Raw genomic sequence first — 72,089 nt, 5'->3', positions numbered from 1 at the left:
AATCCATTCATAAATGATTTTCATTATATAGGTTCAATATGTTGCTTATTTCATTGACTGACACGTTTTACAATAATTATGCCTCCTCACTTTCTTTGGCACAGGGTTAAGTTGGGTAAGATGAGCAAATAGTTGTGTTTTTTTTAAATTGGGTAAAATGATCAAATCATTGATTGCAGTATGTTCTTGCAGTAGCATTGTAGTTGTATACTAAAACGATATAGCCTATGTGTGTATGTATTTTAGCCAAACCAGCGAATGATAGGTTAATGCATGCTATAGACGCGACATAGCCTACAGCACCGATAGGCCTTATATAAAACTTTGTACTATAAAAGATGTCTCTAGAAATACATGCAGCATCACAAATCTTAGGATAAAGTAGTAGGCTACTGTCTCGAGTTGCTTTCGCGAAAGTAACTTGGATGATAGATGATGGACTGACTGCATGGGCTTCAAACTGACTGGTTAAATCTCCACTAAAGCATCTGTCTCATTACCCTCATCGAAACTGCAATCAAATCATTTAATTCGCGCTGTGACACCGCACACTTCAAATGTAATTGGGTGCTCTGCACACAAGAAGAGTACATGCTCATGCTGAATTGTAGAGCGAATTTAACGGACTAGTCTGCATAGACGCACCTCGGTGAGAGCGAACAATACAACTTAAAAGGCGTTTTTGAAACAAAGCAGGGAAATCACCTACCTCACTCATGGTGTTAGTGTTGCGGCTAGGTCGATTCCAGTACTTGGGATACACTTGTCACTGGTACGCGCTCGTCCTGTCCACGATGCCTAGTGCTTATAGAGGGAGGTTTTATACCATCAGGAGTAACCCTTTCATGTCATCACATTTCCATTAAACCAATAGAATGCCGTCGGCTCATCCCTATCTGAAGTCACCACTCAGGCTCTCTCGTAAGCATCATGGGCGCACAGAAGGGCAGTCTCATCAACTAAGTGCAACCTAGAAGCAGTGCTAATTTTCACCCAGGTTCAGAAAATGCAAAGCAGCTCATGTTAATCCATTGTTAATTAGCAGAGGATGTTGGATAGAAAATGTATGATACAGATCAACTCGTGAAAATAAGTAACCTTCGCCAGTGAGAGGATGATGTAAGACTGCTCACTGTAGAGGTAATTGAGCTCAAAACAGTTTGCAGAACTATTTACTGTAATGATCTTATCCTAAGCCCATTTACCGGAATCATTAAACATTAGGTACAAATAAATACAAATAATAATATGTTGTATTATTATTATTAATTATTATTATTATTAATAATAATAATAATACATACACATATTATTATTTCATTACTTAACTTTCTCCAGCTCAACCAAGAGAGGTAGTAGTCATTGGGAGAAAAGCCAAAAGAGAGAAACTCACTTAAGGAACAGAGCTAAGGTGCAACCAGTTCTAAGTCAGGCAAACACTGAGAGACTAATGGATGCTTTTATTACTACCAGGCTTGATTACTGTAATGCTCTCCTGTCTGGTCTACCAAACACAGTTATTGGTCGACAGCAAATCATACAGAATGCAGCAGCAGGGGTCCTGACCCAGAGCACACATCACACCAGTCTCTGCACTGGATACCTGTTAGTTTTAGAATTGATTTAAACATCAATGTATACTCTATATAAATGTATACTCTATGGTCATGCACCCCACTACATGTCAGACATGCTTTTAAAGTATATACCCGGTACAGCCCAGAGGTCCTCTGGCACTGGCCTTTTAACTGTTTCAAAGGCCAGAACCAAGGGGCATGGAGAGGCAGCTTTCAGTTGTCAACCCCCCAGCCTCTGGAACAGCATGCCAGAGAACCTGATGGGGGCTGAAACTGTGGACCTTTTTAAGAGAGATCTTAAGACATCATGTATCTTTTTTTTTACCTTGCTTTTATTTAGTGTTTTATAGTTTTGTATTTTATCATACTGTTTTCCTATTTTATTTGTAGTGTTCCTGGTGTTGTAGTCACTTAGTTATTTTAGCTCATTCCATTCCATTTGATGTTTTAGTTGACAGTGTATTAGTCTCTACAGACCTCACTGTTTTTACTGTTACTGTTTGTCTCTCCTCTCTCTGAGTCTGGACACAGATCTCTGTCTCTCCTCTCATAGGGCTTTCACACCACCAAGGAACCATTCCCGTTCCCGTTCTGGAACTTCCGAACCTTGGTGCTGTCTGGCGAACCAGCCCGCGTTAATACCAGTGTAACCATGCAACGTTGGGTGACGAAGGGGCGGGATGTACAAAAATGTCACAACAAGATGGCAGCTATTTCATTGGAAATGAGGATCATATCTTCCACTACAGTATCTGAAATAAACACTATTTTCTATGAAAAAAAAGACACTTTCTAAAGACGTTCTCTTATGAGCCAGCTCCTCCGTTACTGGAATAGAAATGTCTTACGAAGTTCGCGTTCGTGCGTGTGCGTGTGTGTGTGTTTGCTGAGCATGTGAGGAAGATAGAGATAATAATTAAACTTTTCTAATAAATAAACTTCACTAATAATTAGATTTAGATTACATTGCGTTTTGTCTACTTCCTTCTTGCTAGTCTTTGAGTCTTTGAGTCTTTCAGTCTCCGAATGCTCGGGCGCCGGCCCTATCATTGGGAGCAATTTGGGGTTCAGTGTCTTGCCCAAGAACACCTCGACATGTAGCCAGCCAAGGTTCAAACCACCAATCTGCTGTTCATTAGACGCCGGCTCTACCTTCTGTTCCACAGCCACCCAGATACAGTATCTGTCTCTCCTCTCACTGGACCCAGATCTCTGTTTCTCCTCTCACTGGACCCAGATGTTAGCAGCAGGTATACTGCAGATGCCCTTGGAACACAAGTGCAGTTTGAAATCAATCTCATCTTTAATACAAGGGCACTGGGGAAGCTGGACCAGTGTGCCACCATTAGCTAGATATCCCTTATTTTCCTGTTGTTTATTGACTGTACAGGGTAGAGGGGAAGTAGATGCCTCAAGAGGGACGGCTAAGGTGTAGCCTGAAGAGCTGGGTCTTCAGTCTACAGGGGAAGATAAGGAGTAATACTGCAGTCCTGACAGCAATGGGAAGCACATTCCACCAGCGGAGTGCCAGGAAAGTGAAGAGTCGTGACTGCCGCATCCGCGTAGAGGTGCTCGTGCCAGTCGGCCAACAGAGGTGGAAGAGTGGAGTGAACGGGCTGGTGTTTGGGAGGTGACCATTGTTTGCAGGTAGGAAAGAGCTGTTCCCTTTGCCGCCCGGTAGGAGAGAACCAGGGTCTTGATTCTGATGCAAGCTGTGATCAGGAGCCAGTGAACGATGCGAAGGAGCATGGGAGAATTTGGCGAGGTTGAACACCAGACGGGTGGCAGCATTCTGGATGAGCTGCAGAGGTCTAATGGTGGAGGTGGGGAGCCTGGCCAGGAGTGCGTTGCAGTAGTCAAGACGGGAGATTCCAAGTGCTGGACCAAGAGTTGTGCCGCTTCTCTGGTATGGAGGTATGAGGAATGGAGGTATCCTTCTGATGTTATAGAGGAATAATCGACAGGAGCATGCTGTCACTGTGATGTTCTTTGCACATGATAAGTGGTTGTTAAGGATCACCCCAAGGTTCTTGGCTGTCAGGGAGGAGGTAACTGTAGAGCTTTCTACTGTGATGGTGAAGTTTTGGAGAGGGCAGGCTTTCCCAGGGAGGAATAGCTCAGTCTTGTTAACGTTGAGCTTGAGATGGTAGGCTGACATCCAAGCAGAGATGTCTGCAAGACACGGAAAGATACATGTTGCCATCTGTGGTAGGAGAAATCACGTGAGGAAAAAAACAGACAAAAATAAGAGGCAAAAATGTGTTACGTTCTACTGCTTTGGTCTGTATATCGGGATCTGATGTAATGATCTGACTTTTCTTTCGAAAAATGTGAATACAAATCAATGACACATCGCTAGTCAACTAACACAACTTGTTTTGTGAGCCTGCTAACAATGTAAAGTAGTGTTATAGTTAACTAGGTAGCAGTGGGGATTACTCACCTAAACCACTGTGTTGCAGTATTTTGGCTTGACTAGCGAGTTTGTGTTTTGATTCTCAACAACGTTGAAACATTCTGTGTTTCAAAAGAAAAGTCTGAACATTTTGATTGGTTGCCGATATGCGGACCAAAAGACTAGATTACTAGAACAAAAGCAAAACAAAAAGGAGTAGTTGGCCTGGCCTAGTGGATAGTGAGCTGAACTAGTGATCAGAAGGTCATGAGTTCAAATCCCACCTGGGAACACCACCACTAGTGTGCCCTTGAGTAAGGCACTTAGCCCTAAGTGACTCCAAGGACACTACTAACTCGCTTCGGATAAAAGCGTCTGCTAAATCTTTAAAATGTAAAATGTGTAAAACAAATGGCTGTGCAGCATGGCATGGTGTATGTCTCTAGGGTCTTACAGTTACTTTCATACAATGGCTAAGAAGAGTGCTTATGCTTTTGCTCCTAGCTATATCTAATGTTACTTTACCAAATAGCTCCGTGGAGGACATCATCACTCAGTGTTTCTGTATTTTTTCAAATAAAAACCAGGAAGCAAAACTAGCTGGCATTGCCCTTTTAACCACCAAAATACATTGATTTATGTTTCTCTGGTGATTGTGGGGTTGAATCACTTCCTTGGCCCTCTGTTATAGTAGAGAGGCTAGAGGCCAAATTTTCAAGAAATCGTATCATAATAAAGGAACAAATGTTATACAAAGCAAGTCAAGTCTTAAGGAATATCTTTAACTAAAGGGCCATTGAAACAGACGTCAAGTTGTTGCAAATAGTAGCGCGCAATTCGACCTACTCCGACCGAGCCTCAAACTTGAGACCTCTGGCTTGCCAATAATGTGACTCTCCACAAACACCCAATGTTAACCAGCTATGCTATTGAAAAGCTAGCAATTTGACAGTGCAGGTGGTATTACACCAATTATGTTACACCATCACAGATTTCCACTTATACCACCTGGCAGCCATTTTCAAAATGACCACTAATATCACTTTGGGGCCAAGAACACACTAATTTTGAATTGCCATACCTGAATAGATTGGTGCCGTAAGACCAATGATGGTTCATAATGTTTGTAGAAGTGTAGAGAACACCAACATTGGACAAAGGTATGCCAGGTATGTGTATCTTATGGTTGGCAGAAATGTGACAAAGAATTGCTGTTTTTTCATCCCTATTTTCAAAATGTTACATTACAAAAGGGCATATTACTGTTCTCTAGTATATACTGATTAAAATGATATGAAACATGACTCCTCATATGATGTTAGTGTTGAAAAATATGACAAGATATCTGCCTATGCATTTCACTCTATGGGAGATCCCATAGGAATGATGTTCATCCAGTGGAGAGATATACTGTATATATAGATATACTATATAGATATACTGTACGCACATCACACTTTAGCATCGCTACGGGTCCAATACCACACCCATTTTGAAAGGCCATAACTGAATGAATTACTGGTGGAGTAAGCCCAAGGATGGTGTAGAGAGCACAAACAAATTGCAAGTATGTGTGTCTTTAGCAGTTACTTCACCCCTATTTTCAGTATCTTAAATGTAAAATATTTTATTTATGTATTATTATTATTATTATTATATTATTGTTATTATTATTATTATTGTTATTATTATTATTATTGTTGTTGTTGTTAGTATTATTATTGTTATGATGATGATTATTATTAATAATATTAATATTTACATTATTATACAGTATATGGCAAGAAATCTGTCCTGTGCATTCTATAAAGGAACATTCATAGTACGGTAATAGTTTTTGTTCAGTGGAGAGATAAAACCCCAATGTTAGGAAGTGTCTTACTGAAAGGTTATCTTGAACATTTTAAAGGTGGATTGGGGTGATTATCTTTAAAGATGAAAGAGGAGAATTCTAATAGTTTAAAAAAGTTTAACAAATCTGTATAGAAGTTAATTAAGTGGAGTAGGTCTAAACATTGTTAAGTTGGATAATGGTGTCTAGCTCAAAATATGAAAAAAGTAGAATGAAAAAGAAAAATGTAAAGTAATAGCCATTGGAATTAATGGGATTTTATGCAAATTCTTAAAAAAGTATAAATTATATCAGAATATGTTTAGAATTCCTTGAAGGAATGCCTTTGGTTTGGGGTGTCTGTCTTAAAATATGAAAAAGAAAATACTTTTAGAAATGTCCCCCATTCTGAGAGAATGGCCATAGGAATGAATGAATGGGATTTCATGCAAATTTGAGTATAGCTCAAAATGTATTGATGGTATCAGAATGTTTAAGGAACTTGACCTGGGGAAGTCTGCACAGTTTACAGTTGTTTATGTTATCTACACCCCTACAAACATCGCTAACCATCATTGGGCTTACTGCACCAATAATTCATTCAGTTATGGCAAGTCAATATCGGAGTGGCCCCTGTAGTGATGCTTGGCAGCCATTTTGAAAGTCAGCCATGGGGGCACCCATGGACAAAACATCACATTTTATTGTTTAGGTCCCTCTCAGTTTGCTAAAATGTATTTATATCTCTCCACTGGACAAACATCATTCCTATGGGATTTTCCATAGAGTGACATGCACAGGGTGGATTGTAATAACACTAGGTCAGACTAGTCATGTTGCATATCATTTTATTCAGTAGATACTATAGAACAGTAATATGTCCTTTTGTGGCTACATGTACAATATTGAAACTAGGGATGAAAAGACAGCAAAAAACTGTGATTTTGACAATTTGGGGTTACCCTAACCCTATATTTCTGTCACATTTTTGCCAACCATTTAAAAGACGCACATACCTGGTACACTTTTTCCACCAAACATTATAAACCATAATTGGCTTGACTGCACCAATAACCTATTCAGGTACGGCCATTCAAAATGAGTGTGGTCTTGGCTCCAAAGTGATATTAGCAGCCATTTTCAAAATGGCCACCGGGGGGTATAAGACCAAATCTGTCATGGCCCTATAGTTAAAAATGCTCCTTCAGACCTGTCTTTACAGTCTGTCAAATGTGGTGCTTTTATGACAAAAGGCACATAACTATGGACGCTTTATTTATCTTGACTTATTTTATTGCCTTTTTGTTGTCTTTGTGCTGCAATGTCAAGGAACCAAAGCCCAATAATTGTATTCTCTTACACTTGTGTAATATGACGTAACAATATACTTGAAACTTGAAAACTTGAAACAAATCCTTCCAAATGTGACCTCTAGCCACCCCACTATTAGAATAGGTATTTGAGTTTCAGTTGTAGTCTTGTGGCGATTGAGCCTTTGGTGGTGCTCACCTGTTGCCTATGGGAGGGCATGATTGACCCAGACAAGGTATTTCTCAGGTCTGCAAACCCTAGAAGTTATTCATTGAGATTACTCCTTAACCAATGTACCTGAGAAGTTGTTTGGATTAAGAGCCACCTCACGTGTGTGTATGTGTGTGTTCCAGAATTTAATCATGTACAACTGCCAAACTCCAAATCAGTCTCCTCCAGTCAGAGCAGCCAGCTGCATCAGAACCAGCTAGAGGCCTGTGATTGGGGACCGGCATGCCTTTCATTGATCATCAGTCACTCTCTGCATGGATTTACCTGGATTGCTTATGGACAAAGCGTACCCCATCTCTCTGGAACAAAATGGTTCCTCCTCACATACAGTAGAACTAACCTACTGACATTGCGATCCCCAGGGAGAAAAAGATGGATACAGATGGTTCAGTGAAAGATGGCTCTTTTGACTTCTTCACATTAAAAGTGTTATTATGATACAATTCCTCGGATATGGGTCTAATTGGTATTCGGTGTGCACATTTAATTGGTGGGGCATTATTTGCATAAACAGCTCCTAATAACTCATTTGCCAGTTAAACTTGGAGAGCAGCTGTGAAATCGATGTGAGATGAATTAATGTTACAATTTGCAGTGTGAGTTACTGGTGATTAAGTGGCCTCAGTGTTGGGGTGTGGGGAGAAGGCATGCAGGCATGCATTCTAAGCACAAGGCCCGGTTCCCACAACAGTATGCGTATACTGCACCATCTCTGAGAAGCCGCAGTGAAAGTACACTCTACGGTTGGACCACTTTTTGATGATCCACTGTCTGTTATTCTACTGTAGATCATTGGAAAGCTGCTCAGTCTTGTCTCCTGGATGTGTCAAGAAGCTGGCAGCTGCTCCCAATTGAAATAATGAAGCAACAACACCAATTACTTTAGTTTCTCAGCCATCGTACTGGGGAAGTTAAAACGGAAACCGATACACTGAAAAAGCACTTACGCAAAGATATCGCAAACCAACACGGCCCTAATTGATAACCACAGAATATCTTAGCGTGCACTCATGAATAGTCTGACATTGAGTCACATTCACTGTTGACAACACGCTAAGCAACTGCTAGGATGGCTGTGAAATAAACCTCTTTGATGTCTGAATATTTGCATAGGCACTATGATGAAACAGGGCATTAAAATAGCCGCCTAAAATGGTGGTGAAAACACAGGGAGGCTTTCAATGTGATCGGCTGTTTCGTTGTGCTGTCTCACAGGCCTTTGGAACAGCATGGACAGCTAAAGTAGAAGTGTGACTCACTGCTCTCCCTTTTCCTTCACATTATTGCTTTTAATAGATTATGGATGGCAAATAATTATGGAGGGCGATTAAAACCCCCGATCCAGACTATTGACTCAAAGTCTGGTATTGGGGTAACCAGAATTTCTGTCTTCGGGATTCTCTTAATGAGCGTTAGGCTGGGCTTTAATTTGCATATCCTGTGATTTGCATGCTGTCATGGGTTGGCTAGCCTTAGCCTTGTTAAAGGCAATTATACCCACCCAAACACTGCCATGCCATCCCCTCAACCGAGGCAGACACTGGGTCAGTGTTAGTGTGTTGGAATCCCTGTCCACATAACCACCGTTTGGCCTTTCATTAAGCTCTAGGCTAGGGCATAAGGCTGTCTGCTCTCCTACACACACCACTCACTCTCTCTTCACTCTCTCGCTTCTCTCTCTCTCTCTTCTGTTGAGAGAAGCCAAACCCTCTGGGCTCTATTTTCAGCCGGCACAAAATGGACGCCAATCCAAATGCAGGCGTATTGACAATTTGTGTCGGCGGTAACTGCGCTGTCTCGTCTGCACTCAGTTGGGTGGAGTAGTGGTAATAGAAACATGTTCATGGTCAAATGTGCAGGTCAAATGCCGTCAGGTGTGCTGAAAACATTTCAGACACACCCCTTAGCGCCACTGCCAGTACCCCTCACCAGCACCTGCGTTTGTGCTAAGACTGTTTTTTACTGTGTTAAAAATAAAATATAGCCCTCTGTGTGTTATATGTGGTATGCTGATGACTTCATTTAACCCTGGTAGTCTCTCCTCTGCTGGTGTCCAGAGACAGCTGCCCACTGGGACCTCAAGCCTCTCTCTGTGCTTCACCGAGTGTTAGGCTTGGCAAGGCTCAGAATGAGGGATATCCAGTTTCAAGACCTAATGGTTGATTCTGCAATCAGTTTTTAGTGTTCTAGTTCTCATTTTTCTTTTCAATACTGATCCTGCTTTATTATGAATTTTCTCTCAGGCTATATGGAACATGCATAATGCATGCAGTATGGCAATTTAGGGAGTCAGCTGTAGTGTCCATTGGTAAATTGCTTGGTTTAGGTCTTCAGTCTCAGTCAAGACCCATTTCTTGGTCACCATGCATAGTAGGCATTTGGTGGTGTTCCCCAACATGTATGCAGTTATTACAATGTCAACACAATACACCACAATAAATAATTCAGTAATTTGTTCATTCATTGTATTTATATATCACCTTTCTAGACACCCAATGTGCTCACATTGTAAGGGGCCTCATATTTCCATTGTGTAGCGCCCACTTGTTGACTTTGGTAGCCACTTGCACAAAAGAAATTAGCCGTCTCATGAAGAATGTTATCTCTCGAAGAAGATTCCAACCAACATGGATTCACTTATCTGTCTATCAGGAACCAGGCATGCTGCCCTGACTCCCTCCAAGTAGCCAAGAATGTCATGATTTAAGTCTGCTTTGGGAGATTGGTTTTAGAGCCATTCCTTATGCCATTGGGGAACTGCTTAGGGCAGCGGACATGCAGTCTGGGCCCTGCGAGCCGGGGGGAGTTGAGAGGCCACATTACTGATGGTCTATCAATAGCCGTTACCACAGCACTATTCATTATTTCTCTCATTGGCCCCACTGCCCAAGCAGTTACCGTACCTACGCTGTGGAGAGCACGGGCAGTACCGTATGTTTCCCCTGACAGATTGTCTAGATCTGTCCATGCATGAGGTACTTGGTTTCCCCTGACTCCCACGAATATTGTTTTTCTGATGGTAGTGTTTAGTTCAAGTCTTGTGATGCATAAGGAGTGTCACAACTAGTATCTAGTTCTGGTCTCACACTTCTAATGTCAAGTTTAGGGGTAAACAAGTCCAGCCCTTCTTGTATATTTGGAGACTGGAACAAGCTATCTAGTGCTTGCAATGTATACTGTACACACTCACCGAACACTTTATTAGGAACACCTGTACACCTGTCAACAGTCCAAGCTGGTGGAGGTGGTGTAATGGTGCGGGGAATGTTTTCTTGGCATACTTTGGGCCCGTTAATACCAATCAATCATCGCTTGAATGCCACAGCCTATTTGAGTATTGTTGCTGACCATGTGCATCCCTTCTAGGCCACAATTGTGACAGCAGCTGGTGAAAGAACAAGTCGGCAATCCACCAAATGTTCTGACTTTTATTGAGAAAAATGTAAATAAATGTCAACATTGTTGAAAATCAATGACACACACTCACTAGTCAAGCCAAAATATTGCAATGCAATGGATTTGGTGAGTAATCCCCACTACTACTACACCACTATAAACGCAATGCTCCAATTTTTCACAAAAATGCCTATTTCTCTCAAATTGTGTTCACAAATGTGTTTAAATCTGTGTTAATGAGCACTTCTCCTTTGCCGAGATAAACCATCCACCTGACAGGTGTGGCTTATCCAGATGCTGATTAGACAGCATGAGTATTGCACAGATGTGCCATAGGCTGGTCACAATAAAAGGCTACTCTAAAATGTGCAGTTTTATCACACAGCACAATGTCACAGATGTTGAAAGTTTTGAGGGAGCGTGCAATTGGCATGCTGACTCCAGGAATGTCCACCAGAGCTGTTGCCTGTGAATGTAATGTTAATTTCTCTACCATAAGCCGTCTCCAAAGTCGTTTCCAATTCCAATTCCAATTCTCGGAAACGCCTTTGGAGACGGCTTATGGTAGAGAAATGAACATTCAAATCAAGGGCAATAGCCCTGGTGGACATTCCTGGCAATTGCACACTCCCTTAATACTTGCGACATCTGTGGCATTGTGCTGTGTGATAAAACTGCATATTTTAGAATGACCTTTTATTGTGTAGTTAGTGTAGAGTAGTGGGGATTACTCACGAATCCATTGCATTGCAGTATTTTGGCTTGACTAGCGAGTGTGTCATTGATTTTCAACAATTTAATATAATATAGAATAAAAGTCTGAATATTTTTATTGGTTGCCAACTTGTTCCCCTTTCACCAGCTGCTGTCACAATTTACTCATCTTCTAATGACAATTCTAATGTCACAAAGCAAAACTTGTCTCAAACTGGTTTCATGAACATGACAAAGAATTGAGGCTGTCTTGAGAACAAAGGGAGGCCCTACCCAGTATTAGTATAGTGTATATAGTAACTGATATATATATATATATATATATATATATATATATATATATATATATATATATATATATATATATATACTGTATATATAATGGCCAAAACTAGCAATTAGAAAAAAGTCCAATATGTAACATAAGCTCCTTAATGGGTTTAATCACTATTTTTAATCGGTAATGAGATACCTTAAAATAAATAGTTCATTTAGTAATACTGTTTTGGTCTGGAAAAAGTGCTTTCTAAAATGGAGTGCCCTACCCGATACTTAATTTGCATATAAACATGTTGTTACTGCCAGTAATGTTTTTTTTTGTTTGTTTTTTGTTTTTTTTTCAGATTTTATCCCTTTTTCACCCAATTTGGTAGCCAATTTAACCCAACTTAGCATCCAATTATCCCCTGCCTATTGCATGGGATCCGCCGCACGACCCCGTGGCCGGCAGTCCCAGAGGAGGCCGCCAGGCAGACTAGGCTGACTGGCTCCTCGAGCCCAGTACCGTTATTCCGGCGCCCAGGGGGCGGTGTTGTGCGACGGATCCTAGTCCAGAAATACTCCTATACCCCCCTCGGAAGCGGCCGGCCAATATGCCGCTTCCCGTGTGCCTCGGCCATATCTGGATCTGGCGAGCCGGGATACGAACCCCGGCCCCGGTGGGCAGCAGCCAGTAATGTTTTAGGGGAGTTGAGTCACCTGGTGACCTTTTCAAATTGTGTGCGCACACAGAAACACAACAGCTAATGTCCAACACTGCAAGTGCATTTCAGGGCTTACCGGTACATTATTATTAGGGAGGATGTTGTTGTTTGAAACTTCAAACTGAATTTCGCCAGATGGCAGATTTACAATAAACGTAAATAGACCCCCTGGTCTATTTGGTCTACAGTAAGTCAACATGCAAGGCTTCTAGCCATGTATCTGTTTTACGACATTGCATAAAAGCTCATAGAGACTATGGTCTTCATCCAATTAATCATAATTGTTAACATTCCCTACAGTAGTCTATGAGAAATGGAGACTTCTCTGTCAATAAATCCTGAAAAGTTGAATAATTATTGTCCCTGGTGGCTAATAAGTAGTATTCTCTTGTATGAGAGTTGTATTGTCTTGTATGAGAGTTGATGATATTCAGCCAAGCAGAGACTGAATGTGTAATCGTGGCCCTGGAGGGGTTGTTATTAGTGCATAAAAGATGGCATAAATAATCTTTCCAGAGATGGATTCATTTGCATGGTCATTAATATGATTTTGATCTGTTGACACAGATGGGGAAAATAGGGATCAAACTAAAAGAAGTAAATTATGTGTCATTTCTCATCTCTTCGCAGCACAGAGCAGTACGCAAATGGCGGAGAACTAAACTTCATGTTCACTTAGAGCTGTACAAAGAGAAACTGCATTCTTATAACATTGAGTTGAATAGAGCCAGAAAGTCCTTCTTTTCTGATATCGTCAACAGGGATGTTAATAATACACACAGTCTTTTTGCCACTATTGCTAGGCTAACCAAACTGAAGACGCAATTAGCATCTTTTTTTGGTAACAAAATTAAAACAATTAGACAATCTATTATGACAAACAGAAACAGGCTTCCATCTCCAATAGCCCACAAAAGCAGTATCACTAAAATCTCATACATTAATACCATTGAAAATCTGTTGAAAAAACAGTTACACCCCCTTAAAACCTCCACCTGTTGTCTGGATTCACAAACGTTTTCAAAACAATATGTAGCTGTCATGTGATAGATTTATTACAAATAGTAAATAGTTCTCTTGTATCAGGCACTTTTACAAAAGCATTGAAAACTTCTGTGGTCAAACAGCTGCTAAAAAAGACCAGCTTAGATTCCTCTGTAATGAACATCTACAGGCCCATTTCTAACCTGCCATTCATAGGTAAAATAATTATAAATAACAATATAATAAAAAAGAAAACGGTCTATAAACAGCTTAATGAATTCCTGACCTCTTGAGCCTTCTTGATCACTTTCAATCTGGGTTTAGGCCTAACCACAGCACTGAGACAGCTCTTATTAAGGTTTTAAATCACATTAACCTGAACACTGATGTGGGAAAAGTCTCAGCCCTAGTGCTAATGGACCTTAGTGCAGAATTTGATACTGTTGGTCATGATATACTCTTAGACAGGCTAGAACACTGGGTAGGCTTATCTGACACAGTCTTACAATGTCTCAGTTGGTAAATATACCTGACAGCACAAGCATGAATTGTGAGGTTCCATTTTGGGGCCTCTTTTATTCAAATTATACATGCTAGGCTAACTTATTCAGAATAACAAAGTTGCTTATAACATGTATGCTGATGACGCACACATCTATGTAGCCCTTTCTCAAGATGATTTTGCACCAATAGACTCCCTAATGGACTGCATTGATTGAATCAATCTGTATGTGGCAGAATTTCTTACAATTAAATAAAGACAAAACTGAGACTATTATCTTTGGAGCCAAAAAGAAGAGTCTGGTGGTTAATGCTCACCTAGAAACTCTTTTCATACAATGTAAACATCAGGTTAGAAATCACAGTGTAGTCAATCACAAAAACAGCTTGATATCATCTAAAAAATATAGCAAGAATTAGGGGTTAAATGTCCATGCATGATCTTGAGAAACATACTCATGCTTTTATATCTAGCAGGTTAGACTATTGCAATTGCCTTTTTTCAGGGCTCTCCAAACAGGCACTTAGACAATTACAACTTATTAAAAATGCTGCTGCAAGACTTGTCGACTCTTGACTAAAACTAGGACGTTTGATCACATTTCTCCCACTCTTAGATCATTACACTGGCTCTCTGTATCTCACAGAATAGACTTTACAATAATGTTCCTTGTCTATAAATCACTCAGTGGTCTAGGGACAAAATACATATTTTACATATTAGTGTCTTATGAACCTGCTAGGTCCCTAAGATCATCTGAGGCCTTTTAACTGTTCCAAGAGTGAGCACCAAAAGTGGAGAGGCGGCCTTCACTATGCAACAACACATTGGAAACAAACGATCACATAAACACTATGTCAGCTCCATTTTTAGCAGTTTTCAAGAATAGGCTGAAGACTGTTGTGTTCTGTTCATTTTAAATACAGACCGTTTAGGCTCAGTTTTTAACTGATTGATATGTTTTTTTGATTTGATTAAATTGGAACTTTTGAATTGTTATTTTATTACACTTTTCTTTTTTTTAATGTATTTATCATTTCTGTGAGGCACTATGAATTTCTGTCAGTTGTATGAATACTATACAAATACATTTGCCTTGCCTTGCATTGAAAGATCTTACCTTCTTACTGACATTACAACAAAACAAATTGTTGTTATTCATATTTAGTGTTGAAGGTCTGTGCACAAGGACTAACACCTGACTGGAGGCGATAAGGCTTGATTGAAAAAACATGAATAATTGAATGAAGTTTGACTTGAGGCTGGTCAAGCTGTAGAAAATAAGGAGGAAATATGATTCCCAGCATTACACGCTTACCCTGGCTGGCTTAGTTTTGCTGGTTGTGTTCTGACGGTATAGCTTCCGACCATGTGCTACCATGGTTCATGGTTCATTATGGTTTGATATATGGTTTGCCACAATTGTCATTGCTAGGAATGGCTTTTACTCTGCCTAGCCTGTCCAAAGCAAAGACACGCTTCACTGTCCACCAATGACCCCTGTGCTAAAGGACATGCAAATGTTAAATAAACTCAACTGGTTGGCTGACATCCTAAATTCTCAGTAGTTACCCAACCAGGGACGTGTCAGCCATTCGGAAAAAATCTAATTAGGTTAAACAACTAATTACAACTAATTAGTTGTAAGTAAGTACAACTAATAACAACAACATCAGAGCTTTAATTAGCTAACGTCTCTGCTCCTGTAAACATGTAGTCACATAGCTTAAAGAAGAACAGAGAGATCTCTTCACACAGGTGTGCGTGGGGAAGGTGTGTTGGGGCAGGAGTGTGTGTGGGGGAGAGTGCTGGCACTCGATCTCTGGCCAGACAGGGTGAGTTACTCCCTGCTGACACTTTGTGGACTACAAGCACAGCTTAATTGTTTGGCTGGCAGTCTGTGGAATGCCAAGCGAGGTCATCGGAGTTCAGACTCCGTTAGAAGGCAGCGAGGCCACGCTAAGTGGTCAGACTGAATCTGCTCCAATAAATACTTGTGGAGGCACTGCAGTGCTCTGGGGAATCGGAATGCCTTTCCATGTTAAGAGATTATAATTAAGGGAATTGTAATCGCAAACCAAGCATATGCTGTCAGCACCCCACCACCACAAACCTGTCTTCCTGCTCCTAGAAGAGAGAGTCAGCCAAACTCACATATTTATGTGTTGAGGGGAATATTAGAGATAAAATGTTATTGATCACATGCATAGCATACAGCTGTAAACGTACAATTAAATGCTTAATACAAGCTACCTCTCAACAGTGCAGTGAAATACAAGGATAGGAATCACAATACAAGAGTTATAACAACACAATATGATACACAATATACAATCAAACATATAGTAGTCAAACAATCAAAGATTCCCTTGCTCCATGGTCTTGGAATTCACTTCAATTCACTTAGTTTAAACCTCCAAGATCTGGTTCCCTTGGAGGAGTTTAAAGGGGTCGGCAATTAGGTTTGGCCTCGGGCCCCAAAAAATTTGAGCCACTAGATGGCGGGCCAGAACATAATCAAAGGTTAATTTAAGTAATTGATTGTTAAAAAATGTGACACGTTCTAATGCTTTGACTTTTCTTTCGAAAAATGTACACATCGCTAGTCAACTAACACAGCTTGTTTTGTGAGCCTGCTAACAATGTAAAGTAGTGTTCTAGTTAACTAGGTAGCAGTCCAATCCATTACGTTGCAGTATTAGGCTTGACTAGCAAGTTTGTGTTGTGATTCTCAACAACGTTGAAACGTAGTTTCACCTTTTCCATAGTTTTGAATAATAAATATGTGGACTGACGATGTATCGCAGCCTAACTTATTCTAATAATTATTTAACATCGTTTTATTCTGAATTATTCCCCCCTCCTCCCAGACAAGGTCACATTATTTATTATTGGATTGGTTGTTTGCGTGCCGGGTGAAGTTAGCTAAACAGTTAACCTGCTAGCAAGAGAAACATCATGTCACTCTCCAAAGGTCTAAAGAGGAAAGTTGACGGTGGAAACAGGGCATTTAAAGAGGAATGGACAGCGAACTATACGTTCATCCTACCTGGTTTAATCAATGCAGATCCGTTGTGAGACTCACATCTTCCGTGCTCACGATGTTCCCTTTCTATACAAGTCGTCCTTTTCGTCAATGAATGTGATAAAGACGCACGAGAGGAATCGATTGATGCATAAAAATAAAAATAAACTGCCTGCGGATTAAAGTGACGTCAATATCACCAGATATCAAGCAAATAGTGACCGATGGGAGATGCCACTTTTCACATTAAGTGAGTACCAAGCCTGTCGTTATTGTATTTAATAACCTAATTGTATTTTGTATATTTTGAATGAATGGCTCATTGTACTTATTATCCCTAATAGCGCGTTTGCTCTGTCGTTTCAGGAGCATAGGCCTACCACCACTTTGCGCCGATTTTGTTGTCAATGTTTTTCAGAAAATTAAACAGAATTTGCTTTGTTACTGTTCATATGTGTGTTGCAGTCACATACGTAAACATTACGTTTGAATGATTTAATGAGCTGATGTTATTTTTTTCAAACCACACACCGCATGTTGGCTATTTCAGCACCACGCCTTGTCCACCTACTTATGATTCACTATGAGGGGTTCAGCGTCAGTGCGCTTCGGTGCACCCCGCTGCCTGATTGTCTGTCCCTGTGTCATTCACTCTCAACATGGATACAAGTACAATACGCATTATTCAGGTGGAGGTAGATTCTCTATTCAGACATTATAGGCGCGGTGTTGGACTGTCGGTCCGATATTGTACCAAAAATAAAAAATAAATAAATAAATAAAAAAGTGGATTCTCAAAATTATCTGCTGGGCCAAATAGTATTGGTGACGGGCCAGCAATGGCCCACGGGCCGCCTATTGCCGACCCCTGTTACTGAGGAATGTAATTGTCAATAAGCTCTCGGGGTGGTACCCATGACTGATTTTACTTATGACACTTATGAAAGTATGTTTGTGTGTGCAATTGAAGTGTATTTGTGTCTAGGTCGGTAACTTTTTGTGTCTGTCTAATTTGTTTTTAGTGTGTTATGATTGAAACTTCTTTGTGATGGACTGTATGTGTGTCTACCTTTGTGATTTGTCTGAACTATTGTTTTCCTTGGACCAGGTCTCTCTTGAAAAATAGATGTTATCTTAATGAGACTAACCTGGATAAATAAAGAATACAAATAAATAGAAAAAAAGAGAAGCTGGAGGAATGGCTTGAGCTGGTGCAGTCCAGTCCACTGGCCTTCTCTACCAGGACACACAACCATGGGCTCAACATGTCATTACCCATCCCTAGTCATTAGTGTTATGTCTGCACACTGGGTTAGCAGTGATGCCTCAGAGCTCAATTAGTAGTGTTCAATTGGACTGCTATTGTGTTGTTATGCCTGATGATGTATGTGATGTATTTCTCTGTTCTGTCAGTTGATATAAAGTAAAGGCACGTCGAGTTGATGCTACGACTATGTTGTGTGTTTAATATTAAACACAATAATTAGTCCTGAAGCTCTGAGGGCATAGGCACAAACTGCTCTCTGATACGTCACTAAGACTCCACAGACATCAACAGCCTGATGATTCAGGTGGCATAACCTATAGTTTATTCACGCCGGTTTACACTGACATAAGATTCTTTGCCATGAGTTTTGACTCATGGCATTAAATGCGAGTTACCATGAATTCACTGTTTAGTGCATCTCTGTATGTTAAATCACACTAGAGCTCTCTACCCATTCCCCCTGAGAAGGGCAATGTTCCAGAAGCGCTTAGTTAGTCCACCATTGTAGTCACGCCATTAGCCACTCTCTCTCATTGATCCATTGCGAGATTTGGAATGCAGCAGTATAACTAACTATACTGTGGATATAAAGTATGTGATAACAAGTCAGTTATTCAGGTAATACACTGTGGGACACTGCAGTATGTTTGTGGCCAGTTGTCCTTGAATGTGTGGTGGAATGTATTTCTGAGAACATTAAGCATCCTTTTTAATTGCGTCATTAGTTAATGATCTCTGCAAGCTAAACAGTGTGCTGAGGCATTGCCTCATAGGAAACGCCATTTCAGATGAAAGAGCATTGAGCTCTTACATACCCTTTTATTACATGAGTGAAAAAAACATTGTTAAACTGAATTGTTTTTAATGTCTTCTGGACACTCACTCTCCTATAGTCATTAAACGGTCATTATGAGTTCTCCAGATGGTTATGATCACAATAGGGATGGTGGCGATGTCCATGACATGACAATGTATGAACAGCTTACATAATCATAGGGTTGAACTTCATATTTCATACAGTTTCATCAATCTGTGATGATTAAAGTGATATGATGGGATAATTGGTATCATTTCAGCCTACAGTTCTAAACGTAGCGCTAATGAGCAGAAACGGGTCCCCGTAGATTGCCCACAGTGCCCCTGTGCCCGCAGTGTGCTGCGTATGCATGTGGATTCGGCGCAGCCCAGTGCCATGGGCACACTATATCCAAAATGAAAGTGAAACTTAAAGGAGGCATCGTGGCGGAATTCAGTTCCAAGTTCCAAACGACAACATCCTCCCTAATAATATTCTAAACCCCAGAAATGGACTTGCAGTGTCTTACATTAGCTGTTGTGTTTCTGTGTGCGCACATAATTCGAAGAGGCAACAACCAGAGACAGGAAGGTGAAAATCGGTGAATCCACTCCCCGACAACAGCCCTGGGGATAACAACATGTTTGTAAACAAACCGAGTGTAGCGCACAGCGGGGTAGAGCAGCTTGCCCATGGCGGGTATCGAACTCGCCGTTCACTACATTGCAGTGGCGGCTGGTGCTAAAATGTTTGGGTGGGGCACAGGTTATGGGGGCATGCTCCACGGGGAAGAATATCAACTTTAAAATCTGGATTTACAGTCAATTTTAGCATGAGAATAGCTCTACCCCCCTGTACAGACCTCGCCATCCCCTCTACCCTCCTCTACAGACCTCTCCATCCCCTCTACCCTCCTCTACAGACCTCTCCATCCCCTCTACCCCCCTGTACAGACCTCTTCATCCCCTCTACCCCCCTGTACAGACCTCTTCATACCCTCTACCCCCCTGTACAGACCTCTTCATCCCCTCTACCCCCTGTACAGACCTCTTCATCCCCTCTACCCCTCTGTACAGACCTCTTCATCCCCTCTACCCCCCCTGTACAGACCTCTTCATCACCTCTACCCCCCTGTACAGACCTCTTCATCACCTCTACCCCCCCCTGTACAGACCTCTTCATCACCTCTACCCCCCCAGTTTTCTCTACAATTTCTACAATTTTCTCTCTACAGTTTCTACACGTCAACGTGTACCGAAACACTTGTTTCCAACGTGGTCCTACGTTTCTCCTACACCAAGACACATACAAAGAGCATAGAAACATACAAAGAGCATAGAAACATACAAAGAGCATAGAAGATACAATCAGAATACAGTCTGCCATTCCTTCTCCCAGCATCGATTTGGTTTTCCTATCATGACTGAAGGACAGATGATTCACTTACTTACACAAGTTTGACTTCGGTAATAGGTCCAGTTGCAATATCAAGTTGGGAACAAAAGATGCCTCCTTCTAATCCATTTGTTCAATTTGTTTACAAAGTCCGGTAGTGGAAAGCAGAACAACGCATTTGTTACTTCACATCCCGCTAGCCATGTTTTCTTCTCATACCAACCCCTCGTAAATCCTCGGTTATACGAATTCCTTTACTGTTAATTTCTCCTGGTTGCTACGACGGCTGAACGGTGTTTCTTTTAAAGATTCAACCGAGTTGTTCAGAACATTACTAGCCATGGTGAAGCAGGTGAACGAACGTGACGCCGGCCGTATGACATGACGTAAGCACGTACGATTCTTTGTGCATGTCCCAAAACCCCATAGACAAATGACCGAATGGCCTGAAGTTACCAAAATAGATTTTACATGCAAGTCTACGAGAACAGCCTAGTGCAATTTCGAGTAGACTGAAAGTTGCCCTGAAAAGGGCGGGACTTGAAGCTGATTGGAACATACTCCACAGAACACTAGCTGATTGGACTATGATATACTCCACAGAACACTAGCTGATTGGACTATGATATTCAGAAGCAACACTGTCTAGAAGTCATAGAAAAAAAATCTCTCTCTTCTCCCTTTGGTGGGGCATTGTCCAATTGCCCCTAATGAACCAGCCTCCCCTGCTACATTGGTGTTAGCAGTAGGATGCGCCCCCCATCATGAGGACATCATGAGGCCATCAGAGAGGCGTGTGTGGCCACGTGACGGACTTGCAGGTGCCCAGTGAAGCGTGTGGGCACGCTCTCTCAAATGGACCCTGTGTAAGGCCCGTTAGCACCTCCGCCGAGGGAGTTAACTCTCTCGGTGTTGTAGCTAGCACGGCCGGTTTGTAAGCCGGAAAATTGTCTGTTTGCCACTTAGGACAAGCTACTCTACCCCGCCATTCTGAGTATCGGGTAGGACATTCCATTTTAGAAAGTGCTTTCTTTCACATTACCTGAACGCTATCGATTAGTCATTACAACCATTAGGGAGCTTTTAGAAAGCATGAATGTTACATACTGGATCTTTAACAGTACTACTACTTCAAAGCAGGGACGGAGCTACCGGGGGGTCACGCGATCTGATTGGCCCCCCTGTGTGCCCCCCCAACGCCCATTGGGTGTTGAGTGCTGTCAATCAGTAAAGATATATATATATACACATATTTATAAACTTGCACTATCTGGCTGGATGCCAAATGCATTTCGTTGTCACTGTACTTGTACTATGCCAATGACAATTAAATTGACATCTGAATCTGAAATTGACAGGTGTCAATTGTAAATAGTGTTATTCTTGCACTATACATTGCATCAGCTTAATGTGACTTAGGCTACTGTTGGGGAGCTTACTAATTGCACATGACATATGTTGATGAGAATATCATAAACAAGGGGACATGTCAATCAGAATGTTTATGTTGACAGTGCAAAATGAAAAGGTCATATGCACCTTGCTTCCATGGTGAAAGAGTTAATGTAGCCAACAAACACACTATGAAGACATAAATATACTGTGTAGCCTAACTGGACTATTTAAGAAAAGTAATTGTTTCCACTTACCGTATTTTCCGGACTATAAGTCGCTCGGGAGTATAAATCGCATCAGTCAAAAAATGCGCCATTAAGAGGAAAAAAACATATATAAGTCGCACTGGACTATAAGTCGCATTTATTTAGAAATGTATTTCACAAAATCCAAGACCAATAACAGACATTTAATCTGGAAAGCCAATTTTATTCAACTACACAATAGCACACAGGACAACAGGCTGAATAGAAGTCTGGTATGTTAACGTAACACATTAACAGTTATTCAGCAACACAATAGCATAAAGAACATACCTGGGAGGCTGAATAGGATAAATTAACATAACAAGCCAGCGAGTCCAACAAGCAAGTTACCAGTAAGCAAGTTCACCAAGCTACCGTTTGCTTAGCTTCAACAAGCTAATGTTTTAGTTAATTTCTTCAGTGGTAGAGGAGCAGCATATAGTTGTCACAAGCCCAGAGCGGCCCAGAGCGCCGGCTGTAGACGGTAATGTTTACTCCATGGTTCATGTCAGTCAGTATGAAATTATATAAACCCCTCGAAAAAAGTTCCGAAACGCTTTTCTTGTCGATTATTCCTCCCCTTTAGTAATACCATTTGGTATTGTATTTTATATCGTTGGAAAGCCTTGGTCACCTGTATAATGAGGTACAACTTGTAAGGATCATACATTAATGGAATGAGTAACACAGCTAAACGTGTGGGTAGCGGCCCAACATTTTTTGCCAAAATCCCCTGCAATATTCTTCTGTTGTTATTCACTCTCGTTTTGAGCTTCAAGTGCTGGCAGGTGTATGTCAGTCACAGGTGTGTGACTGGCACCTGAATGGCACCTAATTGACAGGAATTATATTCTGGGGCCAGTGGCGATCCCATATCTCCAGAATCTGGGACCTAACTCCATCCTCCATGATGACAACGCTCTCCCCCACAGAGCCAGGATCATCACAGAGCACCTCCAGTATTTGGGAGTGGAGAGGGTGGAATGGCCTGCCGTGAGTCCAGACCTCAACCCAATTGAACACTTGTGGGGTCAGCTTGGGCGTGCTGTACGTGCCAGAGTGACCAACGCAACCATGTTGGCTGACTTGCTTATTACTGTGGGAGAGTGCAATCATCCAATCCACCAAGCAACTCAAAACAAGAGTGAATACCAACAGAAGAATATAGGGGATTTTGGCAAATATTTTTGGGGCGCTACCCACACGTTTAGCTGTGTTGCTCATTCCACGAAGGCATGATCCTTACAAGTTGTACCTCGTTGTAAAGGTGACTAATCAGGCTTTCCAATGATATAAAATACAATATTGGTATTATTAAAAGGGAGGAATAATCAACAAAAAAAGTGTCTCCGAACTTTCTTTGAGGGGTTTATATATTGATATATAAGTCGCACCTGACTATAAGTCGCAGGACCAGCCAAACTATGAAAGAAAGTGCGACTTATAGTCGGGAAAATACGGTAGTAGTCTAAATGTTGAAGAGAGAGGTGGGTGGCGGCCTTCATTTTTGACCCCCCCCCCCAAATTGTTTTTGCACTTTTGGCTGGCCCCCCCTTTTGAACTATTGTCTCCCCCTGTGTCGCCCTCCTGAAAATGAACTGGCTACGCCCCTGCTTCAAAGGTTGGCCCTGATAAACTAGGGATTCCATGGCTTAATGAGGTAAAACAGTGATTTAATTCAGAGATTATATTTGTACAAACTATACATTGACCATACAGATCCAAAACGAGACGTTTATAAAAAAAATACAGAAATAGACACTATATCCCGTAGCATCTCTTTAAGGAGTTCAGCTCAACAGAAATGTCAAGATAACAATGGCAGACTTGCATTATGTCAACAATGTGATTTGGAGGTGATGCTAGTGGGGGTAGGACTCTGAGGACAGGCTCATGGAATGGAATGAGGAGTGGTGTTTGATACCGTTCCTCATTCCATTCCATGCATTATCCTGAGCCTGTCTTCAGATTTCTACCTCCACCAGCCTCCCCTGGATGTTAGGATATACCAGCTTTGTCACAGGTAAAACCTAACGTTTAAGGCTATTGCACATAAGACAATATTTTTCATAGAATTACATTACATATAACATCACATACCATTACAAACATAATACCAAGATACTCCGGAAGGAAACAGGCTAAACCATAAGGCAGAGAAAGAGAGAGACAGAGAGAGAGAGAGAGAGAGAGAGAGAGAGAGAGAGAGAGAGAGAGAGAGAGAGAGAGAGAGAGAGAGAGAGAGAGAGAGAGAGAGAGAGAGAGAGGGGAGGATTCTCTGGGCGTTTCGCTTCACTGTCATGAAGCCCTTATTCAATCATACTGATTTTATGGACCCCACCACAGCTCTGGTACAGTAGACAGGCATGTGGCTGTGGGTCATCAAGCATTTAACCTCACAGAGTTATGAAGCCCTATGCCCATGACTGACTGTCGGGTGGAAGATTTTGACGCATCAATCAATTAGTTTCCATCACATTAACTTGTTGGTTTCATGCATGTACTAACTGACACACATCTTGAGGAGATATTGTTGACATGATAAACACTTGATAAAAGTACTATATGATCAAACGTGATCAAATCTGTGCTGAACATCGGCCCCTCACTCTTAAATTGTCATCTCCCCCATCAGGTTTGGTAAGCAAATAATGTCCTTTATTTCTCTTTCCTTTACTTGCTCCTAAAACTAAGACCGGATTATGGTTATCATCAAATACCCCCTGCCCCTGTGGGCTTAGTATATCTAAATGATTGTTGACATGCTTCTGCATGGTAGGTTTCCTTATAAGCAAAGCGTTTTCAGCGTAGCGTCCGAAATATTGATGTTGCTTTGTTGAAATGGTTGGGAAAGTTCCCAAATGACAAAAAATTAAGCACAGAATAGGAAGTTGAAAGTGATGTTATAACATTTTAAATCACAGCATGATTCTGCTGTTTGTGAGTAATATGATTGTCCATTCTTTGTTCATACAATGGTGGCATGTCTGTGTGTCTTCACACCAGTTCCTTCAAGGGTGTTACTTTGACTGTTTGCTCCATGATTTATGTTCATAACATCAGGAATCTAAACAAAAGCAGAGCAAAGATTACATTGTATACTTTGTCCCAAATAATTAAGGAGATGTACAATTGTTCTTATCTGATTTTTCCTTATGCTATAATGAGAGAGCTCTCTAACACCTTAGCAAACATAATGAAATTAGTATCTTCAGATAAAAATCCAATTGGCCTGAAATTGTTAGGTTAGGATTTCATGGACTTTGTTTAACACTCTATTTGTTGAGGTTTATGAGGTACTTCATAACTTTCTCAAATTACTCTATGTAATAATACCACAATAAATAATTCCAAATACATCTGTATCTGTAGGAATTAACTGATATAACAAATTCACATCTACGGTCACATTTGCAGCCAACTCAATGCTTTGTTACCTCAGAAAAAATTCCACTGTCGTTGTCACTGGGGGTTACACCTGTAATGAGAGGAGACATCTTGGTCTATTCCAGGGAGTTTCATGTGTGTGTGCGTGGGTGTTTGTGTGGGTGTGTGTGTGGGTATGTGGGATCCTGGACAACCGCCTATCCTGTGCGGAGAACATCACAGCGACAGCAAGCTCCTGCAGATTCTTCCTTTACAACATCAGAATGATACGTCCATTCCTCACCAGAGAAAAAGTGCAACTCTTGACCCAGTCACTGGTCATCTCCCGCCTTGACTACTGCAACGCACTCCTGGCCAGGCTCCCCACCTCCGCCATCAGACCTCTGCAGCTCATCCAGAATGTGGCCGCCCGTCTGGTGTTCAACCTCCCCAAATTCTCTCATGTTACCCCCCTCCTTCACACCCTTCACTGCCTCCCGATAGCAGATCACAGATTCAAGACCCTGGTGCTCTCCTACCGGGCAGCAAAAGGGACAGCTCCTGCCTATCTGCAAGCAATGGTCACCCGCCAAACTTCACACTGCGCAGTCACACTGCCCGGTCACGTCTCTTCACTACACTGGCTCCCCGCTGGTGGAACGATCTTTCCACAGCTGTCAGAACTGCAGAGTCATTCCCCATCTTCCATCGGAGACTGAAGACCCAGCTCTTCAGGCTACACCTTAACTGCTCCTCCTGAGACATCTACTACCCCCTTGCATTGTGTCTCCAGAGACACCTGCTTCCCCCCTATACTGTTTCTCCTAAGATTTCTACTTCACCCTTTGTACCGTTTGTACTGTACAGTTTGTGTGTGTGTGTGTGTGTGTGTGTGTGTGTGTGTGTGTGCGTGTGCGTGTGCGTGCATGTGTGTGTGTGTGTGTGTGTGTGTGTGTGTGTGTGGGTGTGTGGGTGTGTGTGTGAGTGCATATGCTTACTTTTTTCTCCATCTGTTACAAATCCTGGGTTAGCTTCGCCCTGCCTCTGTTTAACTCCATTACCACTACTTATCTGACTGTGGGTCCTTGCTCTCCTGCAAAACAAAAACACTCCATTAAAGCTCACTGGTATTAGTGACATGTAATGACAAAAGTAACTGATCTGGAGGGTTGGCCATGAAAGAAACTGGTTGTGTACAAAATGGCACTAGTTCAAACTTACATCATTTCCTCCTGGTAACTGGTTTCTAAAATGAGACAACAGAGAGAATGTCATGGATCAAGGATATGTTGAGTCAAGGATATGTTGTTTTGTGTCATGATGCCTTGAATAAATTGATAGAGCTCCTAGAAATAATATATTATATTATATTACTGTACAATGCAGAATAATGTCATAAGACAAATTAAGTACTTTTCATACTGTTTGGTCAGAAGTTTGATCTTATTACTAAGACCTCACGTATACCCTTTCAGACAATGTCACTGAATTATCTCCATCCACAAATTATCATACATTAACCTTCCCGCTCATTAAGAATTTTAGACATGAAGTGCAAGTCACTCTCTTTGCTTAACATCTCTGTTGTTTGTTGAAGCCGCGTATGCAGTGGTCTGGTGACTTATGCTACTAAAGTCATTATTTTTTGCTGGCTGGTGTGTATGTAAATGAGATACTCTGCATATCCTCCCCCTTTTCCCTGGAGAGGACATGATTCAGACCTACAGGTATCATGAAACTTGTAATGCTCTACTTGTTCTCTACTTTCTGAAGAGAGACAGAGACAGAGACAGATATATTTGATTGACACCTGCTCCCTGTACTATGGATGAGGTGAAAAGTAGCTTACTTTCTTTTTTCCAGTGTTTGTAGCAGAAGATGATCAGAATTATGAGCAGCACCAGCAGAATGAACCCACCGATGGAGCAAACAACAGCTATCAGAACAGTCCAGTTACGAGGAAGAGGCTCTATGAGGGAGTGGAGATGAGAGAGCTAATCAGACTAGAACCACAGGTCTCCAACTCAGTTTCATCTGTGTTCTCGTGCACAGAAGATACTAAACGTACGTCAGAAGATACTAAACGTACGTCAGAAGATACTAAACGTAAGTCAAACGTTTTTTTGTTTTCTGACCTTAAATAGTTTAACGACTGGAGAACATATGTGACACGGTCTGGTCAATTGGTCCGCAAGTCGGCATCCGATTTAATGTTCAGACGTTTCGGAAAAAAAAAAAAAAAAAACAGCGTTGTTGAAAATCAATGACACACTCGCTCAACAACTAACACAGCTTGTTTTGTGAGCCTGCTAACAATGTAAAGTAGTATTATAGTTAACTAGGTAGCATTGGGGATTACTCACCAAATCTATTGCATTACAACATTTTGGCATTTTTGGCAACATTTTTGATTGGTTGCCGACTTGCAGCCCAAATAACCAGACTGTGTCACATATTTGGGAGTGCGTAGGAGTGTTGTGTGTTGTGTTTTATTATTATCATATATGGTCGCTCTGTGCCCTTGAGCAGAGCACAATACACAATACAAACTTGCATTAATAAATCAGTTCTCAGTTGTTTTTGGAAAAAGAAGGACGTAGGAAAGTCAAGGGGGAATTAGCCAGTGCAGACCCTCCCCCAATACCTCACTAAATCCTCCCCATACTGGATTGAGAGGCTACAAAGCAAGAACAGGATTCCTACCGAGCACCAGGTAGATGCTGCTGGACTGTGGTGTTGTCAGGGCAGCCACGGTGGCCAGACACGTCACTGGAGCGCTGCTGTTTGGAGGGAAACTGAGGACGCTGGTGGAGTTGAACACACTGCCCGCAGCCTGGCTGCTAGTGTTGTAGAGATCAGTGTCAACCGTTCTCCCGTTCAGTAACCAGCTCACCGTGGGCTCAGGGAACCAATCAGAGGTCACACACTGGACGACAGCCTGCTGGCCCTGGGTGACTGTCATGTTGCCACCCACGATGCTCACTGTGCCGTTCTCTGGGGGGACAGAAGGGTAAAGTGACAGAGAGGCGGTGTCATAAGAGGATGTCATACCCGCATGAACGAGGAACGTGCAGATCGGTCGATGCTAATTGGGAGAGAAGTCTGCATACAGTACAGGGAGGCCAGAGGAAAGATTTGGGGAAACTCTGAAACAGTGAATGTGACAGTTGAAGTTTTCTATTTTTGGGTTGTTGAATGTGATATCTTCAATCTTTGGGGAATAACTATTGTCAGACCAAATCTAGAGTGGTTACTATTTAAGTACTTTTGCCCATGCTTATGTAACATTGGCCAGCTCAGTGCTGCAGTGTAAACGATCAATGTAATCTGTACATTCATTCAGAGGACATATCAGACCTGCCTGGAAGTATTGATATACGGAGAGGAATATGCTTGTAATCAGGGAGGTCCAAATCATTGGAATTAGATTGGTCTCTGCACCATAGGAACAAGAAGGAATCAATATCCAATCAAAGCAATCCAATACAGCCAGCAGTTCCACTAGAAGATTACTGCTTGGTTTAGCCCTTGTAAATGAAATATCACATGGAGTAGAGAGAGTCAGAGGACAGAGCAGGTATAGTTGATTCACTTTATTGCAGTATGAAGGATCAGGGTTTGGAGGGTGGGTTATGATTGTTAACAAGGGCACTGGGAGGAATTGAATGGCAAATAGTCAAACGAAGATGGATAGTCAAATGGGTCCCTCTCAATGTTCCCCATCAGACTGATGTATAATGGTATACCATCACCCAAGCCAGTAGAGCGAAGAGAACCCAATTGAGTCAACCTTACCTGGGGCAGAACTCATTTTACTGATGTCACAGACAAAAAAACTGATGTTAGCCATGAATCGCTGGATTTCATGAAGACAGCCAGGAAGATTTACTCAGATGAGAAGATTTGTCTACGATTGCAGTTTACTGTAAAATCAAAGGCTAAAATGTTTCCGACATCTTGTCTTTAGGCCGGCGTCCCAGAGCATCGGATGTCAAACATTATTCCTCTCTCTTTTGTAAACCATCACCATGTAGAAAAAGGCAACGGTTTTGTAAATCAATGAGCATCTTCCCCTCTTGCATTTGCATATGCAACTCTTCAACATAGTATAACTTCTGAGCCCTACACAGCATTTGCATATCTACTGTGGGTTTCACATTATGCTTCCTTGTGCTTTCCTTTATCAACCCCAACGGCAAGTTTTCAGTTGTGTCCTTACAAATCAAACACATTTTGTGTCAAAATAAAAGCTATTTTGAATTTCCCCACCTAATCCTGCAAGGCTGAGATAACACATGAAAGGAACTACAAGACGTGTTCCATGTGGTACCACAGTGCACAAGGTGTTTAAATGGATTAATGTGGTCACATGTGCAACCATAGTCATTCCCCCCTTAGTTCTGGTGGGAACGCTAGCCATGGTAGAGAAAACAAGCAGATAATTAAGAGAATAACAAATGTGTAGTGTGTGTGTGTGTGTGTGTGTGTGTGTGTGTGTGTGTGTGTGTGTGTGTTTGGTTTGTACGTGTGTGTGTGTGTGTGTGTGTGTGTTTCGTTTGTACGTGTGTGTGTGTGTGTGTGTGTGTGTGTGTGTGTGTGTGTGTGTGTATGTGTGAGTGTGTGTGTGTGTGTGTGTGTGTGTGTGTGTGTGTGGAGTGCGCGTGTGTGTCTGGTTGTGTGTGTGTATGTGTGTGTGTGTGTGTGTGTGTGTGTGTGTGTGCGTGTGCATGCGCGTGTGCGCGCGTGTGTGTGTGTGTGTGTGTGTGTGTGCGCGCGCGCATGCGTTGCATTGGCTGCATGCAGGAGGCTGATATACAGTACTGTAAGTGTGTGTATGTGAGATCTAAGGTGTTCACATTCCAAAGGAGTGCTTACCAGCTTACCATCAAAGTAAGATGTGGAGCACAATTACCCGTAATGCAATTCCAATGGCTCTTGTCAAGACCACTTGCTGATTGAGGACTATGGCTGGCGGGATGCATAATGTAAATCATGTTTAAAAAGTCTGTCTGTGCAGAAAGTTCCACTGCTAATCGTTGGTTGTATCTGCCCTACGCCACTGTCATTACCTCTGGGATATGTGGCTGTATCAATAAAATCTCACGCTCAGTTATACGGCCTTGGTGCATTGGTTATTTATGACACTTGACAATTTTGGCAACTGCTGAAAATTAGCTGGACAGGAAAAGTAGAAAATAACCACAAGGGATGCAATAAAGAAGCTGCTGAGAACACAGATTGTTATCCACCTCTCCACCCGGAGCTTCCAGTGTGTTCTACTGCCCCCCAGAGCACAGGCCAGTCATTACAGCAGCCTCAACCACCATGATTTACCTACTCTCAGCCTACACGCCTTCTCCAGGAACACACAGCACAACATGGGAATTGGACTTGATTTGAAGTACTGTTCTTAACATTTTCGCCTCAGTACACAGGCCAGTGTTTGCCTTTGACATTCATGCAGTGACTGAGTGAAAAGCCCATTTGCTTCTATAAATGTCTACTGCCTCAGCCATTATGAAGAATAAGAACTCCCTGGGTAAAATTGTGATGTTGTATCTTGATGTTGCAATGCCAATTGAGAAACTGAGAAGTTGAGGAACCAAAGCCAAATAATTTTACACTTGTGTACTTGTACATTGGGATGTAATAAAAAGCGATTCTGATTCTGAAAGTCTGGCCACATCACCCAGCCACATGACCTAACCCAGTGTTTGCCAGCCCAGGATGACAACTTGATACAGCACCAGTTACTAGTATACTGTACCTCAGTGTCCCTTCCAGCTATGGGCCTCCCATTACCCACTTGCCTTTGAGAACCTTCCCTTTGCTTCTCTATCTAAAGTCCCAAAAAAACCTATCACATAATCTTACTTTAATACACGTGTAGTGCATTAACAGAGAAGGCGGACCATACCTTGGACAGACAGGTTGGCCGTCAGGCTCAGAATATTCTGGACGTCGCATCTGACGGGACCAGAGTCGTTCCTCTGAACATCATAGATGATGAACTCCCATTGGTGCGTGTCATTGCAGGTGGTGCAGTTAATGGCGTTGTAGCGTTCTGGAAGGTTCCCCAGAACGCCGTACTTGCTGGAGATGGTGAGGACCACGAGGCCTTTCAGCATCCAGAGCATGGTCGTCCAGTCCTCCTGCAGGCTGCAGTTGAATCGGGCATCCGAGCCCTGCAGCACCGGAGCGTATAGGGGCTCCAGCTGTACCTGCCCTGAAGCTCCTGAGGACATGAGATAGTATTAACATAGAGAGGGCTTCTGTGGTATGTTTAGGTGTTGGAGTCCATGAGAGATCCTGATTATTTCTATCAATAGATGCATGTTTACTCACATGGTAGAAAAAAATTAAAATCACAGAAGACAGGTGTGACACACATCAAATATTTTTTTTCTACCATATGACCCCAGGGGGGCTCCGTACATGTTTGACATTTATGAACTGTTGTTCTGAGATGGTGAAGTCAGCTTAGAGTCATGGTATTGCCAAAGACATAACATAACATTCACTGCTGAGCGACAATGGTGTTTCAGAGGAAGGTTAGTTGTTTATAGTTTTGTAGTTTTTTTTTTTTTTTTTCCCCTAGCACCAGGGGAGCCCCCCCTCCCAAATGTCGTTGTTTGGTACCTGTACTATATCAATGACAATAAAGACCATTCATTCATTCATTCATTCATTCATTCATTCATTCATTCATTATAGATCTGACATTGAAGAATGAAACTCCCCAACCACCCTGGACCTGCTGCCAGGTGTAAGCAGGTCTTGAATGGAATGTTCTTTAAAGTTTCGCTGCATTCTTCTGTTATTTGCTGCAAGTACCACACCCACAGAATAGTAAATGACCAGAGTGGTCTCTCAGCTCTTTGTTCTGCCAACCAGCACAGCCAATAAACATTCTGTTGCTCAAACATTCTCAGGTGTTTGAAGTGAGAGGGTCTGTTTGCACTCTGGAGAGATTATTAATAATATGGGCTCCTATTTGTTTATGTGATTTAAGGGAGAGCACAGGAGAAAGCATTGTATTCTATTTCTGCAAAGTGGATTTGTTATATTTTGAACTTGTTTTCCATTTCATCATTTCAGAAAATCTCTGAAAATAAATTGTCTTGGTTATCCCACTGCCAATGATTACAGTTAATAGTAATAGGTATTCTACTCGTGTTTTGGTGTCAATATGTTTTCATAAGATGTGATAAACAAGAGACTTTCAGCCTTCTGCATTGAGTCAAATTTACAGGCTTAATAACTCCCAAACGAGAGTGGGCTGATCAGGAAAAGATCAAATGAGGCACAACAGCTGACAAGCTGATGAGATCAACACTGAGCTTCTTATGCTCATTCCATAAGCAAGGTTGAATGTTTACTCACCAATATCTATTCATAAACCAGGTAATTATATCCACTATAGTCCAGTCTGAGAGGTTTATCAACAGAATGGCGTTTTCAGTCGTTTGGTGTCCATCCTACCTGAATAGGGGCCTAGTGGATAGCGAGGTTGGACTGGTGATCAGATGGTCATGAGTTCAATTCCCACCTGGGAACACCACCACTAGTGTACCCTTGAGTAAGGCACTTACCCCTAAGTTACTCGAGAGAGAGACTGTCCCTGTAATCTCTAATTGTAAGTTGCTTTGGTCAAAATGCTAAAATGGTCTGCAAAATGTCTGCTAAATGGTCAAAGTGTCAATGTAACATTCAACAGATCTTGTTTATATTTAATATAAAAGGTAATAATCAGATAGGCTCACCTCCTGTTGCATAGAGTAAAATGAATGTGAGGAAAAGACTGCCCATGTTGCCCAGGTAACAGTCACAGTCATGCAAATATTCTCTGCCTGAAAGACAAACAAAACACAAAGGTGTGGCAGCTGAAATTACCCGCAGTAGCACAGCAAAACACATTTACAGTGACATGCATTTTCTGCATTTTCCTGCCAGTGTGAGAACTCCCCTGTCCAATAAAATACACACACACACACACACTTTTTCATCCCAAACAAAAACTATATTTAAAATGGTTGAGCCGTGCTGATGTGTATTTGATCCTCTCAGACTATTCAATTGCTTCCATTGTTTCCAGCATGTTAAATCAAGCACACACATACACACCCTCTGGCTGATCAAAGACACAAACAGGCTCTGCCCAGATACTGTATGAGGAATGTTTGTAATGACATGGTTCCATAAACTTGACTTATATTGATCAATCTATTTACAAGGTCTGCTTGTATTGTGAAGCATTTAGTTAATCTCTCCATATGATAAAAACACGAGTTGTCATTTTCTTGCTTCTCTCTAGTTATATTTTGTGATATTTGACCGACTTGATTTGTGCTTGAGAGACAAAAAAAAAAAAAACGTCCTCAGCACAACAGTGTACATTGTCCACTCCTATGATATGAGTTCAGTTGTCTGTTTTTCCTTCCAAGTATTTGCTTGAGTCCAGAGCATTTGATTCTAATTCCTAATGATTGATTTCCTAATCAAGGAAATACTACTACCATGATCTAGCCTATACCAACACCCACTATATAACTTTCTGACATACTTACTTACTTGTTGAGGACTATCCGCACAATGTGTAAAATCATTCCAAGCTTTATTTCCTGTTGAATCAGACCAGGAAAATAGAGGAACTCCACCTGTGCCAGTGAAACCAAATGCTGCTGGACCTCCCCTTTATGTCTCCCTCCACAGACGGTGCAAAGTCCACCTCTCTGCCATTTCTCTTATCAGTCAAACGTGCAGGTGAGAGTACCTGAGTGTTTGTTTGAGTGTGTGGACAAATTCACAGTTTCATGTCCTTGCAGTATGGTTGTTGCCATTGTTAAGCTTGCTGGTAGAGCCAGGCGGTGATCAGTGAGTCAACTGAGGTGGGCTGCCTAACATAAAGATTACTACAGCACATACATACACACACACACACACACACACACACACATACACACACACACACACACACACACACACACACACACACACACAATCTATCTGCAATCAATAGACATATCCATGTGGTGCATTATCTGTCTCATTTTATTGTTATAGTTGCTGACCTTAACTCTAGTGATAAGAGCCATGGAATTTCTAACAACCTGGGAATCGGGATCTCAGTGTAACATCTCTTCCGAACGACGGCATCCTCTGCAAGGCAGTGTTCCAATCACTGCCCTGGGGAAACGGAGGTCCCCCTTGACCAGCGGGAGTAATGCCACCTATTGGTCAGCCAATGGCACGTCCAGCATCCAAAGATTGACCAAGGAATACCCTGCTTAGTGTAGTATATTTCACTTAAACACACACATGCATGGGGTACATAGGGTTAGGCTTTTTGGCTATGAAAGAATGTCTGCTGACAAAGGGGTGTTTTATGACATAACACATCCTTTTGTCTCAGAGCCATATGTTTTTGCCTCAGAGCCATATGTTTTTGCCTCAGGAAGTGACTGTCCTTATATGGGCATTTTAGGATGACTTCCTGTGAATCTGCCCTGACCTTTAACCTGGAATAGGCCAGAGTGACATCATATGTGAGTGCCCCTCTTTCACACCTTGATCATCCATACAGTATGTGTGATTGGCCAGTATTTGAAACTGTATTTACATATTGTTGTTGATAAATACTGAGTGAGCGAAGGGCCCATCCTCTCTGATCACCACAACTCTACTCATCATTCCAGACCCACCAGCAGCAGCTGTCTTTTGTAACCTGTACTTTGGTTTAAATAAATAGTCTTGAAACTCAGAAGTATATTCGTGATCCATTTCCAGCAAGTTACTTAAGAAGATCCTACATTAGCTTCCCAGATAAGCAAGCAGTGTGGTGCGGGGTAGTTTGGCTGTTGGCTTGTGATGGACCATAGAGCCTCCATTACATTATATAGTTAATCACACTGAATAGCAGGGACGCTCAATACACAGATAACATCTCAAATGAGCTAAATCACAGAGCACATTTTGCTACAACTGGAGCATCATACAATTAAAAAATGATACTCTTTTAACCTCCAACCATATCTCTTAATTTTATTTCCCACAACACATGGCATACAATGATCATGTGTTTAAAGCAGATAATAGTACATAACATCATCAACATAGTTAAGAAACAGTACAACAGGTGAAGTGGCTCTATATTAGCCTAGCTAAAGCATCAAAGACTCAAAGTTTGTAGTAGTCTACTCCCATGTTGTTGGCATGGTGAGTCGATAATGAAGGGACTGTACCCCCTGTATCGTTTATTTTGTGTCTTTTTAATTGAACAAACCATGAGGTATGTTTGTTTTAAGAACCACCCCATCACTTTTCGCTCCAATGAAAGGAGCCAGGAAAGAGCACTCGCTCAGAAGCTGGCTCGAATGTGGACCACTAACATGGGAGTTAATTAGAGCAAGGAAAGATGGGTTCCTAGACCATTGCGTGAAGCACTGGATGTTCCACATTGGTCTAGCTTAAACTAGGCTAGCTCTATATAGCTCACAGCAGAGCAATATCACAGAAGACAGGTGTGACCACAGTGCAGGTGTGATCATCACAGAATTCATCAGAAGAGTTCACACTTCTGCTGTGGAGAGGCATGTGGAGCTGTGAGACAATGTCTGAAGTGTGTTGGCGGGAGGACCTTATCAAGATCAACCACAAGGTCAACTGGACTTTGTACTTTAATAGCATGGGGGGGGGTCTGATGATCACAGTGTTAGAGTCTATACACTATTCATTTCCTCATAAATTACCACGTTTGGACTGACGGACAAAGGAGAGATACAGTTTACTTTACATATTAAAATGTTGTTGTTTTTTATTTTATTTTTTGTTTATTTTTTGCATTATTTTCCCATGGAGTAGGCCTATAATTGAGCATCTATGTCTACTGCACTTCCCAGCTTGGCATGGTCCAGTGACCTTCTTTGAGGAACCCATCACACTCACCATTGACGACACTACCATCACCCCCTCCCCCCTGGCTCGCAACCTCGGCTTCATCCTGGACCCCACCCTCTCATTTGATCCCCACGTCAGCTCCATCGTCAAGACCTCCTACTTCCACCTCCGCAACATAGCAAAACTCAGACACTGCCTCTCCCCGTCCGCTGCTGAATCCCTCATCCACGCCTTCATCTCCTCCTGCCTTGACTACTGCAACTCCCTACTCACCGGCATCACCTCCCGCTCTCTCCATAGACTCCAGATGGTCCAAAACTCTGCTACACGCCTGCTCTCAAACACCCGTTCCCGTGACCACATCACTCCTGTCCTCCACTCTCTCCACTGGCTCCCCATCAAAGAACGCATCCAATTCAAAATCCTCATCCTCACATACAAAGCCCTCCATAGCCTGGCCCCCCCTTACCTGACTGACCTCCTTCTCCCCCACCGCCCTACCCGTACCCTCCGATCCTCATCCATTGTTCCCCTCACTGTCCCACCCTCAAAACTCAAAGGCTTCGGTCACCGTGCCTTTTCACGAGCTGCACCCCGCCTCTGGAACTCTCTCCCTCAACCCCTCAGAGACTCACCCTCACTCCTCACTTTTAAATCCCACCTCAAAACCTACCTGTTCTCCCATGCCTACAGCCTCCCCTACCCCTAGCCATCTTCCCCATCCCGTTGCCCCCGCCCCCCCCCCCCCCCCCCCCCCCTTGACACGCATACAACCTCCCCTACCCCTACCCATCTCCCCTAACCCTGCCACCCCCCTGATATGCATACAGCCTCCCCTACCCCTGGCCTAACCACCTCCCCTGTCCCCCCCCCCTGTCCCCCCCCCTCCCCGTTCGCTGACTCTGTGTTCCATGTTACTTGTTATTTTTGTGTTTTCCGTATCCCCTATATTGTCAGCGTCTTTGAGCCTCGGAAAAGCGCTATATAAATTCAATGAATTATTATTATTACTTAGTCTCATCCCCAGGGATGAAAATGTCTATAAATCTGGAAAGCAATGTTTTAATTGACAGAGCATGTAGAAGTTATTAACTCTTCTGGCCACTTAATGCTGTTCACATTAGCATACCTGGGAGAGCAAACCCTCTTCTAATGAGTATGAGTTCACATACCCTCTCAATCTCAATGGAGTCTTGTTTTGATCAAGCTTTGATCAGAAACATAGAGATGCACAGAGTAGGCACTGGTTATCTTTCTCATTCATTACATTTGTGATAGTGGAGTATACATTTAATGACTCTGATCCATAACATTTTGGCTTGAAGCGTAGTGATGGTACCATGTGATCAATAAGGAAGGAAGTGTCCATCTCAGGTCTTTCCTACCTAGAATGTGATTGATTGTACACAGTAAGTAATTGCATGTACTCAACGAAGCTACTCTTCCTATGAGCTGGTATGGCTTCAGGATCAACATGTGGAATGGAATGGAATGGAATGGAATGGACTTTATTTGTCATTGCTACAGTACAGGTACCAAACAACGAAATTTAGGAGGGGTGGCTCCCCTGGTGTTAGGAAAGGAAAAAGAAAACACATTTTAGAAAAAGCATAGATGCCTAAAATCACAAGAAGGTAAGGAGCTGGTTTACATCAATAAAGGCTATGTACACAATCCACTGTACTATACTGCACAGATAGTCAACTAGGGTTGTCATATTGCACAAAAAGTATATTTTCACAATATTTTAAAGTGTCACAGTTTGCAGGCTTGAAAATGTACATGTTTGTGCCTCAGCACTAGCTGCCATACAATCCGTCCGGACTGTCCTGGGCCCAGAACTTAGGCCTTTTCTGTGTTCAGGGCCTTGACGGCCCTGTGGTAGAAGCAGTCCTTCAGTCTGTTTGTCTTAGCGGCCGGGGTCCTGTACCTCCTGTTCGAGGGCAGCTTGACAAAGTGTACGTGCCCAGGGTGGGTCGGGTCCTTGGAGATCTTGGAGGCCCTCCTGAGACAGCGTGTGTTGTACAGCTCCTCCAGAGAGGGGAGGGGGGCGCCGGTGATCTTCTGTGCTGTTCTCACGACTCTCTGTAGCTCGTTTCTCTCGTTTCTTCTTCAATAGCATAATGCCATCTACTGGTGCCAATAAATAACTGACCTGAGACACTGGTGGTGAGTTGACACTTTACTCCAGCCCAGCAGGTGGCAGTGAACCACCAACATTTGCTTTATGCACACTCAAATCAAAGAAGATGAACGAAGAAAATTTGACGACATAGCGCGTCACAGTAATTACAGTTCATTTAGAGGAGTGCGCCCTCTAGTGGCTATAACTATATGATCAGAAATATCAGATGTGAAGTTCTATTGTTTGACCACTAGAGGACTCTGTAAGGTCATGGAATGCAACATAATTGGCTCACGATGCTCATATCTCTTCATTGTGTATGTATTCGGAATTCTGATCGTTATATTTTATAGTTGAGTATGAATATTACTTTGATTAAATCATAAAACGAAACTGGGTCGTGTATTTAAACCAAAGTAACTCTTTCCATTCCTCCTTAGATTAAAATACGAATCTCACAACAACAACAAAAACAAATCACAACAGCCTTATTTAAATTATTGCAGAGAGGTAAACTGTTGGAAGTCGATTAATTTGTTTTCAGAGAGAAAGTATGATGTTGAATGCACAAAATTAGTTTTATATTTTCATTCCTGTTTTATTTTGATTGAAATGATCATAGCGTCTGTATCTGAACCATCTTGAGTGACGTCTGAATCTGAACCAACTAGGGCGACGTCTGGTTGGTCGCCTTGTCTGTGGGTAGAAAGACAGGAATCTGTTCTAAATCTGTGACAGCGCCATGCTTTGGCGAGAGAGTGTACTGCAACAGATTTTGTGTGACTAAAATGGGACATTTATTTTAAAATCCATTTTTAATAATGACTGTTTTTCTTCTTTAGATATAGTGTCTCAATGAATGCCATGCGTACAAATGAAAACAGCTAAAACGTGTTTCATATGGTCCACATACACAATAGAAATATGATTGATCTGTTAAAAAATAACATTTAAAATAAAGCTTACTCTCTTTACTAATGAGTAACAGTACGTATCGGCATGGTAAGAAACCCTGACAAACTCCTGAGCACTATGATGTCACTTGACCAGTTAGTAGAAACAAAAAAACATTCAAACATGAAATGTATGACGACGGTGGCCAAAATGGATGCCAGACATGGCCCACAGACAGGCCTGTGGGAGGGGCGACGTATAGCGCTGCTGGAATGTCTCCAGACACAGCTGGTATTGTACAGGGAGGAAAGCAGACAGCCATGAAAACAGGAAATAGATAGTGGGGGAGGGGCCGCTCTGGGAATCCCCTGAATATAGCATGTTCTAAGGAATAATTGGGACCATTAGGGGTCCTATATTCGATGTCATAGAGATAATCATGAGTTATAACTCTTGCAGATTGCTATTCCTTTGTCTCCGATGCCTACTCCCATAAGCGTTGCCGTTCCGTTGCCTCTTTTGAGACTTTGTCATCACATATTAGTGACACTCAATCACCTCCCCCCATTGTATTTACGTGGTAACGAGCCATCAGGTCTGGCCTTACAATACTTTAAATAACAAAGTGAAGTCAATCAAACACAACACTATTGTCCTTGTGTGATTCTATTTTGTTGGATTGCTCATTGACCTAATCAATAGCTGAAGATAAGCTTAGCTATTACTAGAACAGCAGAGCCTCGCTGAGGGTCACTCCTGCGGCTGCTGCTATGAGCTTATTGGTTCTCTACGAGGCCTACTGTCTGTCCCCGGCTAACAGAAGGGATCTTGATTAATTATCTGTTTGTTTGTTTGTTTCCCAAATATGTCAAATTGTTAGAAAAGCAGGTACCATCAGGAGACATGAGCAATAAGACCTTTCAAAATACCGTAGGAAATTTGAGACACATTGTGACTTTCAGAATAGAGAAAGACATTACACTGAGTCCAGCGAGACTGGGTGAGATGTTTAATTCAGTAGGGTACATTGTGTCACAATGGGTTAAGTAAGTTACCAAATAATTCAGAAGAAAAACAAGCCATAGAATAATCAGATAACACAGACATTGGCATAATTCCCCATTGAATAGACAACTCTTCATTACATTTTGAACTTGTGTCAATCCGTTGAATATAACACACACACACACACACACACTCCCAACAACCTACTCTAAGCGTTTGGTTATGTCACCACCTCCTTTATGTTTATATAGTATCAATGTGTGATTGTAATTAGTACAGCGCAGTATAGGGCGTGGATAGCAGTTAGGCTGGTTTTAACATCTTTCAACAGTTTTCATCTCAAGTTGATAGGTTGACACCAGTTCCTTGTTGAAGTGTCCTCAGATTTGAGTCTCTTTCACAAGCAAGCAAGATAGTTTGTATATGTGTTTTATTGTATGTATCACACAATGAAATAAATCCAGCCGGTAAGGAGTAGGCAACCAACAAGCAAACATAGAAGCACAGTATAACACTTGAATACGTTGGTATAACAAGTCTACAACCTGCCTAGAATTGGTCTTGATAATAAAGATGAAATGTATTGCATCAAGTATCAAGCCACACATGAAGGAAGAGAAATGAAATGAAGGGAGGGGAGATGCAAGAACAAACCAATACTACTGGTTTGTCAAACCTAGTGCAGTTTCACAAGAATAAATTAAATCACAAAACATAAGAAAATTACAAAATTCAAAGGCCAGTCTATGACAAATATTTACAAATCCACAAATTTAACTGATGCACAAATACCAAATGGCAACCAAAGTTCAATTGCATAATTTAGTCTCAATGTCAACTTTCTTTTATCTCTCGAGTACATTCATGAGAAGAGGAAAATGTCACGGTCCTCAACCCACCGCTTCAAGTACTATAGCCACAACCTTGTTACAGACGATGAGCCAGCAGGTGATCCCAACACCACCTAATACACACAAGAGCAGCGGTTCATGTCATTTTGCATCAGGAGATGAATCCACAGAAACCACATCAATTCCACAATGAAACCTCTCTTTTAGATTGTTGATCACGGCAAAAAAGTAAAATCATGAAAATGTAAACGAAACGAAAACACAGGCAGGGGTTTGGAAATGATCAGAAGACATTACTGAGAAACAGAAGTTGAGGTCACTTTTAAGCCTTAAAAGCAGGTATTCATTCTGGGCTCTATAAGCCCATGTAAACCTCTACTTGTGATGCAAGGGACTATGGAGTTTTGAAAAGTGACAATGAATCAAAGTGAATCAACATGAATACAAAGCTAATTGTAACAATACTAACTCAATAGTAACTCTAACAATAGCTCCGTTCAGTTACACTGAGATAAAACATTTAGCCTATATGTGACACGGTCTGGTGAAAGGGGTAACAAGTCTGCAGCCGATTTAATGTTCAGACTTTTATTTAGGAAAATGTAAATACATTTCAACATTGTTGAAAATCAATGACACACTCGCTAATCAACTAAAGCCTCTTTCACACATAGTTCCCTGTAATTTTCATGGAATCCCAAGCTGTGCCGACCAGGCATTTTCACCAAATGCCGGTAGATTCGCGTGTTGCTCCCTTTCACACATGTCGGCAATTCCCTGGTTGCGCGATCTACTTGAATCATTGCATATATTCAACTGGATGCAGAACTGGAGCGGGACGGGCGTGTGGGACTGCCATGTACCATATAAATATATCTGCCATATCATACCTCCGTTTTATACAGAAAAATATGATGATAAATACATGTGGGACGGAGGTATGATATGGCAGATGTGTGGTGTGTGGCGGTCTCGCGCGCCTGTCTCGTCCCACTCGTATTACGAGTGCTTACCATCACCAAATGCGCTCGCCAACTAAAGCACTTGATTACCGTTGATATAAACATACTATACTAGTCCATAAGCACAGTATGGGAGAACTTGGTGATAAGCATAATATGAGTTGACTCAATTAGACATGTGCTCTGCGCTGCAAGACAGCTGAGAGGAGACGGTGTGTGTGCACTGCCTCTATATCACAAAATGTACATTTGATAAGTAAAAGTAAGCTAGCCAAGTAAGTAATCTAGCTAACTATGATTGGAAACGATCCACTTAGAATTATAGAAGATCTAGTTGTGTTTTCCTGCTGGTCTCACTGTCTGGGTTTGAACACACTTTGGGATCAACTACAACCTCTCCATATAGGCTACATTAGAACTTTGCATCCTTTGAAAAAAAATGGTGGGATGTAAGGATCTTGTAACTTCACAAACAATAGCAGCATTTAAATGGTTTAGTTTATGTTCAACTGGAAAAGGTAGTGTGCGCAGATTTTCGTGTTTTGATTTTGCTGGTAATTTGTTACAAATGGCTTAAGAAAAAGGCTTTCCACCTGTATGTATATATATTTATATATCTGCCATATATCATACCTCCACCATGATTGGAAATTAAGTAGTGTGCAGTTGTGGAATTATATTTACTAGTAGCGATATTCAGAGTCTGGGGCAGTTCTTAGGCGCTCTGCCCTACTGGTTGCGCGATGCAGGACAGCTGTGAAAGGAGACTGACCAGGCAATAATCAGGATCCATTCATAGGGCTTTCACACCGGCAGTTCCGAACGCCGGTTCGCGTTCGCGTTCGGAAACCTCCGAACGTTGGCGCTGTCTGGCGAACGATACACTGGTATGAACGTGGACTCGTTCGCCAGACAGCGCCAACTTTCGGAGGTTTCCGAACGCGAACGCGAACCGGCGTTCGGAACTGCCGGTGTGAAAGCCCTACCAGACATACAGCGACCCCGTAAATTGCATGGAATTATACATGGTCTCGACCAGGGTAATTGCCTGAGTGGATTTCCCTGGTCAGTACCATTCAGACATACGCAGATACGAGAAATTGCATGGAATCTACTGGGAAGTCTGTGTGAAAGGGGCTTAACACAGCTTGTTTCGTGAGCCTGCTAACAATGTAAAGTAGTGTTATAGTTAACTAGGCAGCAGTGGGGATTACTCACCGAATCCATTGCATTGCACTATTTTGGCTTGACTAGCGAGTGTGTGTTGTGACTTTCATCAACGTTGAAATGTATTTCCGTGTTTCAAAATAAAGTCTCAACATTTTGATTGGTTGCCGACTTGTTACTCCTTTCACCAGACTGTGTCACATACGTAACCTAACCTAACCCTATGGCCAACGCCCCCTCTGACCCCTGGTGGTGTTAGAGGGGCTCTCCTGCAGGTAGTATAATCTGGCTTACCTGCTACTCCAGATGGGAAGGCAACCATTCGCTCCAGAGGCGAAATCCACTTACTGGGCAGCACCGTCACTGGGTCAGCGTAGTACTTCCAGATCAGGGAGATCATCAGGATAGCCTGGAAAAGAGAGAGAGAGAGAGAGAGAGACACACGTCTCCCAGTTTCACCAACTGGCCTGTTCATCATATCTAGAGTTGTGTATAAGCCACTACAGACTGTTTCTTGAATACCCATTTTCATTTAAAAAATGAAATGAAATCCAATCTACTACATTTGAACAGAAGCATAACCTACATTAAAGACATTTTCTCAAATGTAATTCAACAGGAGCTTTGTGCTATCTATTAGTTAACAAACATAATCAAGTGGGGGCAACTTAGATTAAATTACTATAGTCCATATGAAATATTGTTCCACTACCTTTAAATAGTGTCCAGTTCACTTACCTGTAGAACATAGTACACTATGTTGACAACCCATTTGAGTTTGGCTTGTTGTCCAGTTCTGGACTTAACTGGGGAAGAAAAGGAAAATACCAAATTGAGGTTGCTGTGGTTGCTACAGTATTCTTTGCCGCACACAGAGAGTATGTCACAAGGTGGAACTGGAAGACAAACAGGTGAGGGAGTGTGTTTGTGAACAAGGGAGAGGTCAATGGAAGACTAGTCCGTCCTCAATGAAGCTTTGGTCAAGCCACAGGAAACGCCTCATGCCAAGGTCACCTTTACCTTCATCCGCCTCCAGCTCCACCCTGAGGATTATGCAAGGCCAGGTCTCTAATCAAATACCCTTCATACTGATATGGCACTTCCCTTCATCACACAGGACCTCTGAGGGCACCTCTGAGGGCAAATTACAGACACTTCACATACAGGAATCTCTCCCCCTCCCCGCCCTCAACGTTATTGACAAATAATATTGAATAATAATATATTGAAAAATAATAGTGGGTCCACTGAGAACGGGCAAACATATACAAAATACAAATACTGTGTATTTTGTCCTGATAATAACATTGTTAACACTTAATTAGGAACACCTGTATGCCTTTTCATTAATTCAGGTGGTGTAAGGGTGTGGGGAATGTTTTCTTGACACATTTTGGGTTAATACCAATCAATCATCGCTTGAATGCCACAGCCTATTTGAGTATTGTTGCTGACCATGTGCATCCCTTCATGGCCACAATGTACACATCTTTTAATGGCTACTTCCAGCATGATAATGCACCAAGTCACAAAGCAAAAGTGGTCTCAAACTGGTTTCATGAACAAAACAATTCAGTGTTCTTCAGTGGCCTTGCCTTCCCAGTCACCGGATCTGAATCCAATAGAACACCTTTGGGATGTGGTAGAACCTTTGGGATGTGGTAGAACAGGAGATTCACAGATTGAAAGTGCACCTAAAAAATCTGAATCTCAGAATCTCAATTGTGGATCAACGCCACGAAGAATTGAGTCTGTTTTGAAAGCAAAGGGAGGCCCTACCGACTATTAGTATTGTGTTCCTAATAAAGTGTTCAGTGAGTGTTTGCAGTAAGTCATGGCCTTTGGTCTGATCACCACTGTGGCCTATGGAAGTATTGTGTGCCAAATGGCACGTTCCTGTAATAAAGCCCATTTCCTTCTTCTTTGTTATTGTTAAGATGCAGAAGAGAGTTGGCGGGAAAATGAAAGGAGCGAGAGAGAGAGTTGAGACGAAGGACGGCAACAGGCTGCAGCTGTGACAGTGAGGCCCCCCAAAAGAACACTCAGCACTGTTATCTGAGACCCACCTACCACTCCCCCCACACACTTTTTTTTCTACCCTTCTACCCACTCCCCCCACTCCTCCCCTCCCCACCCTACCCCCAATCCCAACATACATGTGCCAAGTCCCCTATAGAGACACGAAGCAACTTGTATGTTAAAAAGTTAGTTTTCCCGCCTACAAAATCAGCTAACATGAGACGGGAGGGGAGGGCAGTGGCTGATATTCATCGAGCACCACTCAGCCTAACAAACACTAAAAGTGTTCGTTTTCTATACATTGCCTTTGACCAACTAACTAAAAAAGGTGAAATGGTGAACTATGTGAAAATCCTTTACTTACTTCACTAGAACACCTTCCTACCTTTCCATGTGGAGAATTGACGGATGCCTACGCCGAATACTATACAGGACAAACGTATCAGCTGTATATGAAGTGCATTGGGTGTGAGAGAGTCTAATCTAATCCTGGAAGCCTCACCACAGAACAAAGAAAGCAGAGAAGGGTAGACAAAGGTGAAAAAAGTAACGACCTGATGTTGCTCCCTCTTACCATATGTCTTCAACTTGTCTGTCGTCTTGTTGATCTTGCGTTCCAGTCGGGCGTACCTGGCGAATTCATCCATCATGTTGATTGAAGAGAGCTCCTTCTTCATGTCCTGAATCTCGGCCCTCATCTCAACCTCCTGGTCCACATTCGTCTGGAACACTCTGGACAGCTTTCATAGAAAAGAAAAACAGCCAAAACATGCAATCAGGGGTTTCTAGGTTTTTAGGACACCAACACATTTATATTATCTAGTTAACCTCTATGTATCCAGGTTAGTCTCATTAAATATATGTTTTAAAAGCCGTAGTCCAAGACAGCAGCAGTTCTGATATAGTTTGGACAAAGTAATATGACATACTATTAAAATATGGCATACTATTAAAATAAGTGCATTTGCTAGATAGCTACTGAGCAACAACAGCAGCTAGCATCACAGAGCATTATCATGTTATCAAGCTGCAGGGTGTCTGCTGCAGGATTCATGCATTTTCTCCTGTTATTGATGTGTGGGCAACAGATGCTACTTTTGTTTATATGGCCAGTAGACTACACGTTAGGCTGCATCCTCTAATCTCTAAACATATGGGCACTAGACTACTGCATCTGGTGTTTGCAACCGATCTAAGAATTCACATGAATGTAAACATTGTTTATTTAGTATAAACAACAGTATAGCTTCACAAGATTTGTATTCATGAGGATTGTCACATTGGCTACCCTATCTATTGACTTCGCTTACGTCCACTCCTCAAAGCGAAATATTATAATTGGTATTGTATGTATGTATGTATGTATGTACGTACGTATGTATATATATGACACTAAATGTTTACTAGCACTGGTATTTCTCTGGTAGCAATTAATATAAGGGGAGCTGCATAGCTGCGCTCATAGTGAGAAATAAACAGGATGGATAAACTTGCAGCGAATGACATAGTTTTGGAGAGAGAGACATAAACCCTTCGAGGGTGAGCTGGCAGAGACGCGGGAGCTGGGGTTTTGTCAACCCTACCCCAAAAAAACGAACATCATGTCCCCGTGTAAAAGCAGAAAACAGGTCGACTCACAACGTCCGCTCCCGCGTTTAAACAGTATCATTTACTACAATGTGCAAATCATTTGACCGCTTTATTAACATACTCACATATGAGGAAATTGATGGTAACAACATTTTGACGAGGTTGCACAAGAGCACAGATCCTAAGACCAGCAACCAGACGTACTCGGTAGCCATTTTCTCCAGATTATTTACAATAGCCGTGGCTAGGAAGCACACCCACACCCCCGGTTCTACTACCCGATGGTGGATTTGCTAAATAGTATGCCCTTTATCTCCGTTCAAATGTATCTAATAAAAAAAGATGATGGGTTTAACTGTTTTTGTGTTGCGTAAGATAACATATTTTTGGGTCTTTGTGTGAGTAAATATCAAGGACATATTCTTTTTGTAGGGTCTTTGAAACACATTTTAATCAAATAAATAAAGTCGGGCATGCAGTTGTTCTGGATAAACACTCAAATGTTGTGGTTCCCCACCCCCTCATGGCTGCTCGTCGAAAAACAAATAAATCTAGATCTGATTGGCATGTTAAAATATCCACACAGGTATCTCGTTATGATTTGAAAATGTGTTGACGACTCCGAAAGCCAATCAATGGCCACCATGGGCGGAGAGTGGCTTGTCCATCAGGTTGGTGCTATAATGAATTGAATAGGGAGGGAGGGGGAGAATCCAATCCGGTTTGAGCTAGTTTTTGTTCCAATGGAACATTAACGTCTTGTTACGCTGTAATAGAACGTACTGTTTGAATCGTATACTGAGTAGAGTACAGTATTTTTCTTGCCTCTCTTCGCTAGATCCTATCTCTATTTTTTCTTTTTACAAAAATAACTAAATAACACAAGACAGCCATGCCTAAAAGGAGCAAAGTAAGTAGAATATTATCATGCTTTTTATGTATAGATAAACAGTTGGATTAAATAGATTATTTTTTTTTTAAATAGATGTTGTGCATGTATATGCTAAATTATCAAATATAGTTGTAAATGCATAGTGTGTTCGTTGTTGCACTGCCGTGTGCAGTCGGTAGTTTAAAATGTATCCCTCTGTTTTGATTTGGGAAGTGGCGGGTTTTCTGCGTCGTATCTTTCATGCTGAGATTTTACTGTTCGAAAACTGGGAATGATTGGGCTACATACTTGATGGTTTAAACTTTACACTGATATGATCAAATCGATATTAACTTGGTTTGACATGTTCTCGTGATGGTTGTTTACAAAAAGCCCTCGACATTTACCTATAGAAGCAGACAAAGAGGTGTAACCTCGGTTGCTCTGTCGTGACATTGTATTTCTGCAGAAATAAAGTTAGTGGTGTCCATTATTTGACGATAAAGACTGCTGCATGTTGTAAAATGTAAAATTTTCAATTGTATATGCATTGCGTGGGTTTTGTTATCAGATGTAGGATACAGTTAAAATACAACTTATTGTTGAAAAGCACATAATGCAATGCACGGTGGGCGGTATAGCACATGCAGAAGACTGCTTCTAGGGCTCTTTGAAAAGGGCACGAAGTCTCGGTGTGTCATGGCTGCCCTTGTGAGCAAGACGAAAACTGACGACGCTTTACTTGATTTGCAACATGAGCGTTATTGGTCGCACACCAAATCATGCGTATCAATATCAAATAGCCATACGATTTTATTCCATTAATAATATTTAATTCTGTGCTTTTCGTATCTTTTCGGTGCCCCTTTACTCTGTTGTTGGCTCGTGCCAATTCTGGGTTATGCAATGGCGATTCTCCGACATCACAGCGCCGCTCTTGTTGCTGGGGATTCTAGTAGATTCTGTAACCGTTTGGGGAATCGCTGAGGATCTCGGAGTTCGAAATTCGAAAGAATGGCGGGAACATAATATACTGGTCGGCACTGAGAAGGACACACTCTTGTAGCCTGGCAAATTCCATTTATCACCAGTGAATGAATGCGTCAGGAGGAGGCGGAGTCGGTATTCCCCCTCCTCTTTGTAGACAGTAGAGGCAGCGTGGTAGCCTTAATTGGCAAGTTGACACTATTATATCAGTTTTTATAGCACTGGAGTGATGTAACTGGAACAAATACGCATTTATTTTGAGACTGACCATAATTCCCTGCAACGCTCTCTTCCCTGCCTACGCACACTTTGAATTAGTCAATTACATAACTTCCCTAATACTCATGGCATTTAAACAGCCCCTCCCCCCAGTAAACCCACCTAGTTGTTCTGCTGCGCTTTAAGTAACATGTATTTCTCTTTCTTCATTTTTTTTATCACAGGCAAACAACAGTGATGCTGAGGCAGCAGAGGTAAGTACTTAATAAACATCTTAGTGAAATAAATGTCTGTTTGTATTGGATCATTTAGGATTGCTAATGAGGATTTAACTATTCAGAATGCAATTTCACTGCTCATCCACCAGGGGTCAACATCAATCCATGTTGTTGACATAAGTTGCACCCATTGATGATTTAATTGATTTTTCTTTTCCTTTTCCTTTCTTTGAAATGTTCTGCAGCCCAAGAGAAGATCTCAGAGATTGGTAAATGTCAATTTTTTATGCACATTTTCAACACTAATTACAGATCCAAAGAATATGTCTAAGCATGTTTGATTTTTTTTTCACTACAGAAGCCTTCAGCTCCAAAGCCAGAGGCCAAGCCAAAGGTGAGGATGTTGACATTTTAAAACTGTCTAAAGGGATTTTATATTAGAAGAATAGAAGTGTCAAATTACTGATTGTGTTTTAACCTGTCAAATGTGTGTATTTGTAGAAGGCACCTGCTGCTGCTAAGCCCAAGAAGGCTAAGGAGGTGGCCAAGGCCAAGCCTGAGGAGAAGAAGGAAGAGGAGGTGCCCGCTGAGAATGGAGAAGCCAAAGCTGAGGAAGAGGTAATGGCTGATGGGGCATTTCCTTTAATGTTGACATAATAAAAGTCTCTAAGACTCTCTTATCTAAATGGGGAGTCTGGTGGCGAGCAGGGTAAGATTCTGGGTTTTGTGATTAGCATGAAAGTAGTGTATCTTTGTGTTGACCCTTTATTCGTTTGCATTTCAGGCACCAGCCACAGAAGAAGCTGAACAGAAAGAAGAGGAGGAGGAGGAGGAGGCGGCAGAATAACATCTCTCAAACCACATCTTTTATCAGTGCTCCCTGTACCTCTTTTTCTTGTACAATTCAGGGGAATATTTTTATCGACTATTTTCTAAATGCAGGTTTTTTAGTAGTTTGATTGTAGAAACACATTTTTTTATGAAACAAAAAATACATCTGGAGACGGGGATTTCATCGCATCCCACATTTTTACATCTCCGGAACAATTACGGTCATTGTAAATGTCAACTGTTTTTCTTTTCAATGTGGGGGGAGGGAGGGAGTGGGACAGGTTGCTGCATCAAGAACGTGCAAGCACGTCGTTTACAGGAGTCGGTCAAACAACTGAGAGAGCTTGCCTGAGAGACTAACATTCCATAGGCTATATGAGGGACGGATATGTAACCTGTATTGTGTGGGGGTGGGGATGATTTACTCAAGGGGCAACACATTGTTTTATTGTTTATAATGAGGAAAAATGTTTTAGAATGTTTGTAAGCTGTGTTCCATTTGTTAACTCTTGTACTCATGCAGTTTTTCTTAACCATTCTGCTTAATAAACCTATTCCCTAGTACTGGAGTTCTCCCATTCAGGCCTGTGCATTGCGTGTATTGGTTTTGTCTCTGTTCTGTGATAGCATAGCAATAAATTTGTATAGCTGCTGTGAAAAGGGTTTTCAAACTTTCTATATGCAGTGTGTAATGGTACATTGTGAGGATGGTAAAAATGGAATATCTGTTCTTAGCCAAGCTAAAGACTTACATAACTGTGTGAAACATACCGTTGATATGGTTCCTTGGATGCTAAGATACAAATTGTACATCCACTTGAGCTGTCAAATACACATACCAGCAGTAGCAATATTCATGTGGGTTTTAGGTATCAAGTACTAGTGTACAGTTTACTTTATTCTTTGTTTATAGATGTATCTCTGTGTTATGATTGGTATAAACAAACCAATAAAGAAGTTGGTTGTAATTGTTTCATGTCTCATTGTCTTATGAAAATGGACTACATGTCTGTTAGTCCATATAATCAACTGCACAGTGTGTAGAAACCATTGACAATTGTCTGAAGTTTACACATTTCTCATATAGGTCTTAATTATAGTAATAAAGAATAGACACATTTTCCTATTCGTTAATTAAATGTACAGTTATTTGCAGGGAAATATTTTCTTCTGGCTCTACTGTACTCTGAACATTTGGATTTGAAGTCAAACCATTACTATGCTGTTAAAGTATAGATTCTCAGCTTTTATTTGATGTTTTAATGTAGATGTTAGTTTCACCATTTTTAAATGACAACTATGTCAGGGCACCAAAAGTAATGGGAGAGATTAATATAATCAAAATTAAACACCAATGTAGTACTTGGTCGACAATCCTTTGCATGCAATAACTGCCTGATGTCTGCGACCCTTTGACCCCTCTAGACGCTAGGTACATTCTCTGATGATGCTCTGCCAGGCCTGTACTGCAACCTTCTTCAGTTGTTGTTTGTTTTGAGGTATTTTTGCCTAAAGTATTATCATCAGGAAATGATCCTGTTCAATTGGATTTCAATCTGAATATTTTTCTGCCATGAAAAATTCCCAAGTTGCTATTGCAGTATGTTTTGGGTTATTGTCTTACTGTATGATGAAGCTCCATTCAATGAATTTGGAAGCATTTGCTAGTACTCGAGTAGACAATATATTTCTGTACACTTCAAAATACATTCTTCTGCTGCCGTCAGCACTTACATCATCAATAAAGCTATAGATTCAAGACCCTGGTACTCACCTACAGAGGAGTAAAGAGACTTTGGATAACAGTGGCTGCTAAATGACTTTGATGTCAAATGTAAACATAGCTATGCATGACCAAACCATAACACCTTCTCCTCTCTCTTTCATAGATGTTGTGGAATGCTGTTAATCTTGGGCAGATCTTATCTGTCCACAATACATTTTCCAGACCTCTGCAGGCTTTTTAGCAACTGACCTTTTTAAGGATAACTAGTGGTTTGCACCTTGCAGTGAAAGCCTCTGTAGTTTGGCGGGTGACGTATTCTGTGGATGGTTGTTTTGGAGGTTATCTTAATTATAATTATGAAGTCTTCCTCGGCGTAGCAGCCCATTTGTGATTGCTGAGCTCACCAATCATTTTTTGAAACAGTTGATTTTGGCAAACTTAATGTTTTGGCTATGTTTCCGATTTTTCTCCTTTTTTTGGTCCTCATGTTGACAGACACCAATAGCAGACTCCAAAGGCAAACGCAAAGCCTAGAATCAGACAATTATAAAGCCAATTATCCCATTAAGAAAGCTATTGGCCAGCTGCAATTAGTCCAAAATGCATCACGATGAATTGAGAATCAAGGACCCCAATTGAAATAAGCCAGTGGCTTTCTTGGGTTTTTATCCTGTTAGTTGACCTTGTATGTAATATGTACTTTCATGTACCTACTTCTGCAAATCTTCTAATAAAGTTTTCAATCAATCAATCAATCAATCAGTGAGATTATTAACCAAAACAAGCAGAAGAGCTCATGTAACTCCTATTTTAGAGACTCTACACTGGCTTCCTGTTAAGTTCAGAATAGATTTCAAGATCCTTCTGCTTGTTTATAAAGCTCTCACTGGCACAGCACCAGAATATCTGAAAGACCTTTTGCTAGCATATCAGCCCAATAGAGCTCTCAGGTCTTCTGATGCTGGTTTTCTCTGTGTACCACATGTACAAAAGAAGAGATTTGGTGAGGCTGCAGTCTCATTTCATGCACCCAAATTGTGGAATGCACTGCCAGTTTACCTTAGGGATGCAACCTCAGCAAATACGTTCAAGTCAAGACTAAAAACCCATCTTTTTAATATTGCTTTTAAATGACTAAATAATTAAATTATGATTAGGCCTATATAATGATTGGAGCACTTTGAGCTGCAACGTTTGCAGGAAAAGCGCTATACAAATAAAAGGTATTATTATTTATTTTTTTGGTTCCCTGAAATAGGGGGACTATGTATACAAAGTGTTGCCATTTCTAAAATGTATATTTTCTACCATTAGCTAGTGCTTTTCACATCTAGGTTGAGTAAGTCACACAGTCTACATAACGTAGGCTACTCCATATTGTTTCCCATAGGCGCTGATCTAATATTTGTTAATCACCCATTACAAGACTCAACAAGGTGATCTTAGAATTGTGTATGGGGTCAGAGGCCATGTACGAGAATCATAGAACACACAAACACTGTTACATAGAGACCCACTGCCATCAGTACCATGGACAGCTCCCAACACTGCAGCCTGAGCCTGCTGTTCTCTAAAGGAGCCTGTCCTCGTCGACTCATTGAAGAGATTGGAGATCACATGAATGAAGATGCAAATAAATACAGATACTGGGCTGCCTTACGTTGTTACCAGCACACACAGAATTTCCTCATTAAACAACCTACCAACTACCAGAGAGCAGCACACCACAGAATTTCCTCATCAAGCAACGTACCAACTACCAAAGAGCATGTACAGTTGGACTAACTGTCATTTGTGGTCTGCATTTCTAATGGAGCATTCCTTGTTGTGCATCAAACTTTAGACCACAGTTTCTCTACCTTTATGCAAGGCTTCTCTCCTCTCATAGTTGCAGAGGCTTCTCTCCTCTCATAGTTGCAGAGGCTTCTCTCCTCTCATAGTTGCAGTCGCAACTCTATTGAACAGCCCCTTTTTCAGACCGCTATCCTTGAATGAACAATCTTATTGAGCATCTCGGTTTTTTTGTACGTTTATTTATGTCATCAAATCAATCAATCACATATAATTCAGTTCGATGTATACAATATAACAAAATACATTTGATTCAAAAGACTGGCTATAAACCAGTTACACAATATAACTGGAGGAGACACTTGTTTGGGAGGACAGACAGCAACTTTATGATTAGAGGTTTGTAGTGGTTGATTATGAATTAACGGTAATTCATTCATTATTATTAATTATTATTTAATTAAATACATATTAATTAAATACCAATTTGTGTGTGTTTTTTTAAATTTCGTGTGTGTGTGTGTGTCTGTCCGCTGCAGTCTGCCTCTGTCTGCTGCAGTGGAGGCAGCGAACCAGACAGTGATCGATAAGCTGAGGATGGACTCGATGATGGACGTGTAGAACTCGACCATCACTTTCTGCGGCATATTGAATTTATTCAGCTGCCGCAGAAAGAACATCCTCTGCTGGGCCTTCTGGATGGTGGAGCTGATGTTCTCCGCCCACCTGAAGTCCTGTGACATTATTGTCCCCAGGAATCTGAATGACTCCACACTAATAACTCGGGAGTCACACATGATAAGTGGGGCGGTTGGGGCTGGGCTCCTACCATCTCTACAGTTTTCAGAGCGTTGAGCTCCAGGTTGTTCTGGCTGCACCAGGAAGCCAGGCTGTCAACTTCCTTTCTGTAGGCAGACTCATCTCCATTGGAGATTAATCTAATGAGGCTTGTGTCGTCCGCGAACTTCAGGAGTTTGACAGAAGGGTGGCTACAGGTGGTAGAAAGTGTTAGTGTAGAGGGAGAAAAGTAGAGGCGAGAGCACACAGCCTTGTGGGGCTCCAGAGCTGATGGTCTGGGGCTCCGAGACAAGCTTGCCCAGCCGCACGTGCTGCTTTGCCTGCTTCCCTCGAGGAAGGGGTTGATGATGCCCTTGAGGTGGGTCAGCACAAGGTGCTCAAAAGTCTTCATAAGCACAGAGGTCAGGGCGACTGGTGTATAGTCATTTAGGCCTGTGATCCTCTGCTTTTTGGGAACGGAGATGATGATGGACGTTTTGAAGCAGGCAAGTACCTTGTATTCAACCAGTGAGGTGTTGAAGATGTCCATGAGCAATGGAGATAGCTGGTCTGCACAGTGCTTCATTGTAGAGGGGGAGACAGCGCCTGGTCCAGCTGCTTTGCGGGGGTTCAGTTTCTTTAACAGTTTCCTGAATGGAGAGAGGTGTGATGGGGGTAGGGGGCTGTCTGGGTCCATTGTGTGTGTATGTGTGTGGCGGGGGGGGTAGTGTCTCTGTCCAGGCTGGGAAGAAGAAGAGGTATGAACCCGTGGGCTCCACAGAGGCGATTTTGGCTGAATCCGCGTTGCTTTGATAACATTTGCACCTGGCGGACACACTATTCGGGCGATGTCGAGAGCTGCACTGTTTATTTGTCATACATTTGTCACATGCCCAAACATACGTCACTTGAATAGGAAGGTAGAGCGGCGGTTCTTTGCATGAGCAAACCTCTCAATGACTATATAGGCCTATGCAAAAAAAGATTATTGCAAATGTCTCAAAACTCTTGATACCAGCCGATGACCAAACATTTAATGCATGACTTTACTTCAATTTCGGGCATCATATGCCATCAAAGAGGGGAAATGCGACATGGAAATGTGTCAAAATGCGGGACTGTCATGCACAAATCTGCCTTAAAACATTGTTGTAATGTTAGATAACTAGCTAGAGACATCAGCATATTAGCGATTTTTTTGTTTGTTATGCTTGTTATAAAGAAAACGTCTATAATACATTGAAATTATATTAAAGTAATCTTTATTAACAAAGAAAATAATTATATTTGTGGGTTTTTTAGTTGCTTGTCACTATCTTGCCGATGATTCGCAAGATAGCCTATTCTGGGAGATTTGAATGCTCAATTTTAAACCTCACTTTGGAGTGTGCATCTGAAAAAAACCTAAAACTGTTTGGAGGGCTATGTAGCCCTACTACTTGGCCCTACCCCGACATGCCAACAAGAATTGGGAGACCCTACCCCTACACGTGAACGAGCAAAACAAAGGGATAGGGCTAAAATGTAGGGCAAAGGGGTAAATTGGGATTGGGCCTAACTCACTATCCACTACTAGGCCACCACTACCCCATACATGGCTGGCTGCCTCACAGACACAGTAGGTTCTAATAACATGTCATGCCACATCTGTCCTCTGCACTCTTCACTGGCCTTCAGTGCATCATATTCAAGACCCTGGTGCTTGCCTATAGGGCAGCTAACTTCTAATGGGCTACCTGCATTTTCTGACTTTTTTAGTGACACAAATTGTCTTTCTCACTACATCCCAGTTTCTGTCCTCAACAAGTTGAAGAATGTGGAGAGCATGATCAGAAGCTGCACAGTGAATGAGTGATGCTTTCAACCTGCACATCTGAACCATGCTTATTCGATCGAGTTATTATGGAAGAGAGAAGAGAACAGAAGACTAATTTGTAATGTTATAACTTGTGTTATTTGTAATGTTATATCTCTTTTTCAGATGAATGAATTCTGATTAAATCTATTTTTTTTATAATTTATAATAATAATTAACATGTTCTTATGATTAATGAATTGCATTGAGACATCTTGTACATTTTGGGTGATTGCACCAAAATGCTGTGTATCAGTGGAGCCTGGAATAACCTCGGGAAAAAGGACCCTAGTTAGAGCTTTGATGGCTTTCAGATGCATGACACCATCTACTGCTGCCAATACATGACTGGCCTGAGACACTGGGGCTGAGTTGAACAGTTTATCACGAACTGATTTACTCAAACCACAGAAGATGAAGAAAGTTAACAACATGGCGCTTCACATGTAATGACAGTCCATTAAGGGGAGTGCGCCCTCAAGTGTTTATACCGGTATGCTTAACCCCTTTCGCCCCCAAAAAAACGAAACAGAACTGACTTACATTTTGAGTTAGCAGTTTCGTATATTGAATAGTTACATTTAATAATAATTTAACTAAGTATATTTGATATGTTTTGAATCTATAAGATATTACCTATTCTAAAAGTATTATGTATTATTTCCCAACTCTTGGATGTTAATAATATCGCATAGCATTGGGTACGACTACGTTCATGTTACGAAACTGCAGACACCAAAACACTGCAGACACCAAACACTGCAGAAACCTAGATTGTAAACATTCCATAAGCATGCATAACCCTAACCCTGTGTAAGCTAGCTAACTTCTGTTTTTGGCATGAATAAAACATGTTTTAGTATAGCTAACAGCTATGATGACAGTCAGCATAGATCGGACTGATATTTGCAGTACCTACATAATGCTGGTAAGGTCAATGATGATAGCGATTTAGCGCGAGTAAAGTTACGCCCCAACGAATTCCCTCTCTGACCGACCTCTCCCCCATCTGTACTATTTGATGAAAGCACTTCAAGTTTGATACAAAAAAAGATGTTGACTTGTCAACGCATTGTGAGAGTTGTGAGGAACACGAGAACACTCTCCCGACATGTCACGACTTGGTCGCCGGTTGGAGCTGCTTTCAATGCTCAACAGAGAAGAGTGGATTTGTTCCAGAAAAACGTGGTAAGCTAGTACAACAACATTTTAGTGGCAACAATTATTTCAGACCGTTACCATGTACTTCATGCCAAGTTTCAGCTTCTCCCATCAGACAGACGCTGGCTAGGTCACCTGTAAGCTGAACTGGTACAAGCATAATTCATTCACATATCTATTGCATAGGCGACTTAAACAGTAACTGAGCTGTGTTGAACCACCAATAGCAGAATGTGTAAGGGCAGTGTGCAATATGTATGCATGTGGCTGTATGACATGCCTACGTGAAATCCATGTAGGGCCTATGTGTTATGTTGAATGTGTAATGTAGCCCTACATGGTTAATTGTGTATACATACAGCAGAACTGTGTGTAAGACAATTTTAACCTGTACGACATCAACGTTTATATTTATTTCATAGAGGAAAAAGTGTCGAACCAGTCAGGAGACTTCGAATGGACCTAGTTGCAAAAAGTGGAGGCCTAAACATCAGCGTTGACAACTAGGGGAGTTGACCGCAATCAAGTATATAACAGATTATTATGGTTTATTTCTACAGGGATTGTTTGGGGTGCCAGAGTTGAGTACTCCAGACGGCTTCGAGGTGGCTCAACATCGAGTGCTCAGGGAAACAGAGAAATTGGTAGACACCGCCTGCAGCAACCCACCAGGTGCCCTGACTGTGGAGACTTTCGACCAACTGTCTGACAGTCTATGCAAAGTGGCAGACCTGGTAAACCCTAGACTTCTTGGTGTCACAACACCAAGTCAAATCATTGACATCATGAATCCCACCTCACGCAGAGTTACATCATTGAATTCCAATGTGTTTCCTTGCAGGCTGACTTTGTCAAAGTTGGGCATCCAGACCCTGCCTTCCGAGATGCTGCCGAGAGGTCATGCATAAACATTGGGACAGTGGTTGAAAAGTATGAGCCTATCAAATAAAGCACAACAAAACAAACCTTCGATGACTACGTTGCAGACATGAGATGTGCTGCTTTAATGTGTTCTCTCCTTTTTCTTGATAGGTTGAACACTAATATTGAACTGTGTGGGAGTCTCAAGAACCTATTAGATAACAAAGAGGTTCTGAACTCTTTGGACCCAGACACAAGGCATGTTTGCATTATTTAGTATTGTTTGTTTTTGTTGGCATGATATATTTAACTCACATTTTTTATCTGTGTCTACGGTGTAGGTTGTCTGACTTATTGACATTTGAATCCTTCCATTTGTGCAGGAGAGTAGCAGAACTGTTCATGTTTGACTTTGAGATCAGTGGCATTCACCTGGATGAATCAAAGGTTAGCTTATGCAATCCCTTTATCACTTAATATCATTCAATATTAGGCTCTTACATCTTAAATATTGTAGAATATCTATTCATCTATTCTATTTTACAAATTAATTAGGTCATGACTTGATTCCACCTAACTATGCCACACCTGCATCCACAAGCACACTTGTGGGTGCCATTAAAGGCACAATAAACATTAAGCACCTATTTTACCTGTGACATTTCATTGTGACTCCATGTTCCACAGAGAGGGAAGGCGGTCAGTCTCAATGTGAAACTCCTGGATCTGAACAATGAGTTTCTGAACGGCTCCCACCTGCCCAACAAGATAGAGAAGAGGGCCCTGCCAGAGCACATCCGACACTGTTTCTCCATAGACGGAAACTGCATCCAGATAGGAGGCCTCCATGCAGACTCTCCTGATGAACTGGTACGATCAGCTGACAGGCCTCTGTCCCTCCACAGAGTTTGTATTGAAGTCACCACCCTAAGTGCTTCAGAAGTGAATCAATAACGAATTCACTGCCTTGCAAATTGTTTGCTTGTCATTTTATCTTAGGTGCGGGAAGCTGCTTATAAAATCTACCTGTACCCCAACACAAGACTGTTGCTTTGCCTGGATGAGCTTCTGGCCTGTAGGAATGAGCTTGCCAAACTGGTGGGATATGAGTCATTTGCACACAGAGCTTTAAAGGGAACAATGGCAAAGACCCCAGGTGAAATATATTTTATTTTGGGCTATGTTTCTCATTGCTGAAGGTCCTGTCTCTTGTTTGGATAGACAGAAGTCAGTGATGCTTCAAGTAGACACATGTGTAAGATGTTCTGTTTACTAGTGTATGTTTTTGCGATTGTTTGCAGAAAATGTGATGAAATTCCTTGAACTGCTGACAAACAAGCTGTCTGACAGGTATGGCGGTCACTCTGATGTCACCAGCATTGATCACACACATGTGTTATTGACCATCCTAAACATGCATGCACATGTTGTACTCTATTGACTTATGTTTCCATTGCAGAACTGGCAAAGACTTTAACATGATGAAGGACATGAAGACAAAAACAAAGTCAAGAAGTACAGTGAGTCACCATCGTATCAACGTGTCGGAGCAGCTCTGATAGGACTGTGGTTCATGTCCTGGGGGGTATTCCATTAACGTTGCTAAAGGAAAATCCAGGCTTATTCTGATAAGTCACTCGAGAGATTTTCCTTTAGCGACGTTGATGGAATACCCTGGAGTTACTCCTGACAATGTTTGTATGATTTGTTTCTGAATGTTTGATTTCAGGAGCTGAAGCCTTGGGACCACCCCTACTTCAGCGGGGCTATGCGGGCCGAGAGGTGATGCAGCAACTTTGGTCTTTCAGGTTATGTTACAATGACCTAACCCTAACCCTTAAATGGGCAATCTGGGATTTAGACAATAACAAAGCGTTCTCCTGCCCCTTTATTTGGTAAACAGTTGGATGAGGCTGGAGAAATGTAACCACTCTCAGTCAAATACATAGACAGATCAATGAATGCAAAGACTGACCATCCATGAGATCAAAATTGACCATGTTTTAAAGTTTAAAGTTTTCAATCAATAGCTATACATCAATAATTTTAAAGTCCAAAAATGGATGTACCAATCCCAGATTCCCCCTTTTAGAATTTCCTGGTAGTGTATTCTTGTATCCTGTTTAATAAACCACCCATATTCATTAGCCTTTATGTGCATTTCCTTTCTCTCACCAATATCTTCTTCTCTTTTCTACTTATTTATACTGTGTGTTGTCGATGTTTGTATATTTATTTTTATTTTCTCTATCTTGTCTTTAGTGTCTAAGTCCTCTAGAGGGTGCTTGTGTATTGCTCAAACTCACTGCTGTGTCGTTGTCATTGCACGCTCACAACCCTCTTTTACCTGGAATATCTGTTCATTTATCTTTGTGATGTTTACTTGTTACCTTTTAAGATATTGATATTGATATTGATTTAGAAAGTGTTTGATAAAATAACATCATTCAAGTTGGTATAGAGCCATATTTCGTAGTCACTGATTCAGTGTGTGTGTGTGTGTGTGTGTGTGTGTGTGTGTGTGTGTGTGTAGGCATAAGATTGATCCCAGTCAGTACAGCCCTTACTTCTCTCTGGGGGCCTGCATGGAGGGACTCAACACCGTGTTCAGCCAGCTGCTGGGGGTGTCCTTCCAGGTTGAACAGCCCCAGACAGGAGAGGTGTGGAGCGAGGACGTCCGCAAGTTGGTGAGACGCTAGGACACCTCTGTCACCACGACTTCACTACCAGCGCCTGGTCAACCCCCCCCCCCCCCCCCCCCCCCGGAGGGTTGAAAATGTCACGTGGCCCGATTTGTCCATTTCTTCTCTTAACAGGCTGTGGTTCACGAGACAGAGGGCTTCCTGGGGAACATTTACTGTGACTTCATCCGGAGGCCAAATAAACCAAACCAGGTGAGACAGCCCTGCTGTAGAAATACTTTGATAGCAGTTTCATGAGAGCAACAACCCTGAATGTGGACCCACGCTGTCTCCCTGTATGTTGCCCCCCCCCCCCCCCCCCCCCCAGGATTGCCACTTCACCATCCAAGGGGGGCGACTGAAGAGGGACGGGGAGTACCAGCACCCCGTGGTCGTGCTCATGCTGAGCCTGCCCCCTGCCACCCGCAACACCCCCACCCTGCTCACACCGGGCATGATGGAGAACCTCTTCCACGAGATGGGCCACGCCATGCACTCCATGCTGGGACGGACACGCTACCAGCACGTCACAGGTCACCACGGGGTCAAGGGTCACTGTCTCGGGGGACTTTCCCAGTCGCTTGTTTTGCCTTGTAAAAATTGCTTGGCAGACACATTCATCTCGAGTGACGTGTGAATTCCCGTTGACTTGACAGCCTATTGTGTGACAGTATTTGTGTAGCCTACATTACAGTGCCAGCATGCATGATGTTATGAAAGAGTTGTTTTGTCGGAGACTGATTTAGATTAGATTAGATTAGATTATATTAAATTAGATTAGATTAGATCAGATTATATTCACTTTATTGTCATTACATAGTACAAGACAATGCAACGAAATGATTGTGCGTCTAACCAGAAGTGCAACAAATAGCAATAGCAAAGATTTGATGACACCTAAATTCTTGCAGGAACCAGATGCTCCACTGACTTTGCAGAGGTTCCCTCCATCCTCATGGAGTTCTTTGCCACAGACTATCGGGTGGTGAACCAGTTTGCACGGCACTATAAGACCGGCGAGGTGGGCAACACTCACACTTCATACTCGCTTTCTGTGTCTCTGTCTCCCACACACTCATACCTGACATTAAGTATTATGGGTTTATGGAGTAGCAGTTGCTCTTGAGCTGTTTTGCTGTCTGCTAACAGTAGTCCACAAACATAGTGTCGTTAGTTGTCCTCAGCTGTGCTGTGTAAAGATAGAGTTTGGCTGTCCTTCCTCTGCCCCTTCGGAAAGATTCTAGTGCTGAGATGCATCACTAGCTCTGCATGAGATATGAAGCAGATGCACACAGCAGTGTTTCAACACAGCTGTGCTTTGTATGAGGTCTCTCTTCATGGTTGTAGGTCAGACTGAAAGTCTGGTGATTAGAAGGACCACAGACAGCTGTATGGTGGGGGGGGCGGGGGCAGACACTGCAGAGCAGACACTGATCCTGATAAGCTCATACCAGGGGAGGCTGGTGGAGGTAGAAACCAGAGGACGGGCACATTGTAATCAGCGAACGGAATGAGGAATGGTATCAAACGTGTGTTCGCTACTATTCCTTATTCCTTTGTGTTCCTTTGTGATGTGTGTTTTGTCTGTCAGACTGAGTAGTTGATGGTGATTGCCCTTCATGTGTTGTGATGTCTTCCAGCCCCTGCCCAAAAGCATGGTGTCCCGCCTTTGTGAGTCCAAGAGAGTCTGCGGGGCTGCCGACACACAGCTTCAGGTAACTATCTCTCTGTCAGTGTGGCAAGCAGCTTCCCCATGTACATACTACAAGCCAATTGGAAATGCTGTCATAAGTCAGTATTTTAGAGATACAGATACAGATTGTTTAACAAAGTTATTTTTCCTCCATGAAGTAAAAATCAACTAAAACATGCTTTATTTTTTGGCAGGTTTTCTATGCTGCATTGGACCAGGTGTATCATGGCAAGCCACATAATCGGTCAACGACAGACATTCTGAAAGAGATGCAAGAGAAATTCTATGGACTTCCTTATGTTCCAAACACTGTAAGTGGCTAGGTATCTGAGTGAGACTCACATCACTCAATCTGTAGTGAATCCTGTAGTGAACTCACCAACTGCCAAAGAATTCCGGAAGCACTCACCACCTAGAGTGCCAGTGTTTTATGTGGTATCTACGTAGCAACAATACTTTGATTTTAAGACAAAAAAAAGCATCAATCATGATGCCCTTGACTACCATTGAAGCCCACCAACATTGGTATTATTATCTTGGGCTTACATACATACACTACCAGCCAAAAGGTTTAGAACACCTCAATGTTTCCAGTTCTTTATTGAAATTAAGCTAAAATGCAAAATCGTCATCAACAAATCACTCAATAAGTTGAATTGAGTCCATCTTATTGCATGGATAATAGTTTGTGATTTTGAATTAATATCTTTGTTTTTATAGGTTCTCTGGATTGCATAGGAATCAATTACACACTGTGTTGATCAGATTGTCATTACAAACTAAGCAAATGCAGAGGAACAAGTGGCCAAGTGGCCAAAAAGAATCCCTTATCGGAAAATAATCTCTCATATCCATAATTGTGTTTGCAACAATGAATGATACAACAAAGAAAGTGGCTGAAAATGTTTATTTGGTTTTATTACAAAGCATTAAGTTTAGTGCAAATCCAGCACATGCAATTCCGTTTCCGCACCATCTCTCGTGTGAAGAATAGTGGTAGCTACATCATGTTATGGGTATGTTGTCACTGGCAGGGTTTGTCAGGATCTAGAGAAAATTATGAAAAAGCTGTGTTATGTTTGCTGAGTCGATAGTGACATCCTAATCTACACAGTGTGTCATTGATTCATATGCAGATCAGAGACCCTATAAAAAACGAATATATTAATTCCAAAATGACAAACTATTATCCTTGGTGGTGGTGTAATGATATGCGGAATATTTCTTGGCACACTTTGGGCCCCTTAGTACCAATTGATCATTGTTTAAACACCACAGCCACAGCTGACCGTTGTCCATGCTTATACAGTATGTCTACAGTGTACCCATCTTCTAATGGCTACTTCCAGCAGGATAACGCGCCATGGCACAAAGCTCACATCATCCCAAACTGGTTTCTTGCACATGACAATGAGTTCACTGTACTCAGATGGCCTCCACAGTCACCAGATCTCAATCCAATAGAGCACCTTTGGGATGTGGTGGAACGGGAGATTCGCATTATGGATGTGCAGCTGACAAATCTGCAATCTATCCATCTAAGGGCCAATGCTAGAAGAAGGAAGGATTTTTTAGGATCATTTAGTTTGTATTATTATTTACTACTTGGCTAGTACAGCGTGGCCAGCTTTGAGATGTTTTGACACCACCCAGTCCACTTCACTGTGTGCCACTCTTTGTTCCCTGCTTTCTGCCACTAGCCATCGCAAACCTTGTGCACAAGTTTGAGTTTGAAAGCCTTGAGGGAAAATGGTGTTGTGGGAGCCCATAAAATGAACTAGTACTTATACCACTTCCTGTCTGTGCTCCCTACAAACCAATAAAAGCAGCAATTCTATACTGTGAATGGCAGCGCCCTTAGGATGGTGGGTGGGGGGGGCCTCAGACTGAGACTGTATATCCTGAGATGGACGTAGAACTACTGCAGAGGCCTTCAGAGGATATTTATTCTTGGCTGTAATTACAGTTGTGGACAGAAGTATATTATGTGGATAAGAGTTATTTTGCTCCTTGAAACGGTTTAAAACCACAGCCTACCAACTTCTTCTCTGTAGACTGCACTTTCTGGTCCATTTTAATCAGTTTACTGCCAAGTTGCAGCGCCTAAGACTCCGCTAGGGTATATTTAAGATAACAGTTGTTATTTTCATTGTGAGACCAATCGCTTAACTCAGACATAATTCCAAACATAGACACAATATAGTGTTGCATTTATGTCAGTTTCTGATCTTCTCAATTACAGCTGGTCAAATTAAGTGTTTAATTTTCACAAACAGCTTGTTTTGTGAGCCTGCTAACAATGTAAAGTAGTGTTATAGTTAACTAAGTAGTAGTGCGGATTACTCACCGAATCCATTGCATTGCTGTATTTTGGCTTGACTAGCGAGTTTGTGTTGTGATTCTCAACAACGTTGAAATGTAGTTCCGTGTTTCAAAAGAAAAGTCAGAACATTTTGATTGGTTGCCGATATGCACACCAAAAGACTAGAACATGTCACATATCAGGGTCTTGAAGGGTTATCCCATTTTATAGGGGAAGAAGTTCAACCATTACCCCCTGTGATTCTTCCGAGGGGCAAGCCGAAAAGCAGGTGGCACTCCAAAATGACGGGTAGGGGTAAAAAAAGGGAAATGGGATAGGCCCATAGCCTACCCAATCTCTCCCAATTGAAAATAAGCACTGCACAACCTGCAGAGAGTGTTGGGTGGACTCACCCTTTAGGTCAAGGAATGGGAGTCACTTGGAATGGATAGAATGTCGCTGTCACCAGACAAAACGTATTCCATGGTGCAAGTGGACGTATCATTTGAATGGAATTGATACTTTGTATGTCCCCCAGGCCTGGCAGCTGAGATTCAGTCACCTGGTTGGCTACGGTGCTAAGTACTACTCCTACCTCATGTCCCGTGCTGTGGCCTCCATGGTGTGGAGGCAGTGCTTCTCTAAAGACCCCTTCAACAGGTGAGAAAGGAGACAAGTCTGACCTCCTCATATCAATGTTTATGCTTGAGGTTGACAAAAAAAAAAGCCTTACTGTATTTATCCAGTGTGATCTGTACTTTCACTTCTCAGAAATCTCTAGCTCCCGAATTGACATTTTGTCACAATTTACGTTTTGGATTTGTATTTTGTGTTTTTATGTGACACCTACCGGTTCTATAAAGTCATACTAATGAAGAGTGAGAACTTGACAGTGACAGAGAGTGAACACTGGCAGGACGCCAACATTGTTTTTCTCCTAAATCACACGTCTTCATAGTTCCCTGAGAGTTCCCATAGTTTTAAGAGAATGTGATTCAGGTTTAGAAATGGGGGCGTGTCGAGTGTCAGTTTCCAGTCAGTGGCAGGGAGAGCACAGCTCAGGCCTCCCACAGGATAACTGAGCCAGTGAAGGATTTACTGAAGAAGCAATCATCTTATCCTCTCTCTCACCCCCCCCCCCTCTCTCTCTCTCTCTCACAGGGAGATGGGAGAGCGTTACCGCAGGGAGATGCTGGCTCACGGGGGCAGCAAGGAGCCTATGCTCATGGTGCAAGGTAAACACCTCACACTCATTCCTCATGTCACCGCCCCAGTAGGTACAGACTCATGTTGGCACGGTCCAGAATGTGTTGTGTTTGATGTTTTGTTTTGCCTAACACGTGTGCCTCTGGTGGTGCCCCGGCTACTTCAAAGCCTTAATTACAGGGGTATGATGCCAATTGTTTTGCCCTGGGGGTAAGAACCGGTAATGTCTGCTTCTGTACAACATGCCTCTGACACGGTTCAACCAGGTTTACCTGAAGCTACCGCTGTTCAACCAGGTTTACCTGAAGCTACCGCTGTTCAACCAGGTTTACCTGAAGCTGCCGATGTTCAACCAGGTTTACCTGAAGCTACCGATGTTCAACCAGGTTTACCTGAAGCTGCCGATGACATCAGGACAAGAAGTCCTCCATTGACCACATGTGATCTTGATTTTATATGTGCATTGTAATTCACTATTATCAAATGTCAAGACAAGATATGTGGCTCCATCCAATCTGAGCCAAAAGGTCTCATTAACATTCCTAGGAGCCAGTCAGAGTTTTGGCAGACGGTCTTGTTTTTCGTAGCGTCTGCTGTAGTGAGGCTCCCTGGTCTCATAAATGTGGCAGTGAAATGATTTTTGGCTTGTGTTCATCATTAGTCTGTATTTGAAGAAGATCAAACATATTAACCACCACTCTCCACCCCTGGGCAAGAGTGAGGTGTGTGGCAATGTTTTCATTGTCCGTTGCCGAGGCAACGCGGTCATGCTCGGAGTGTCTTGACATGCATCCTTGAGAATGAACCTTTTTGTAACTGTGAACATGGAGTGAATAACGGGAACATGTGTAGGCCCAAGCTGAGGTAGCTATATTACAGTTGAAAACAAGCAATGCTGATTTATTTAACAATTTGCCTTGTTTGTACCAACTTATTAAGTTGCTCTGTCAACTTTCATTTTTCTTACACATTGTTTTAATCTAGAGTGTTACAAAAGTGTTACATTTTCCTTCTAATCAGTGTCTAATATCTGGCCTTCCCTCTCTGTCTCTCTCCCCTGGGTACAGGCATGCTGCAGAGGTCTCCTACCATTGAGGAGTTAGTTGACGCTCTGGTGGCTGACCTGGACACAGATCCTACCGATTCCTCATGACCAGATCCTACTTTTGGGATCAGTGTTTCTGAACCTACTGTGACCAGAGGGATAGGGCTACTTTGCCCACTTACCTCCCACACACACATGACCTTATTTAATGTGAGCATCTAGGGCTGGTTTCCTGGGCACGGTTTAAGACTAGCCCAAGACTAAAATGCATTTTCTACAGAAAAGTGATTAAGTTTAATCTGTTTCCAGGGAACTGGCTCCTAGAGTCTTGTGTGCGTCTTAACACTAGAACAGCTGTGCCTTTTTTACCTACTATAAGAGCCTCCTCGGGGTTCAAATTACCATAGTCTTTACAATGGGAAGCTGCCATTTACATACAATGACCACTAGTTGGCCGCCTTGTAAATTAGCCTGCCTCCTACACAGAAAAACTGCAAATTAGTTTTAAACTATCTTATCCTGATGTGATTTTGAAAATGTAAGGATACTGGATGGTAGAATGCACATCTAGGAAAAGAAAGGAGGGTCCTGAAATTTGATCGAGTGCAAAGATATACTTTTTTTTTTTACTCACTTGGTCAAATGACCCCACCCATGGCTGTTCTAGTGTTAAAGATCCCCCCCTCCAGAGGGTTGTGTGTCACATGGTATACCTGGCGAAGTTTTCAGGTAGATCAAATCAAATTGGATAAGCTTACTTCACAACATCCACTCAGATGTTCTTCTTTGACTGTTCTGCACTGGGTCAAAAAGACACATTGAGATGCAGAGTGGAGAGAATGGAAATGCTTGACTGATTGCCTGAGTGAATTCTATTTAATGTAGATCTAGAATTGTAAAAGTGGTATTCTGCTGTGACCTGAAGAGTATGAAATTTGAAGTGTGCCATTGGTTTGTAATTTATGACTTAAATATATATATACAGTATATATTATATATATTATATTAAAATGCTGTCCCATAGCTCTCGTCTTGTGAAATGTTGTTTCTTTACATACAGCTTTTCAGATTTGTAATTATTACAGAATACAGAAAGCTAGTTGAAAGCCCTTGTTGCAAGACAGACAGGAGCAGAGCCTGTGGGAGTAAGATGCTTTCTGTCTCCCTGCCAATGTTTAGACATGGAGGATAAAGAGATGGTGTCTGTGTTGTGTTTGAGGGGCTGGAGATAAATGAGACTGTTGCCCTTTCTCAATTGTTAGAAATGTGATTCCTCAAGTCCTATCTTGCGTCTTCCACTCGCTTCCTACACAAAGAGCATTAGAAGGAGAACATCTGAGGGGAAGAACCTGGATCTTCTCCTGCAATGCATTTTGAGTAGGAAGCGAGTGGAGGATGAGTTTCTAACAGTTGGGGCCTGGGGCATCCGTGGGATTTTGTAAATGAAAAAAATGAAATGAAAAGATGTCCCTGGAAGGGCTCCACTGTAATCCTTATTTTCCACAATAGAGGACCACCACACACATTGCCAGTCCTAAGATGTTTCTGGAGTTAGTGGGATCCATTACAAACCACTGTTAGGAAACAGAAACTGATTAAATACACAGATGGAGACATTTCATGACATGCAACGTGCACAAGTAGTTGTGCATGTTTCATTATTAGTGTTTCATGGAAATGACACACATCAGCCATATTTAAAGGATTTATTAATACACATTGTTGAACTGGTTTGTTTACATTTGAAAGGAAGTAAAACTGCTTGTACCAGTTCACCTGGTTTATATTGAAGATTTGTGTGTGATTTTTTTAAAATTCAGTAGTTATCTTTTTGTGGTATAAATACCATTCACACACCACCAATTTGAGTAAAGGTCAAATGAGACCTGTACATTGAGTTTGGGACACAATGTATACAAAAATGTATTGAATCGAAATTGAGATGAGCACACTCCTCACATCGCAGTCAGACAGAGCAATTGCAAAAGGAGACACAAAGGTACATCAGATCATGTCGTTTCTGCTATTGCTTCTGCCTGATTACAGATGGAGATATTTCATGATATGAAACAAGTAGTTGTTGTGCATGTTTCAAGTGATGGTCTCTGCTCTCTGGATCACTGTAGTTGGCCCAGGTTCTGTGATGAGTCTGGTGTCTGTGTGCTGTGCTTCTCTCCCCCAGAAGTCCCATCTTCTAGCCATAATTCCTGACCAGGCACTACTACTTCCAGGTCATGGGTCCCAGCACTGAGCAGTGTGTTCTTCTGTGGTGGTGTCTGTGACTCTAATACAGGATAGGCAACTATTCCCTGACATCCTGGAAATGTGTCTTGGCAGGATCTAAAAAAGCTTAAGACAGGAGAGCAGTGACAGTGCATAGAATTGTCTCCTCAAAATGTGTATTTGGAGATATATCTGGTGATATACTTAACAATGAAGTGAATGCAACCAGTTAAGGCTCAATGATAAAGTAGTAATATAAATCCATGAGGCAACAGCCAATCCAAGGCCAGTGACCCCAGGCCTCTCTCACCTGTTACCACAGCTGGTCTGAGAACAGTGGAGACAGCGGCAATGGCTGAGCTCCACACTGCAAGGCTCCTCAGAGCACTGAGAGGGCGACAGCTTCACTGGGCCTTAGGAAAACATATTTAATATTTATTTTTTGGAACATTTGAATGGAGTTAGAAGCAAAAAAACAAAAACAAAAAACTAATTATGCAGTTGCAAAGCAGAATCTGTGTCAATGTTGCATTTTGGTAGGAGGAGAGACTTTGCATTCCTATGCAACCAAGACATACCACAATTACGGACCACGTCCTGATAGCAGCCACAGGAGTTGTGATGGCAGGTGTGCGGCAGGTGATGGAACTGAATGTGGTCAAAGCAGGAGAGGTCAGCATTGTAGCAGCTACCGTCCGGGCATATCTCTGATGGTTTCCTCTCCAGATGTCTCTTGCAGTAGATGGCACACAGGAGCAGCAGGGCCAGGAGGACAGAGGCCAGGGCACTGCAGATGACCGCTGCCAGAGCCGTGTCCCGGGGGCTGGACACCACAGACGACAGGGGCACCAGATTCACCCTGCTACTGCCTACACACACACACACACACACACAGACACACACACACACACACGAGCGCACGCACGCACGCACGCACACACACACACACACACACACGCACACGCACACGCACACACACACACACACACACACACACACACACACACACACACACACACAGCAGGAGAAACAGTCATAGGAAAGTTCATCATATTTATTCCATGTCAATTAACATTGTGTTTCCAAAGTATAACTTTAACATTTATATATATGGAATATATATGGACTTCATCTCAAACTTTTTTTGAGCACTGTACATCTGACACTGTTTCTCCTGAGGTGCAATGCTACACACCTACACACGCAAAACCCACGTACACCAAGTATGTCACAACCCCAGCATACAGATTTGGCATTTTAAGAAATCACTGTAATTGAGTGTGGGACTTAGTGCGTAGGAGTGTATGTTGATGTGTTTGTACTGTGTGCGTGTGCATGCGTGTGCGTGTGCATGTGTGTGCATGCAACGTGCGTGCATGTGTGTTTTGTAAGAGTACCATGTCAAATATTCTGGTGGAGACGGTCCAGATAATCAGACAGTCCAGATAATCACTTTAGCTGTGAATTCCTCTTAGAGCCAAAGAAGCAGCAAATCAAGACTGATTGTCTGTTATCCCCCAAAACCAATTACTCCTGCTTATCCCTTCAGATAGACGACAACCCTCTGAGGAGTTCACAGGGGGATCTCATCACAACACTGCTCTCTGCCAATAAAGAAACTTTATTGCTTGTCAAAATTAAGCATCAGTCAGTTTTGCTTCAAACCCCCATCTCTTCAAACCCCCAAAGGCACACCTATTATACAGGGGAATAGCTTGAAAGTGTAAACTATGGAAAGATCCCTCAGTTACCCCTCAGAATTACCACTGTAAATCAAATGCTCTGCATCACAGACTAGAGGTATGTATAGAGAGGTAGTGAGACTCCACTTGGACAGCACCTTCACTCTAGGATATAAGTACCTATTTGTTTCATAAGAATTTCACATTTGAACAGCAAGAGTGGAGTGGGCAATGTATCAAAAAGCTGGTCTATGCTCTTGAAATAAGTGAATCCATAGGCAAAGTCTGAGCTCTGTGATTTTCAGTAATAAAATGTTAATAAACATTGGCCTTCTACATGAAGCTACTAGATAACAACACTGAACATGTGACTAGGTTTGATTGATTGTTTTTCACTTAAGTCACTTAATCTACAGAGAGTTTCCCCCCCATACCTAACACTAGGTTGTAAGTCTGGGAAATGTTTTCTTTCTAACCGCATTTCCTGTGACTGCCAAGTCCCACAGGCACAGAGAGGTGCACTCACTCACCACCCTGGTCCCACAGGCACAGAGAGGTGCACTCACTCACCACCCTGGTCACACAGGCACAGAGAGGTGCACTCACTCACCACCCTGGTCACACAGGCACAGAGAGGTGCACTCACTCACCACCCTGGTCACACGCCATTACAACTCAGTCATGGTGGGCATGGTTTGATCAAACAACAATATCATTTGAGGCTGGTAAATAAATAGATAACCAACAGATAAACAATAACACAAATATGGTTTCTCACATATTCATTTTACATTTTCATATTTCCCTTAGGGAATCTCAATGTGTCTACTACTCTGTGTCTATTAGTAGTCTGTGTGTATTGTAGATATTAGTAGAGATGCCAATACACCTTACATAGACTGAAGTGCACATGGTCTCTGAATGGACTAAATCTATGGCAGAGCAGTTCAGATCAAACAGTGAACTCACAGTGTGGCTCATGGGCAGGAGGAGGAACTCCACAGGGTACACACTCCATGTCCTGAAACCCACTCAGCT

At 42.0% G+C, this 72,089-nt stretch overlaps 5 protein-coding genes and 1 long non-coding RNA gene across 7 annotated transcripts in view; 2 read left to right on the top strand and 4 right to left on the bottom strand.

The window, feature by feature from the left end:
- Positions 1-780, bottom strand: part of pcp4a (Purkinje cell protein 4a) — a gene marked incomplete at its 3' end in the record, with an annotated part of 22,840 nt that extends 22,060 nt beyond the window's left edge. The window contains exon 1 of the mRNA XM_080530297.1: positions 710-780. Coding sequence (XP_080386423.1) covers positions 710-718 — 9 coding nt within the window. The 5' untranslated portion in view covers positions 719-780. The remainder of the gene's footprint in view (positions 1-709) is intronic.
- Positions 781-23,792: 23,012 nt separating this feature from the next.
- Positions 23,793-34,079, bottom strand: igsf5a (immunoglobulin superfamily, member 5a). 2 transcript variants are annotated; one of them, XM_080528568.1, is made up of 9 exons: positions 33,985-34,079; positions 33,177-33,263; positions 31,331-31,648; positions 28,117-28,407; positions 27,263-27,382; positions 26,635-26,659; positions 26,412-26,506; positions 25,485-25,525; positions 23,793-25,114 (listed from the first exon to the last, which is right to left on the bottom strand). In XM_080528568.1, the coding sequence occupies exons 2-9, from the start codon at positions 33,220-33,222 to the stop codon at positions 25,016-25,018; spliced, it is 1,035 nt and encodes a 344-aa protein (XP_080384694.1). In that variant the 5' UTR covers positions 33,223-33,263; positions 33,985-34,079; the 3' UTR covers positions 23,793-25,015. The 2 variants fall into 2 exon arrangements, with proteins under 2 accessions (XP_080384694.1, XP_080384695.1); XM_080528569.1 differs by lacking the exon at positions 33,177-33,263 and having other exon boundaries at positions 33,985-34,061.
- Positions 34,080-40,320: 6,241 nt separating this feature from the next.
- get1 (guided entry of tail-anchored proteins factor 1) lies at positions 40,321-47,137 on the bottom strand (the record flags this gene model as incomplete). Its single annotated transcript, XM_080528572.1, has 5 exons — positions 40,321-41,297; positions 43,608-43,722; positions 44,052-44,119; positions 45,907-46,072; positions 47,048-47,137. 5 exons carry the CDS (start codon positions 47,135-47,137, stop codon positions 41,224-41,226), a joined length of 513 nt encoding a protein of 170 aa, XP_080384698.1. The 3' UTR covers positions 40,321-41,223.
- Positions 47,138-47,694: 557 nt separating this feature from the next.
- On the top strand, positions 47,695-51,007 carry hmgn1b (high mobility group nucleosome binding domain 1b). Its single transcript, XM_080528574.1, has 6 exons — positions 47,695-47,832; positions 49,224-49,253; positions 49,463-49,486; positions 49,576-49,611; positions 49,719-49,835; positions 50,002-51,007. Exons 1-6 carry the CDS (start codon positions 47,815-47,817, stop codon positions 50,062-50,064), a joined length of 288 nt encoding a protein of 95 aa, XP_080384700.1. The 5' UTR covers positions 47,695-47,814; the 3' UTR covers positions 50,065-51,007.
- Positions 51,008-57,250: 6,243 nt separating this feature from the next.
- On the top strand, positions 57,251-68,105 carry mipepb (mitochondrial intermediate peptidase b; the record flags this gene model as incomplete). The annotated part of the gene is made up of 19 exons (XM_080528565.1): positions 57,251-57,385; positions 57,919-58,092; positions 58,200-58,288; positions 58,391-58,477; positions 58,603-58,666; positions 58,907-59,089; positions 59,219-59,375; positions 59,521-59,569; positions 59,679-59,739; positions 59,949-60,001; positions 60,753-60,906; positions 61,036-61,113; positions 61,229-61,433; positions 61,812-61,921; positions 62,541-62,615; positions 62,788-62,904; positions 65,434-65,555; positions 66,057-66,130; positions 67,169-68,105. 19 exons carry the CDS (start codon positions 57,251-57,253, stop codon positions 67,252-67,254), a joined length of 2,073 nt encoding a protein of 690 aa, XP_080384691.1. The 3' UTR covers positions 67,255-68,105.
- Positions 68,106-69,382: 1,277 nt separating this feature from the next.
- On the bottom strand, positions 69,383-70,170 carry LOC308155287. The gene is made up of 3 exons (XR_013937398.1): positions 69,948-70,170; positions 69,680-69,782; positions 69,383-69,495 (listed from the first exon to the last, which is right to left on the bottom strand). It is a non-coding gene; the product is annotated as an uncharacterized lncRNA (long non-coding RNA).
- Positions 70,171-72,089: the final 1,919 nt, after the last annotated feature.

This window comes from Nansenia antarctica (genome assembly GCF_963989245.1).
Source record: "Nansenia antarctica genome assembly, chromosome: 4".
In the NCBI taxonomy this organism is placed as follows: Eukaryota; Metazoa; Chordata; class Actinopteri; order Argentiniformes; family Microstomatidae; genus Nansenia; species Nansenia antarctica.
The sequence above is the reverse complement of the archived record's forward strand: the minus strand, read 5'-3'. Positions and strand labels throughout refer to the sequence as shown.

Coding starts and splice junctions, on each gene's coding strand:
- hmgn1b (XM_080528574.1), top strand. Junction 49,487..49,575: donor AGAGAAGATCTCAGAGATTG/GTAAATGTCAAT, acceptor TTTTCACTACAG/AAGCCTTCAGCTCCAAAGCC. Junction 49,612..49,718: donor AGCCAGAGGCCAAGCCAAAG/GTGAGGATGTTG, acceptor GTGTATTTGTAG/AAGGCACCTGCTGCTGCTAA.
- igsf5a (XM_080528568.1), bottom strand. CDS start 33,222: ATGGGCAGTCTTTTCCTCACATTCATTTTACTCTATGCAACAGGAG. Junction 25,526..26,411: donor TGTAACAGATGGAGAAAAAA/GTAAGCATATGC, acceptor CTCTCATTACAG/GTGTAACCCCCAGTGACAAC. Junction 25,115..25,484: donor ACAGTGGAATTTTTTCTGAG/GTAACAAAGCAT, acceptor GCTTTTGTTTAG/ATTCCTGATGTTATGAACAT.